The sequence below is a fragment of the Pholis gunnellus genome (assembly GCF_910591455.1).
Source record: "Pholis gunnellus genome assembly, chromosome: 5".
NCBI lineage: Eukaryota > Metazoa > Chordata > Actinopteri > Perciformes > Pholidae > Pholis > Pholis gunnellus.
In genome coordinates this window covers 21077062-21148158 of record NC_136531.1, presented here as the reverse complement: position 1 = coordinate 21148158, position 71097 = coordinate 21077062, and the positions used below count along the sequence as shown (strand labels likewise).

The 71097-nt window shown below is 42.0% G+C and overlaps 6 protein-coding genes across 6 annotated transcripts in view; 3 read left to right on the top strand and 3 right to left on the bottom strand.

Annotated features, from left to right (window-relative positions):
* The window catches only part of LOC306695817 (CCN family member 1-like), a 6035-nt gene extending 2616 nt beyond the window's left edge, over positions 1–3419 (top strand). The window contains exons 5-6 of the mRNA XM_079159190.1: positions 1073–1254; positions 2242–3419. Of these exons, the coding sequence (XP_079015316.1) occupies positions 1073–1254; positions 2242–2547 (488 nt within the window). The 3' untranslated portion in view covers positions 2548–3419. The remainder of the gene's footprint in view (positions 1–1072; positions 1255–2241) is intronic.
* A 136-nt stretch (positions 3420–3555) lies between these two features.
* Positions 3556–8385, bottom strand: LOC306695816 (ATP-dependent RNA helicase DDX39A). Its single transcript, XM_079159189.1, has 10 exons — positions 8304–8385; positions 7187–7394; positions 6855–6982; positions 6354–6630; positions 5848–5966; positions 4964–5095; positions 4666–4775; positions 4331–4475; positions 4084–4231; positions 3556–3937 (listed from the first exon to the last, which is right to left on the bottom strand). The coding sequence occupies exons 2-10, from the start codon at positions 7392–7394 to the stop codon at positions 3921–3923; spliced, it is 1284 nt and encodes a 427-aa protein (XP_079015315.1). The 5' UTR covers positions 8304–8385; the 3' UTR covers positions 3556–3920.
* A 15082-nt stretch (positions 8386–23467) lies between these two features.
* Positions 23468–43054, top strand: evi5l (ecotropic viral integration site 5 like; the record flags this gene model as incomplete). Its single annotated transcript, XM_079160397.1, has 19 exons — positions 23468–23709; positions 26930–27119; positions 27986–28210; positions 29348–29422; positions 29709–29834; positions 29994–30137; positions 30248–30337; positions 31280–31377; positions 31553–31613; positions 31780–31833; positions 32300–32332; positions 33304–33444; positions 37642–37758; positions 38368–38508; positions 38736–38912; positions 39170–39316; positions 39772–39867; positions 40012–40107; positions 42737–43054. The coding sequence occupies 19 exons, from the start codon at positions 23468–23470 to the stop codon at positions 43052–43054; spliced, it is 2571 nt and encodes an 856-aa protein (XP_079016523.1).
* A 5950-nt stretch (positions 43055–49004) lies between these two features.
* LOC306696721 (uncharacterized protein) lies at positions 49005–54840 on the top strand. The gene is made up of 6 exons (XM_079160399.1): positions 49005–49325; positions 51798–52047; positions 52274–52518; positions 52990–53106; positions 53223–53388; positions 54348–54840. Exons 2-6 carry the CDS (start codon positions 51846–51848, stop codon positions 54524–54526), a joined length of 909 nt encoding a protein of 302 aa, XP_079016525.1. The 5' UTR covers positions 49005–49325; positions 51798–51845; the 3' UTR covers positions 54527–54840.
* Positions 54841–56867: 2027 nt separating this feature from the next.
* LOC306696722 (lysozyme g-like) lies at positions 56868–59154 on the bottom strand. Its single transcript, XM_079160400.1, has 5 exons — positions 58976–59154; positions 58596–58673; positions 57996–58192; positions 57759–57909; positions 56868–57681 (listed from the first exon to the last, which is right to left on the bottom strand). Exons 1-5 carry the CDS (start codon positions 58977–58979, stop codon positions 57545–57547), a joined length of 567 nt encoding a protein of 188 aa, XP_079016526.1. The 5' UTR covers positions 58980–59154; the 3' UTR covers positions 56868–57544.
* A 4876-nt stretch (positions 59155–64030) lies between these two features.
* On the bottom strand, positions 64031–68268 carry LOC306696451 (N-acetylmuramoyl-L-alanine amidase-like; the record flags this gene model as incomplete). The annotated part of the gene is made up of 4 exons (XM_079160061.1): positions 64031–64334; positions 65058–65268; positions 66123–66983; positions 68196–68268. The coding sequence occupies 4 exons, from the start codon at positions 68266–68268 to the stop codon at positions 64031–64033; spliced, it is 1449 nt and encodes a 482-aa protein (XP_079016187.1).
* Between the last annotated feature and the right edge of the window lie 2829 nt (positions 68269–71097).

Below are 71097 nucleotides of genomic sequence, written 5' to 3'. Positions count from 1 at the left end.
AGTGTTTATCGTCACTGCGTCACTCACATTTTTGTCCCGTTAGTTTAAAGTTTCATTCAAAGTTTCAAATTGGGTGCTGAAATATCACAGAAATTGCAATTTAACAGAACAGTATTGATATTCTTAAAATAATGATGCTAACATTCAGTGGTTCCCAAACCTTTTGGCTCGTGTTAAAACAATCTTTTGTCCACCCCTTTGTCACAGACTGCATGTCTAACTGAAGAGTAATTCAATGATTCAACCGTTCACAAGAAGAGTCTGCGTCCATGCTAGCTCTCTGTGGTGCTTTGATGCTCAAGGCCAATAGAGCGCTGCAGGGAAGACGTGTTTTTGTAGGCCAACCCTGAAAGTTAGCGTCACACTGGTTCCCTCGACAAAACGAGGTGATTTTCTGAACCGTGCATGTAATGTCAGAAGTGAAAAAGATACCGTTAGGCTATAAACAAACTACACGACGGTTGCATGAGCACGAGGATACACAACAAGGCCGCGAAGGTGGACTAGTCAGCCTGAGGACGTTCTGTACTAGCAACTGCCTTTTTTTAAGACGCATAATGAGTGGGATATTTACGGACGTATTTCATACCGTAGAACAAAACGTTCTCTTAAACAGAGTGCTTATTTCAGGCATCTAACCAAAGCCCCATTCAAAACCTCACCGGAAGTGCAAAATTGCTGCACTCTATGACATAAACCAAAGGGTTGGACAACAATAATAACAATAACAATAATAATGTAAAATTAAAGGGATCACTAAGTGACCCGTAACCAAGCAGGATTCATCCTCTGGGCATCATGAATGTTAATACCAAAGTTCATATCACATCCATTCAATACTACACTACATCAGTGTAGTGGACCAACAGAGCAACATTGCCATCCATAGAGCCACGATGCTAAGGTGGCTAAAAAGAGCAAAATCTGAAAGAGTAAATAATGTTTTGTGTGGCAGAAAATGTGTTTTTTTGCTGCTTAACCCTCGGATCCCTCCGATTCATCTTGGTTCCACACCCCCCCCCAGGTTGAGAACCACTGGCCTAATTGATGATTTTTCTTCGTGTCTGCTCAGTGTGGAACCATCTGAAGGAGATGAGGTGTCCGGTCCAGACCACGGACTGGTCCCAGTGCTCCAGCAGCTGTGGGATGGGCGTTTCCTCTCGCATCACCAACAAGAACCCCCAGTGCAAGCTGGAGAGAGAGACGAGGATCTGCACCGTGCGGCTGTGCCGCGGCCTAACGGCCCCCGCCAAGGTGAGGCGGGCTGAACTTGACTTGAACCGAAGCGGAGACAGACGGAGAGCATAGGTCGAGCACTCACTCATTGCTGCCAAGATAACATCTTATCACGACAACTTATCTCTCGCACAGGGAAACCTAAACGCCTTGTGATAACACGCATCCATGAGGAATTATTTCTCCTCTTATCTATCCATGTCAGACTACGCAGGGGGAAAAAAAATAATACCCGCTCATTATCGCTCTGCTGCCTGGTTTCCCTCTTCTGAAGAGCAGAGGCTGAAAATGTCCAAACTGTGCCGCATGAAGAAGTTTGACCTTCTGGTGCTAAATAAATCTCCTCTTAGTGCTCAGGCCATGTTTATCCCGAGTTTAAGATAGGAGATTATTTTAGCGGTACTTTTGGGGAAGCTCTGCATCCAGTGGGAACCGGGCAGTGCTGATTTACTCAGCGGTGTTTTGGTGGCAAGCAGGCGCCTTTTTAAATATAGTCCCCCACCCCCGGCATTCCTGCCAAGCAACTGTCCATAGCCAGGCCCCGTCTGTGTACTCGGAGTCCAGGGACGTGGTGTGTCTATATTAATCCTCCATGTTGGACACGCACTAGGAGCTCTTTTCTCGGCTCTACTGAGCTCCGGTGCCAAGAGCGATCATAGGTGTCAGTATGTTTAGCGGAAAAGGCCACTCAAATGTTAAATAACAGGTTTAATCTTAAAATGAATCGCTTAAATCTAAAAATAATCCCTCTCGCAATCCCTGTTTTGGCATAACAAATTGAAGTCTGGCCCTACTTAATGTGAAACTAATGAGTTTGAGTGCAAAGCTGCTTAAATCTGCTATTATGTAAAAGGACAGGGCAGATAAAAGTCAAAGCTTATCAGATTTGTTCATGAAAATCTTCATATGACTTGTTTTGGTGACTTTTGCTACTGAAGCCAGTAAGGAACAACACTTATTATCATTCAGACTATGACACGCTTTGCTTTTATCATCCAACCACAGAAAGGGAAGAAGTGCTCCCCGACCCAGAAAGCCGCAGAGCCCGTCCGCCTGTCCTACGGAGACTGCGCGAGCGTCCGCCTCTACCGGCCCAACTACTGCGGGGTGTGTGCGGACGGACGGTGCTGCTCGCCACGCCGCACGCGCACCGCTCCCGTGACCTTCGTCTGCCCGGACGGCGAGCACTTCCAGCGGTCGGCCATGTTCATCCAGTCGTGTAAATGCAGCGACGACTGCGGCCACCTCAACGAAGTGGCCCTCCCCCCACAGCAGTGGATGTACGGAGACACGCACCAGTTCACAGACTAGTAGGCTACTTAGGACTTTTTTGTAATTTCAATGTGATGAGGTCAACTTTCTTGATGAATGAAGACACTTTAAGACCAGGGGCCATTTTTCTCATCTGGCTCCCGATGAGTGAAGAGCACAGGACGCCTCAGTTTTATTGTCAATCATAAAGGCGACCTCTTAATTGTGATATTATTGTGACCAGAGTGGATTGTACACTATCCCGCTCCTGTTCAAACAGACATGGGCCCTAAGTTAGAGCCATGAGGCGCCCCTGGACTTCCTCCACTATTGGACTGAATGCTGGTTCAGGTGTGTTGGATTCTTTTATTTTATTTGAGACTCTCAGATCAGCCTGAGGAGAAACACTACAAGAGCAACAAAGCACTTTGTTCAGCACTGAAACTTAAGAACGATTTCTATAACGGCAGTGCACAATCACTTCACCTGCAACAATAGCCTCACACACACACACACACGCACACACACACACTGTGATGGTGGATGACTCCATATCCCGCAATGCACCGTGACTACTCAGCGACAAGCAAAATCATATTTTGCAGCTTTATGTGGAAAGAAAATGTGGACTCTTATTAAAATGCTGACACGCTGCCATTGATATGAACACAGCAATGGACGACACTGTTCCGCTGTTACTCAAACTGTTATTGAGCAACACGATCATAAACTGACCGAAGCGTTCAGCGAGGACTGGACCAATGCCAATTGATTTGTTGTTTGTGCATTAAATGCAGCTCAGAGGAATGTCGTACACTAACCTGTACTAGAGAATTTATTTTGGATCACAGTATTTTCTGTAAATATATTTTCTTTATTTTGATCCAAGTTTGTATTGTCATAATTATACACTTCTGTGGATTAAGACGCTGCATCGTAGTTGTCCCATGTTTTTGTTTGTCCATCCATGTTTCGTGCATGTTTCAGTACTTTAGCTCAACTTATCAACAGTAAAACAGTGTTTGTCTTAAAACTATGACTCTGGCACCCTCTGCTTGTGAGAAAAGTGAACTACAACAGTTTATTTTAGAGAATACTGCATGTGTAATAATGTAATAATGTAACGTCTTAAATCACGTCAATGTTCAAAAAAAGATCAACACTATTTAATAAGGTATAAAAAGTTTAATTTTGCAACCAAAACAATATATCAATGTTTAAACAAGGAAAACAATACAAGAACCCTGCAAAGACATGATAAAAATAAAAGAAATTAAAAGGTTGTTTTTTTTAATCTTTATGAACGTGCCAACACATAAGGTAGGAGGGGGGGGGGGGGCTTTAAAATAAATGTTGAGGGGGTTTCTTTCCTCCACCAAAATACAGCAACACCAAGGGTCACGCACGATCTTCACTGGAAAGTTGCTTCAGACTCATCTGGACTGTTCAACTGCAAAGAGAAAAGGGAAGGTTTTCTGATGTTCGTTTTTTTTAAATATGTGATGCACCATCATACACAGTTTTAACCTCCAGCGGTGTGGTTAGTTACGGACTTGACAAGTGCAAGAACCGCTTGTGAGCAACACCAGAACTTACTGTAGGAGGAGATATCGATCTCCTCTGGTAGCTCTGCTACGTTGACCTCAAAGCGGTCTTGAACGTCGTTCAGGGTCTTGGCGTCGGCCTCATCGGACACGAAGGTGACGGCCAGGCCTTTGGTGCCAAACCTGCCAGCACGGGCCACCTGAGGAACAGAGAAAGAAGATCTGGCTCAAAACGGGCTCTGCTGTGTGCGATTTGTGATTGTAAAATACACAGAAGATGATAATATAGCTGGACTGACTCTGTGGAGGTATGTGTCAGAATCCTCTGGCATGTCGTAGTTGAAGACGATGTTGACACGCTCGATGTCCATGCCTCGGCCAAACAGGTTGGTCGCAACCAGGATACGCCGCTGGAAGTCTTTGAACTGCTGGTACCGGGATAACCTGGGGGGTGTGAGCAACAACAGGAATAAATAAGATAATATTCCAAAGTGAGACTAAGCACATAAACATGGTTGTAAATTTCTCACCGGTTACTCAATACTTGCCGAAAAACAAATTACAGTGATGTGATGTTTTCAAATTCAAGACTTTGAAATCAAGAAAGCCACTGTAGAATTAAAAAGGCACTTACCGCTCCTCCTGCGCCATGCCCCTGTGGATGGCGATGGCGGGGAAATTCTGCTCCACCAGCAGCTGGGACAGAGCCACACAGCGATGCACCGACTTAACAAAGATCACCACCTAAGAAGGAACCAAAAGAAAAGTCTTGCATATTTTTGCTGGTAATGGCAAAGACATCAATGAGATGACCGAATGGCTGAAATCAACATAAATATCTCCCTCTAGAGGACAAGAGACACGTAATTTCAAAATTATGAGTAGGACAGGGGGAAATTAAGCCCTATGACAACGATAACTGCCGGCTATACCTGGTTGAACTCGAGGACATCGAGCAGGTCGAAAAGCTTCCGGTTCTTCTCGCTGTCCTTCAGCTTGCAGTAATACTGCTGTAAGCCGTGGAGTGTCAGCTTGGTCTCGTCATCCACGAACACTTCCATGGGCTACACAGCAAGAGAGCGGAGGCAAACGTTAGTCACACACACAGGTCTAGGATGTTATGCAGTTTTCTGAACGTGCAACAAGTTCCAGCAAATGAACTGCGCATGGTGGCTCACTGAGCCTGTTCTCCTAGACTGCAGCAGAGCCAGGAGGACAGACTGTCCTGACCGAGCAAAATCTGCCAAGGAGGATCACTCTGCCCCTCAGATATGGCCACTTATGACACCGACAGCCACAAGTGGGCAAAGCAAAGAGGGGTGTGGCAACAAACACTGAACTACCCGAACCATCTCATTCGTTGATTTCACATAACGGGAATAACAGAAAACTGGTAAATAACTACAAACAATTGAATCTATTAATCATTTAACCGTTAGTGTCTGTTAAAACATCAGCGAATACGTATCTACGCCCATTTTAACCGTTAACTCTCCAGCGAGACTTCATCGTCATTTCAGACTGAGCAGCTTTGCTGGAGTTTACTGGCACCTCAGTCGTGGCAAAGAGGGAAAGGCAATTGTTGTTCTTTTACTTTCCAGGGATCGAACCGACAACCTACTGGTCACGTGCATAACTTCTCTAACTCCACAGTAATTGATGCATCAGTTTTCATCGACAAAGATTGCTTAATACAGGATTAAAATGGCATTGGAAAAGACAATCTCGGGCTTGCAGCACTGTTTATCGGTTTGCTGAAAAACTAAATAAACTGGAAATTTATTTGAAACATTAGTAAATCTCGAGGATAACTCACATCCTGCATGAACTTGCGACAGACAGGGCGGATGTCTTTGCTTAGCGTTGCACTGAACATCATAACCTGTTTCTCGTGGGGTGTCTCCCTGAAGATCTCCTGGACGTCGTGCCTCATGTCTGTCGGAAAGAGAAAGAAATAACACAAATTAATTGCATTTTGAGCCTTCTTTGTAAAACAAATAGGTTTTAACCATGGAAATACCAGAAATGTTCAAGTTTATTTTTAAATAAACCGAATTACTTCATTCCCTATTAGATCAGAGTGAACGGATATCCCCCACAACCCATTTTAACATCAAATGCACACAGACAGCTAGTGAGAAAGACTAAAAAGATGTGAGCATATGAGATATTAGATGACATTACAGTACTATACGCAAAATATTAATTTACAGAACAATACCCGAGTCAACTGGTAGCCGCCACTGTCTTACACACCGACCACAGGCCTCCACCAAAGCTACGCATTTCTTTAACACCCACCATAATACACCTCTTACTCACCCAGCTGCTCCAGCATCCTATCGCACTCGTCGAGCACAAAGTGTTTGATGGTCTTCACTTTGAGGGTCTTGTTGCGGATGAGGGCCAGGGTGCGTCCCGGAGTTCCTACGACAATGTGAGGGCAGTTCTTCTTCAGGACTTCCTCATCCTTCTTGATGGCCAGGCCGCCGAAGAACACAGACACCTTGACGGTGGGCATGTACTTGGAGAAGCGCTCGTACTCTTTGCTGATCTGGAAGGCCAACTCTCGTGTGTGGCACATTACGAGGACAGACACCTGGCATACGGGGAAATGAGGATATTAGTTGTATTAACTGTTTCGTCCTTATGTAGTGCATGTTGTGCTTTTGTATTGCCATCTAGACAACAACAAACATCTGATTGCAAACAAAATGTAATCGAGAGGCCGCATGGTATACAAAACACCTAGTACAAAACTATAAGAGAGGCATTATGACTTGAGCATATAAGGCAAGCAAAAACCAATGATGAGCATCTCACCTGACCATCCACAGGCTCTATCTGTTGCAAGGTGGCCAGTACAAACACTGCCGTCTTTCCCATACCAGACTTGGCCTGACACAGGATGTCCATGCCCAGGATAGCTTGTGGAATACACTCATGTTGGACTGAAAATGAAACAAATGGCAATTAAATAATTGATATATTTTCAAAAACATCTGGAGATTAATTGATAATTTCAGGACGATATCAAAAAGGGGGAGTTTATGACGAGGTGCGGGTCTCATTGTATTATACAGCTGTAGCTTTAAATAAGGATTATTTACATATAGGTTTTTTTTAACATTAAACGACCAAAAACTGCTGTTCACCTTCTGAGGGATGCTCAAAACCACAGTCGACAATGGCCCGCAGCAGCTCTGGTTTGAGGAGAAAGTCTCTGAAGCCCGAGCTGTGGATGGAAACGTAGGAGCCCTTCACTTCCTTCTTGTTTGCTGGGGTCCCACTCTCAGGGACTCCCTGGGGCTCCTCGTCCTCCTCGTAGTCCAAAAGTTCATTATCAACGTCGGTTTCGGCCATCTGTAGGAACAACGTGTAAATCAGTTAATCTGTGTCGCAGCTTTTCCAAAACAAAAGGACTGTGGTAAAGTCCTCCTTAATATGAAAGCTTATTTAAAAAAAAAAAAAAAAAAAAAACGGTTGGTCCGTAATAATTAAAATAATAATTATTATAAATGTATTAGTAATAAATATGATCATAAATATCTAGAAATGCTTCATTCATTTCATTTCACGTCCGCAATTGTGTGGTAGCCTGCTAAAAGTAAGTTATTCGCGGAATTTCCGGTGTTAAATAGATTTAACACAGAAAGATGTTAATACTAGCTCGATGCTAAAATGGACTGAAACCTAATATGCTATCTCGTAATTTAGTAAAGTTAGCAGGAGGGTCGTTTGGCTAACGTTAGCAGGGCACATCAAACTGAAAGAATCAATTATTTGGAAAAAAAATAAGTTAAAATGTAAACGTTGTGTCCCGTTAGCCATTACAATTACACCGACTGAAAACAATGGCCGACCGATACGATACTGCGCTCCTCGTCCTTCTTGTTCATTCAAACCAGTTAGCTAGCAAGCTAGCAGCTAACAATTGAACGTGAGTCACGAATTACTATCAATCACCATTAAAGCAACGTTGCGCTCTACCATGTCTTATTATCTAACATAGTATTATCAATAAGATGTTCACGCTATTGTATAGTGGACGAATGGTCAGAAAAACAAGTATAGATAGCTAAAGCTAATTGACAAACTCAAAACAAAGCTAACGTTAATGTGGCTAGCGTGTTAGCTACCAAAGCAAATCTCTAAATCCTAACTTTAGCCACTGCTACGAAGTATTCAAAACATTCCTCAGTCAATAACAACTAAATAAATACACATACTATCAAGTTTCACGTGAAAAGTACGAAAAAACTGCAACGTTACCTTGCTGTGATATGTCTTATGTCCTGACGATGTCAAAGTGCGTGATACTACTGAGCTAGCAAGTCTTCACAGCACGGTGAGCACACATGTATGGTGCGTTCATGTACACCTCGAAAAACCCCTGCGCTCTTGACCCGGTCCGAACCACTGCCTATAAAAAGGAACGTGAGATGTTTTGCCTGATAACAACTACAGGCTAACAACGAAATGAATTGCGCAACGAAATTATCAGGATGCTGTTGTTTTTATCTTATATAACATCTGATGCAGGTCAAAGCCCTGAGATATAACTGTGCCACTTAAACAAACATATACAAAATTATTCATATTGAATACACACATGTATCATCAAATGATGGCAGGGCTTTTGGGGTCTCCGCGGCGTAAACTGAACCATGGTGATAAATATCCATGTACCGGTTATTCGACTGTCCTAATAGTACGGGTCCATTACTTTATAATGCGATTACGATATTTGCCATACCACCTGAATGCATCTGTCACTACACAGCATCGCCTGTTCAGAAAGAACGTCGTGCACGTTTCCAAGGCTGTGATTCGTCAGAATCACGGAGGTATGGGTTAAGGGTCAGAGTTATGCCTTAATATTTCTGGAGATTATTTATGTCGTGTATGGTGACTGAATTATTCCTGCCCTTCCTATAATACAGTACAGCCAATCCTGGGAGCTGTGATCCTTTTGTCTTTTGATATGATATATTTCAGATGAAAGTATTGTGATAATTTAAGTTCTTAAATTGTCAATTTATAAGTATCTGAATGATATTCCCCATTTGCATTTGCAGCATTTGTTCCTCACAATGGTCCAAGAGCCTGGGGAGCCGCAGTATCCATTTAATCCACTTGATGGCAATGAAGCAAAGATATTTGGCCCGTTGACAGATGGCATTAAATGTATTTCATAATATGTTCACTTTTGTTATATGGGGCCTCAATACAAAGGCAGAGAACATCCCTCAAGGCTTGCCTATGGTAAAAAGCATCGGTCTAGAGATCTAATCTGAAGTGGATTAAAAGATGCTTTCTGGAAACTCAGCCTCGAATGCATCCGTACATCTTCCTTCAGTGTAAGACAGTGCCTTATTCAATATAAGGTAGTACAACGCCTACTACTCAAAAGACTTGCAAAAATGTAAACCAATATAAGCCCAGAATGTTCAAGATGCCTCCGTACCACAGCTAATGTAGGCCATATGTTTTGGTTGTGTCAATCCTGGAACAAGTTTTCGAAGCATTTTCATGAATATTGTGCAGGGAATCAAAATGCCCACCTCACACATTGCCATCTATGGGATTTCTTCACCAGAGATAACGTTTTTTGTATTTCAGACAAATAGCTTGTGCTACATTGATGGCTCAAAGACTAATTCTTCTTCCGTGAAAATCAGATAAACCTCCATCTTTTAAACAATGGTTCAGAGAGATGCTATCTATGCTGCCGCTAGAAAAATGAAGATATAGTAGGGCAGCTTCAACAATGTCTTGCTGAAGCTGTTCAGGGATTGTGGGTATTGGCAATGGTTAAAAATGTTCCTCAAGTAAAACTACAGTATTAAACATAAATTGTAAAACTATTAATGCTGCAGAGTAAAAGTCCTGCATTCAAAATGTTACTTTAAGTGAAGAGCTGAAGAGAAGCACTATCACAAATGTACTTAACTTCCCAGGAAACAATTTTAGGTTTGGAACATCCCCAGCAAAATGTTCCCTTCAGTTATGTATGAAAGTTTAGTTATCGTTAACGAATGTTCGTTTTTGTTTTTAAGAAAATAATGTTTCAATGTTTTTCTAAACTTGCAGAATGTTCCATGATCTGCTTAATTCCAACAATTTTCAGTTTGGGGAACGTTCCGCCAAGGTCACTTGAATTGCAAAGTTAACGTCTGTTCAAGATGGAATTCAATTATGATGCTGGATAGTTCAATTAATAGTGTATTATATTTGTATTGTTATATTATGAGTCAAATCTGAATCGCAAACGTAACCATCATTTATCTGTCAGGTAAATGTACTACAGCGTTTTCCTCTGCAGTAGAAGTACACAGTAAGTAGTAGCTAAACAGTTGAGTTGCATATTTCAAAGTGCTTTGGGGGCATTTTTAAAAGCTATTTTACAGTATAATGAGTTAGAATATCAGCATAAATAAACATTTTTCTTATCTAAACATCATATTAATCCATCGATGGAGCCCCCAACTAAAAGCTCCAGGCTCAGGTTGCCAATCTTGGCTAACAGTAAAGTCTGACATTTTTTCCCGTGAAGCTGACTAAAGGCCTTTTTCACCAGTGATTTTGATCATTGGTAGCAGCAACTTTTGTGCGTGACGCAACTACTGTATATCATGGCAGGTGTACTGCCCAGTGCTCAGGACCCATGGAAGCGCATTGTTGAGTTTGAAATTGTTTGTATGAGCAACACCGCAGGCCGAGCAGGCTGTTCTGAACATGCATCTTTTAAACAAGCACTGCACTAGTGAAATAAAGAGGGGGATCTGAAACTCGTGTCCAGGCTGAGCATTAAACCTTAAGGTGTCTTGGAACACTGATGCAATACGCTTCCCCTTTGCAACAAAGTACAAACAATATTAAGTCTGACAGAATTTTACAAGCATTCATCATTTTGTACAACACACATTTTCTTTCACACAGGTTTTGGGTCACCAGTCATTACACAGGCGTTTTACAAGCAACTCTTCAGAGAGGGTTTTATTACTGAAGACAGTTCACATTTCCTACTGTATACAGGGCCAAGCAGATGAACCTAAAACTTATTTTGTACATCACACCTACAAAAACACATATCTTTAATGTAAAGCTGATTGCTATATATTATTATATTGCTCTTAGTTACAAATTACTTACTTCCTAAAAAAGACATACAAATGATGATTATTTTTAATACATTTTTACTAAATCATATATGTTTGCTTAAGTGATATCTCTCTGTCAATCTACAATTTTTGCCCACTTTCTTTCTGACGTGCTTTCTGCCATGCCAAGAGGGAAACATAGTTCTATTTACTCCACTAAATTATTTGACAGCTATAGTTACTTTCTGAATTAGGATTTACATATAGATTTAACAACCCTTACAATGGACTAGTTAATATGCTACGTATAGCCTTCATTAATAAATCGGTATAATAATGAAATACATAATACACTTTTGACACTCTTAAAGAAGATTTCACTGATAATAGCACTGATAATATAGTTTTACTTTAGTAACATTTTCAATGTGTTTGTACATTGTATAGCTACTCCATTCCTCCACCACTGTGCTGTGATAGGCTAGCCTACCTGCTGCCGCTCTTAGGTCAGGGTCAATTTAAACAGAACAGGTAGACTACTTCTTATTGTGGCTGTTGTTGAAATCTAGCAAAATAAAAATGTTTTTTTCAAGACATTACACTGAAAATAGCAATTACATATACAGGCGCTTGTAGTTGGGACAAGACTACAGTTAGTTGCTATGGTAAAATCGCGTGCTGAGCCAGACATATATTTAAACTGTTATATATAACCGTTAATCTCACATAATTAATCGTTTATTTATACCATACACAGATAATCCATCACCGCTGTATGACACCTGCAGGTCCCGCCTTTCTGCCAAATAAAGATCTGCACTGATTGGCTGTTTTTGTTGTCCTTCCAAAGGGATCTCGCCATCCGAACAGGCCATTGGTTCGTGGCATGCCAATCATATCTCATTCTGCCACCTGATTGGTGCGCCCCCGCCTCGTGCTCAGCTGAAGGCACAGGACGCCACTCGGTGTGATTAACTCGTCATGACTGATGCTGCCGTTTATATGAAATCCCCTTCGAACCGCACGCTACATCACACGGCTGTCATGGTTATTTTAGCAAATCTCTCCAGAAATATTCTTCTCCTCTAATTCGGCTCACACGCGCGAGCCTCTCCGCGCGCCGAGGCTCGCGACCAGCTGTGCGACGCGGCGCTGCCTCCCGGTTGAGCGGCGGCAGGACGATGGCACTGCGTTGGACGGTCTCTCTGTGTTTGTCCTCGGTGGTCCATTAAAGGTTTTAATTAGCTGATAACACACGTTTGACATTTACGACGGACTGATGTGGGAGCGACTACTAACGCACCGCTGTGATTATGGAAACGCAGCCCAGGTAGGCATTCACTGTTGTATTTGTGTATTTTAGGTGTTTATTTATTTTAAATGTAATATCAATGTTATCGCGTGGAGCCTATTCACGTGCCAACTGGCGTATTAATGTGTATCAATTCAAAGTGAAACCCACACAGGCCCACACAGCAAAGCGGTGTCGGTGCTGGTTGTTGAAGCCCCATCAACAGCAGCTTCATCCGTCTGCTCCATTTATCTCAGGGAAAAATTCCACTGTACGGCATGCCATCGGAGACGCGGCCAATTCATTAGCCTGTAAACCGTACTTATTGTGTAGTTAGTGTCCAATGTGCACGTTACACAATCGTAATGTTGTTGGAATGCAAGGACACTTGGTGCCGCAAAGATTGATGTGTCATTTCGGCCACAGATGTGATGATCCAGCCGAGCCATGAGTCGACTGCAGAGCATGTAGGCCTGTCGTCCAGGCATCCTCGAGCAACAACAGGCCGGGATAATGAGCTGTCATGTCCAAATGAAACCCCAGTCACTGGGATTTAAAGGCTCTTTCAGAATGAAACCCTGGGACAAAGGGTTTCTTCTTCTTTTGTAACAACAGTGGATGGGTGACAGAGGGCTACCGTGTTGTCTCCACCTGTGTGTTTCAATCAACATGTCACTGTCTTCATGAAAAACACCATGCACAGACGCTGGGCCCCCACCTGCCTTTGCTAAAAGTGACATTTCGGTTGTTTTGACCCTCACTCCAGCTGCTGTTACTTCATCCATCGGACCAGAGAGTGGTCCAAAGGTAAATCCCTTTTTAAATGTCTGGCTTGCAAGACCGAAAAACCTGCAGGTCTCTAAAGTGCTGAGAGAAACCACTTCGTTTGTGACTGTTTAAATCTGGGCCTGACACACATCATTGTTACCTCCCAAGTGGAATAAATAAATAAAAAGTAGGCAACTGACATAGTTTTGAGGTGTGATAATAAAAGATTAAGGATACCGCTGACTAAACAAAATGGAAGAGCTCCCTCAGGCACTTATCTTTTCCTCTTCTTTTTTTTTTAGGAATGAGTAAACTATTCAAGGATTTAATTATCTTACTCTGTTGATTTGTAATTACAGCTTGACTGCCCCGTGACTAAAGCCACATACCGCTGAGTAATGGGTACATCATATCCGTGTGAGATACAGTGAGATTATTCTCAAGTTTTAAATCCACTCACCAAATGCTAAAAAGCACCTCACACATTTCATCGTCAAGGAAACAGGTATCTGATTCTCACATCCTGGTGACCTTGTTTTCATGTGCCGCAGCCTCGAAACTTCTTTAACTGATCCCACGATCACACACACACACACACACACACACACACACACACACACACACACACACACACACACACGCACACTCAAAAGATTGCATTCTATGTCTACGACAGGCGATCACACCACAGCTTATCCCAGCTAACCTTTTCCTGTGCACTCACTGCTGCTGCTGCCACGTTAGTGTGAGAGGAGCGGTGAGCTAATAGGCTCTGGATAGCGTCGTCAGGATCAACAGTTTCTGAGTCGTTTGTACATTTGTGTGTGTGTGTGTGTGTGTGTCTGTAGCCTCCAGCACCAACAGGAGGAGGGATATCATCTCCCTGTGTACAGCTTGTCCGCTTGCTGCTGTCCAGGTTTACCATCATCTGCCACCGTGTTTGGTTGTTGAACAGGGACGTACAGGAGCAGCGCGTGCGGGTCGTAGCAAGGATGGACTCACTGATTTCCCTCACGCTCAAAACAAGATTTGCCTTTTGAGAAGTTGTGCAAATAAGGGTGAGGCTATGTCTCTTTAGCGAGCTGACAATGAGATCTAACATTCACTCCCCTAGTGGATTAACCCAGCGAGAAAAAACATTTTAGATGAATAATCAAAAAGGAGCATTATGACTTTTTGATAAACTAGCATTTGTAGCAGCAGTTGTGTAGACAGTCATTATCACTGTTATTACATAGGCTCATAGTCTGTTTGTATGCATCTTTTTTGTTGAAAGATTCGGTCTCGTGTTGTAACTCAGCAGGCTTCGTTTTGCCCCTGATAAGACCTCAGATGTTCCCTCTGTTCCAGTGCCTCACATAAGAGATACGTTTCCTCAAAAGATAAATATAAACCTTATTAGTTTATGAGGTTAATGGTGTTTTCTCTAGTGGCTGTTTGACTGTGGTAAAGTCTGGAAACAATGTAGGTCACTTTGTTGAAGTTTAGGGGAGAAAATATATGGCTACAACTAACAATCATTTTCAGTATTTGGGCATACAATGTCCCAGAGCCCAAGGTGACGTTTTACAATGTCTCGTTTTGTGCAACCAACAGTCCAAAACCCAAAGATATTCAAGTTACTATCACAGGACGCAGACAAAACAAGCCAATATTCACATCTGAGAAGCTGGAACCTGAGAAGTTTTGCCATTTTTCCGTGCCTCTGCTCTGAAATACGTTGCGCCTGATTCGGACAGTTGTGCCATTTTTTTCCTATATTCACCGAATGTATTGCCTTTGCTAATTGACCCTTTGCTACCCTTTGCCCGCCCTGGAACGCAGACTGGCCAATCATAGCGTAGCATCGGCCAGCTCCAACCAGATTATCTTCATGTTCAGGCTGGCTTTGTTGACTTTAGCTCTTCATGGTTAAACATTGTGTAGTAATGATACTCATTTCCCGGAGAGGCGGGGAGGAGATGTGCATTTCTAAAACATTACATTTCTATGTAAAAACCTGTTAGCAGAGCACGTTAGCACATCATTAACTAGCGTTAGCACTTCTATGCTTCGCTAGCTACTGAAGGTGTTCTGAATGTTTACACATGCTGCTTTAGCTTTTCAATGATTGTAACAGTGAATAAAGAGGAACAGTGTTGTTCCTTAATTCCATTGTCTTCTGTCTCGATCACCAGGTGATGTTGTGGTTCACTTTTACTCTGTGATCTGTAGCTTTAGCTTCTATCTTTATCTTTCAAACCTGTTTGAGCTGCTGAATCAGTTTCCCGTCCGGCAATATTCTTCAGGCTCATTTTGTTGACTTCTCTCTGAAGTCGCCTTTTTCCAAAAATTAGATAATGTTTAGTCATTGAGTGCAGTTTAGTGACAGTGTGGGCTCCATGGTAACGTAGCTCTGACAGCATGACGGAGTGGCAGTTGGGGGCGGGACTTAACAAAGGGTCAATAAAATAACAGCACACCATCCACACAAAAGGTGGTAAGGTTTGACAAAATGTTGTCGCTCTAAAGCCTTCAGGATCATCTGTCCTGGATCTGCTTGTCTCACTGGTTGGCTTGCTGGTTGACTGTTCTGGTGCTGGCCCGGCCTGTGTGCACTGCACTTCATTTCCTTTGCTGACACATGGAAACATGGAGCAGCTTGATGACCTGGCTGCTGTGGTTCAAGCTCACTACGACTACAGCTCCTCCACAGCTCTGTTTTCTACCCCTTTGTTCATGTAGGCTGCAGTTTTGTAACTGGATCTGTGCAGCCCTGCAGATTTGTACAATGACTGAATCGTGATCTTATTTTCAGACTGCTGCATGTTGGATTTATAACCTTGTGCAAATTATGTTCAAATAATGAGGCAGACATGTGCATAGGGCCATTTGTAAAAATATCTAATCGGGATTATTATGACTGATATTACAATTGTGATATTAGAGGGAGTGATCATTTTTTTTTAATCATCCTCATTTTCTTTGAAAAACATTAAAATGATTATGATTAGCTCATTATAGCTTACTCTAATGTTTTCTTTGTCAATGAAAAGAATGTCTCTTTGGTGCAAACAATTCACAGACATCTGACGTTTTCCCAACTAGACACTGATTTTTAGTCAAAGCCTAAAGGGTTGGGGACCATTGGTTCACACTTTGTATTTTATATGATAATCAAATGTGTAATCTGAAAAGTAACTAAAGCTATCACTAAAGTGTAGTGTAGCGGAGTAAAAAGTTCAATCATTCCCTTTGAAATGTAGTGATAGCACAAGTATAAAGTTGCATAAACAAAGATCTGTACAAGTACCTCAAAACTGTACTTCAGTATAATACTTGAGTAAATGTAGTCGTCCTGCAGAGATGTCAAGGCCATACACATCATATTCTATAGAATTAAATGTTCTCTATATGATATACAGAGTAATAATATAGCAGCAAACAAATATTTGTTATGTAAAGATAATAAGAGGTAGCACCCACCCTCCGGTTCCCCCTCAGGTAAACACTCTCAGCCCTGTTGACTGCACTGTTGAAGCTGTTAGCACCGTTAGCTGCAAGCCGCCGGCTCAGTCGTCGCCACGTTGAGAGCTGTGTGGAGGCAATCCCTCTGCTCTGAATATCGAATTTAGCACCTTTTGTGTTGGGTACAGCTCATTACTAAAATCACTCCATAACAATAATTTTAATGTTGTTCAATGAAAATAAGAATAATCATGTAAAAATTGTAAATAAATAATCATATCGCATTTGCCATATCAGTCATAATAATCGCAATTTGATATTTTTTTCAGAATCGTTTAACCCCAATTACACCACTGTCATTAGGTAAGCTGAGTGGCTATGAATACACGGTGAGGACAAATATTTCATAAGAATTTGGCATTACTAACATGCGCATGGCTATAGTTACCAAAATATCTGTGATTCTGGAGGTAGTCGGGTACAAACATGCTGCTTCTCTGTACAAAAGGTCGGAGCATTTCATCAGCTAAGTCAAGATGTTGTTTAAAATGAACGCGAGGGAATGATTTACCGCAGGCTCAATCTGTGGGAGTATGATTAACAACACTGATGTGTTACTGAATGAGAGACTGGGGCATTTTGAAACCTCTGTTGTCAAACAGGGCTGTAGCTGATGCTCCGTTTGCACAATCGCCCTGTAACGTGATGTCGCCTGTCAGCCAATGGGCCGGCAACGAGCCTCTGCTTTGGAGTAAGCAATTTGGAAATTAACAGGGTTTTTTTGAGGTTCTGAAATTTGATTAGTTTCTCTCATTTCCCCAGGAGGCTTGAGGTTGTTAGGGAAAACAAGAAAACAAGCAAACCATTGAAATTAATCTCATTTTTGAGATGTAGTTTGTGAATTTCGCCGCCATTTCTAACGCAAGCGGCAGATGTTTGTAATCAGAACGGGTGATTACCCAGCAGCTCAGCTACTGATCAGTGATCGTGACGGCGCTGCTGGGAATGTATGAAATTAAAAGATAATATAATGCATGCAGCAGGAAGACTAATATCAGTCATTCAGCATCACGTTAAGCAGTGGCTATGTGCCTGTAGTAGCACCCAGTCTGTAGCTGTTTATCCTCCATGGCCACCTCATGTAATCCAGTTTAGAGATTAGTGCGTGATTAGTGGATGTTGCAGTCTGTCTTATCGTGCAATTTCTTGTTATAAAATAATGCACTGACCATTCAGTGGTGGAAAAGAGCAAAATAATCGCCTGTACTTGAAGGTAATTGATGGGTTGTGGGGGATGGCTATTTCTAGACAATTTCCTCTCACAGTGGCACTCAGGGGAGCCGAGTGATCTGGAGAGGGATACTAACTAAATTCTGAGCAGGAAAGCATTAGTCATACAAAGTGAACGTGGTCAGTAGCTTTAGGGGACCAAGTCTGGACAGCATTCGTCGTCAGTGTTGCTTCGATTTCCCTGAATGTGTCTCCTCCTCATTCAGGCTCAATGTCACACTTATGAACAAATCCAGGAAAACATTTGTTTGAGAGCACACATGTTAGAGTTACCCATTACATTAGTGGGTACACGGTGGCTGCTTGGAGAACAGGCCGTCGTTACTCTAATGATGCTGCTGGAAAGCTGATGGGTTAATGGGTAGACATTTCCAGTACACAGAGACATGAACATAAACCACATAAGCTATCAGCGCACAGTCAGATTAGGCAGCAGTGGTAGTGGACCAAGTACTCGGATCATTTTCTTTAAAGGAGACGTGTCCTGCTCATTTCCAGGTTCATACATTTAATGTTAAAAAAACTCTGTTTTTCTCACACTGTCTGTCTGAATAAACCTAAACTACACGGAAATTCCCGACGGCCCCTTTAACAGTATTTATTCAGCACTTAGACCTGCTTTATAATAAAAAACACATCAAAATCTCACTTTTAACAATATGGGACCTTGAGGTGAAAGTACCAATACCACAGTATAAAAATATCCCAATACATGTAAAAGTCATGCATTCTTATAACCAAACATCTTATTTTATAAACAAGTCACATTTGTATTTACAATCTTAATGTAAAGATTTAACCAACAACAATAGCTGTGAAGTAAATGTCGTAAAAATTACAATAATACTCTCTGAAACGCAGTTAGTTAGAAATATAAAGTACCGTAAAATAGAAATACTCAAGTAAAGTACAAGTACCTCAAAATTGTAGGCTACGCCCGATTACGACAGTCATTTTGTGTAGTTGTTCTTAGGTGCTTTTAGGCAGATCCTGTACGGTCATTTAAAAGCCTGCTTTGACCATACACAAATTGATCGGTTTCTACTCAACACGCCATTGCCCTTGTGCACTGTATGTGGAGGGTGTTTAACTTGTCAATATGTCTGCATCAGTGCAGCAAGGACCTAATTCCACGCATTGGTGTTAGCTAATCAAGAGCTTCTGTTTCCAGTTACGCCTTTCGCAAACACTGAGGGAGAGAGCTTTAGAAAAAGAACCACAAAAAACCCACATCGCCTCCTTTACAATGAGACACTTTGAGCAGCGTCGCGCCCAACAGCAGTCACAAGGACAGTGGGCCCAGTAGATGAATAGCGTGGAAATGAACAGTCCACGTGCCAGTAACCAAAACATGAGATCATGAGCTGGAACAACAGCGAGGTTAGCAGCCACGGATTAACAAAGAGGTCGCCCTTAATGTCAGGCCTGGAAGGCCCCGAGGGCAAAACACACACACACACACACACACACACACACATAGGCAGAGGGGGGGAGGAGAAGAGGAAGAGGAAGGGGTGACACATCAGCAAGGTTGAAACTAGCTGATTTTTTTTTTTTATTTCTTGAAATGCTGGTCGGGTTATTCCAGGGGATTTTTTTTTTGGCCTCTGGTAAAATAATTGACGGCTCAGCATGTCTGTGATGATAGCATGTAATATTACCGTTTGCTTATTTTTGCAAAAGGGAAAATATGGATGGAGCTGCTGTTGGGGGGTGTTGTGAAGAGATCATGGGGGGGAGGACTAGTTTTTTTTACCCTTCTTATTTGAATTGCCCAAGGCCGGCTCAACGTCACCAAGTCCAGATGGAGATTGTGAAAAGCGTATTCGCAAGTATTTTGTAAATGAGACAGATCGCGCTCGAGGGTTTTGAATGCAAAGCACGGATACAACGGTCAAAACATGGAGGGCCAGACACGGGTTCTTGGTAGGGGGGGGGGGGGGGTCACAAGAGGAAACAATGGCACTGTCTGTTCCTGTAGACAGTGCGAGCTCGGAGAGGATGCACCCAGGCATAGAATGTACACAATACAATAATTGTGCATGGTGATATCAGTCAAGGAGGGACTAAACATGAACACTCTAAATTGCAGGACTCATACACACCCATGCAGGGCAACCCAAACGCACACACACTTACTGAGGTGGAACTTAAGCAATATAAACCCGGCCACACCAAGCATGGAGACATGTCAGTGCCCATGCTAAACAGTAACCTTTCATGTAGCACACACACACACACACACATACACACACAAAAATATGCTTTAGAAACACCAATTTAAATGGATTGCAGTGAAAAACTCCACGACCCTCCTTTATGTCACAGTCCTCTGCAGTTTCTCCCAAGTGCACAACAACATTAGAGGGAGCCTGCTGTCATACAGAGAGCAACAGCCAAGCTCAGAAAATCTGGCTTGTTTTGCTTTGTCAGAGACCTTCACAATGTCCTTCCATTCACCTGTGTGTGTGTGTGTGTGTGTGTGCGCGCCTGTGTGCGCCTGCGTGAGCGAGAGAGAGGAAAAACTCCTACTTCAGTACCACTCTGCTGTAGTCCTGCATGACTCACACCTTTTTACAGTGAGGTCTGACCACAATGACACAGCTGCAAAGCACTCTGTGGTGCAAAAGCCTCTGTTCTTTTGTACTGTCGTGACTAACGGGCTGATCTTCAATCTAACAACGTCCTTTTTTTAACAGGTCCAGATTCTTGTCCCAACAGATCTCAACTTTCTCTTTTTTTTGCACCAAAAGTGTCGTGGATTTCAATCAATTTAAAATACCATTTGCAGCTTTCCTTTTTTTTGGTTGTTGCTATTTTGCAATACACTGTGGGAGTGCTCAAACGCTGCAAGGCCGTGGGCAAAATGTATTGTACTAAACTCAAAGCTATGGCCAAGTAGTACCACCGTCAACCAGCTCCGTAAACAAAGGGACCACCGGTTTGAAGGAGGCTAATATGTTCTTTGTTTTAAAGTTAAGCTGTGAGGTAAAGTCAGAATGGTTTGTTGACATTGGGCTACACATCATCTTTCATCTGGGCTGCATTGATGCAGTCGAGTGCTACGATTAGCGAGATTAATCACCATCCATTACAGTATCAGCAGTCTGACCGTTGATTGATACAATGTAGGGTTCACATTATCACCACAAAGGATGTCATTTCAGATTTGCCTCTTGACCGAGGCCTTTTACAAATGTGATTGGTCTCATTGACTTGTTAATGGGTCTTTTGATTGGGCCGGTGTCTGTGCATGAATGTGGCCCTTGTCTCTTCCCTGTTCAGACTGTTATTATGCTCCTCTCCTCTCCTGCAGGCTATTTGTCTGCTCTCCTTTCCTGCATCTGTATGTTTCTCTCGACCTTCATGGTTGATCACACGGCCAAAATCAATTCCCCGTTGCCTTGATTTTTTTCTAATTCAATATGGCATTTGTCGATCAATGAGCTGTGTTGTTGTTGTTGTTGCTGCATGTGCCAGCTATGACGACACTGCTGTTTGTGTATGTTGTGTATTTTTGTCATTATCTCCGCCAGGAGAATCATGCGATCGCTCACGTGCGTACATCCGCGAGTGAGTGTGCACCTCTGCGTCTGTCCACGGCTAATAGACAATTGTTGATTGTATTCATTCAATCACACACTACAGCAGTGGTTGTTGCAGACACACCTGGCGGAGATCTGCACTCTTCTTAGTGCACCTTACTGGTTTCTGGCTGGGATTTCTCTCCTCTGCACAAGTGCCTATATGAGTTATTATTAGCTGGTCAGCTGCACCGCATGTGTGTGCGTGTGTGTGTGTGTGTGTGTGTGTGGTCAAAAGTATTTGCTACTGGGCTCCCCTAGTAAAAGAGCTGCCATCCATAATGCAGCGGAAGGAGAGTTGGGGGAGCAGACTGTAACTCCTCATTTTGCTCCCTATTACAGAGCAGCAGCTTGGCCTTTTCGCTCAATTTCTCCACTGACCAAAGGCAACCCCTCCTCAGCTGCATCTCTGATTGCTAGCTGCAGCATTGACAGACAAAGAAGCAGAGGGTGTGGGTGTGGGTGGGTGTGTGTGTGTTGCTGGCATGTTCGGCACAACAGCAAAGCTCTGCGATGTTTGTTTACCTCTTGGATGTGTGAGATCTTAACACTGTCCTCTAATATTCAGCTGTCTATCTCATGGACGTATTTGTTAAGATGAACGCGATGGGGGAAAGCAAAGCGCGGGGTCTAGATGTGCTGTCTAACTGCAAGTGAAATGTTGCACTCAAGATACAAATGCCTTTCTCTTGTACGCACTTTATCACTGGAAGCAATCCGTTTTGATGCCCAAAGCTTGAGCCCGAACGGTACGGTTGCAAACACTTTCCACTGGATGAAAGATCTTGCTTCTTGGTGATTATATTAGAGGGGAAACTATTAAATGCTCCCCTAACGGCACTCTTACAAGTAAACTTTACAAACAGGTTCTTCCTGAAAGGCTGATGTTCTACCCAGAACCATTTGCTTTTGAAGAAGAAGCCTTTTTATGAAAGGGCTCTTGGTAGAACGCCTAGTGTGGATTCTTCTTTGCACCCTTAGGAGGTGGAAAGGTCCTATATGGTTCTAGTTAGCACCTTTTTTTTCTAAGAGTGTGGCTTCAGCTCTTTCTAGGCTCTGAGATACCTGCCTTATCTCTCTAATCTCCCTCAGTTATTGCTTGTTATGGCTCAGGAGGTGTGACCACGGCTCAGACCTTCTGAAAGTCAACATGAGTGCAACACTGCTGACACTCGCACTTCCTTTTACGATGATGAGAGAAATGCAACGCAGAAGTTATGAGTTGATTCACATCAACAACAACATTGTTTCCATCCATCTTAGTGTGAAGAAAACTAGCTCCCAGATAGCCGAGTGTGTGTGCAGTGATGGACCGTGATGTTCTCTGTCAGGATGATGTCATTATAGTGACTCAGGGCCACTCCTTCAAAGCAGTTACTTAAGCCAGGGTGCATTGTTGGCCAGTTTACTCGATTCAGTCCATCAAGCCAAACATGACATCTTAGTGCACAAATTTGGATTTTCCTTTGCACCATATGGATAACTAAGATGCGTCCTTCATTTGTTTGATTCATTTATGTTTGTTTACCTGTGAGGTTGGCGCCAATCCCCCAAACTCTATTGCTATAATCATCATAGTGTTTAAGTCATTGTTCAAGCAAAAACGTGCTTCTCAAATGTGTTTTATATAATAGAAAATTAAAGAATCTTTGGGTTTAGACAAAAAATGAAACATAAAATGTGTTGTTTGTTGCTCTTATTTTAAAAGGTACAACTTACGAAGGCCGGACATGTCATGCAGTGTAACCCAAGGTTTTGACACGCTTTAATTATCTGTGCCTTCTCTGCATCCATGTCAGGTTTGAAGACCTCTGATCATATTGGCTCCACGGCCAGCCAGGTGGCCAATCAGGCGATAGCCAGGCTCACTGAGGAGGGAGACCAACAGTGAGACTGGACGACCCTCTTACCTCACCCGCACCGCTTCACCCATCCCACTCCATCGTCACCACCATGTCTATACCCAGCGGCAGCCCAGAGAGAGAGGGCTCCAGTGGGGCTCCCCCTCAGCTAGAGTGCCCTTCTTCCCCTCCCGGCATGGACCCAGACCCCCCATCAACGGGCAGCCCAGTGCTCAGCCCAGACTCATCTTCCCATGATGCACTGCTGTCAGCGCCGGCAGCCTCCCCGGCAGACTCGGAGAACTTGAGTCCTGATGAACTGGAGCTGCTGGCCAAACTGGAGGAGCAGAACAGGTGAGATCAGTAGCTGTCCTCGTGTTAACGAGACAGTTATTATAGATGTATTGTAGCAGGTTCAACCAGTTGCTACTGTAAGAGTATGTTGTATGTTAAGTTTAGACTTCCAAACAATTGACCATTGTCCATTCAGCAAGCCTGTTAAGCTTTCTCTGCATGTTTGGAGGGTTGTGTCTTTTTCTTTCTAAAAAACACTAAGAACTGATTAATATGCTCTTTTTAGCAAAAGTAGTGTCTCGTGTTTTCTCATGTGCAACATTGCATGCCCACGGACCCTCCTAGCTGGTTACTTTTTCACACCGGTTGGCTACTACGTATCCGTGTGGACCTGATTGCTGCACACAGCCTACCTGTACTTGTTAGGCGATAGCTTTAGATAAAAACTAAAAACTGTTAGCGTTATAGCTTACAGTCTTAAATAACACTCATGTTAACACTAGTAATTGGTGACCAACCAACGTTTCTTACTGCCCCACTATTCAAAGCAGCCTACAACCAGGCCTGTGAGGATGCTAACTTTTTAGCTTCAGTCTTTTAGCACAAGATCAAGTTTGTAGCCATCAAGTACATATTTATGTCCCCTTTAAAGGGTTCTGGTTTAAATTCAGGGTCCTTCGATCAACATGAGATGGTGTCACATACCCATTTACAAACTTGACATTTAAATGAAAAACAATCAACTCTAATAAAACACATCTTATAGATGATTTTATGTGTTGCTGTTCACACTTTGCATCGATGACATTGGATCGTTGATCACTGAATCCAAAGATCGATCCAGATTGATGGATCGTTACACTTATAATTTTAAAACTAGTCCGTTAGAAACGTTAAAATAGTCAACAGGAAACAGTTGTTTTCAGTTCATGGCGCTAACGTTAGCTCAGTTAGCTTGCTAGTTACAGTTGTTACAGTGGGCAGGTAGGTAGGTGAATAAGCAAGTTTCCCTAAAGAACCAACAATGAACAAGAAGAGTCTATAAACTGTATATGGTTGACGTTTGGAGTGAACTCTTCCGATCAAACAAGAACACAAACTCAAGAATAGATGAAAGAAGAGACAAATAGGTCAACTTGCAAGTGTATTTACAGTTTGACTTCAGCTGCAGACGCTGAAGCTCATAACATAATGAGGTTTGAAGTTAGCGTCAAAACAGCGACTAACTAATGAGATGGTCTAATACAGGAGATAATTAGAACTTCATGATGGGGGATAAAGAAAATACGATCTCCAGGGGAAGTTTGTGAAATGACGACAGTAGTACAGGTAGATAGATTTTCTGTGTTAAAGCCAAATATTGTGCAGCACATAGCAACCACTGATATTACCGTCCTCAATTGATTACCTCAAAAATAAATAAAATAAAACAGTAATTAACAGAATGTTTCCTTAGAGACCTTTTTAATGAATATTTCCCTAATTTGAAAGAGCACATGAAAAATATCAGATACCGCTGTCTATTTGTGAGACTTAAAGTGATACACGACTCTAAGACTGACTTTTAAATGTGAGAAGATTGAAAACGTGTATTTGGCTCGATATAACTTAGCATGCAGATATCCCTGGTCCCAGTTATTTCTGGAGAAATAGGTCAATACTGTATTTTCCAACGTTTAGACACAGACCACTTTGGGCTTTGTCGTTAGTCAACGTGTGCATGCACCCAGTTTACTGCAAAATACATTTGTGTGAAATGACCACAAGCTGATGTCAAGTTGACCCAGGATCATAAGTCTGCTTGCCCCACACTCACAACACTACACTAGATAACAAAAAGTGGGTATGTCGGTTAGTGTTTTAGAAACCACTGAATAGGTGAGATTTTTTTTTTTAAATCTCTAAAGCAAGCCTGGACGCTGTCAGTTTTTAACTTTTCATATCTTTTTTGTTTTTGTAACTTTGTACATACAAACAGAAGAACAGGCCTCTAATCATTTATACACAGACAGGTCATGACCCCGAAACAGAGAAGAAATAAAGAAAAGCATTAATCAGTGTCTGTTTCCTGAGAACAATCCCATTTCATCCAGTGTTTGTCATACAGTGCATATCACTGCGATAGCCTTGCACTGATATCATACATGTAGCCTAGATGCTTCTACATGGCCTCATTTAAATGTAATGTAATCACCTGGTTTCAAAGTCATGTTTTGGAAAGGGACTTTTCTATTGAAGGGTGAGGTTTAATCCCTGAGTTAGATAAGGTTTAATCCCACACAATGAGCAACACCAGATTCTCCAGGGGAAATGTCTGTTCACATGTTTGTATCACTGCACAAAAATACATTTATTTTTGTTTAGACTCAAAAAGACAGTAAATCCCTTTTTAAAGAAAAAAGGTAGCTCTGTGGAAGAAGCCACATCCTGTACAATTGTTCCACCATCATGTGTTTTATCTCTGCTTCCTGCTCTCCCAGACTCCAAGTGATACAAGGTTAATTTAAAAAAAACAAACACTCTCATATCTGTACGTGACATATGAAGAGCCAGCTGCTGGTTAGCTTAGCTTAGCATAAAGGCTAGAAACAAACAAGCAGTGACTCACTGGCTAAGATAAAAGGCTGCAGCTTCATATTCATTGTGCAGACATGTGTGAGAGCAGTATTGACCTTCTCATCTTAATCTCAGTGCAAAAAAAGAGCTCATTTTCCCCTCCAAACTGTTCCTTTGACTTATTTTTATTTGTGAGAACGAAAAATGTTCTTCCGTATTAAAAAAAAATAAAAAAGACTATCCTCATATTTACTTTTTTTGTTTATGTCGTTTATGCTTGCTCAACATCCAACTCTAGAATGTCTATGCCCATAAAGTAAGCACGTTAATAAAAAAATGTTGAGATAGGTTGAAAGATATAAAAGATTGATAAAATGGGATGAGTTAAAGGCCAAATGATCCCCTCCAAAATAACTTTAGTCATTAGTCTGACCTTGTGCATAAAGGCTTTTTTGTTGCTTTTGTCAATTTATAATTCTAATAGCCAGCTGTGTGTGAAATATCCTCACGTGTCAGCCTGACTCTGTAGTTTAAGGTAACAAGCCCCGAGGCTTCTGGTGCCTCTGCAAGGTTGTGCACAAACTCTGCTGATTGTCCCAATGTCACATCTGCCTCAGCTTCCCTGTCACTCTCCAGTGTGTGTGTGTGTACCTGCTCGTATAAGACAAACACGCCGCCTGGAGTCATGTGCCTCCCCGTCTTCATAAGCTGTCTCCTCATGCAGGCTGCTGGAGGCTGATTCCAAGTCCATGCGGTCGATGAGCGGTTCGCGGCGCAACAGCGGCTCCTCGCTGGTGTCCAGCTCCTCGGCCTCCTCCAACCTGTCTCACCTGGAGGAGGACACCTGGATCCTGTGGGGCCGCATCGTCAACGAGTGGGAAGAGTGGAGACGCAAGAAGGACAAACTCCTGAAGGTGGGGACTGGATATTTGAAAAGATAAAGATAACTACGTGGTTTTCTGAAGATTGAGTCATTGAACATAATTAAAAAAGAGAACATAAATAAGACGGTTATCGGCCTCCTCGTTTTGTTTTCACATCTTGTTTACTGGAACATACAGAAGAAAAGCTCTGTAAAGCCCTGACTCATTGCACCTTTTATGCAGAGGCTTGTTGGGCATTTATATCCGTCCATTTTTATCCATAAGGTCACAGTGTGCGTCCTTTTTTAGGCATGTGTGTGTGTGTCAGAAGCTCAGTGTTGTCTGAGAGCCCCGTTTTTTTATTTTTATTTAATACAATACAATACTAAATCTGATTCCACCAATGGCTTTAAGTTGCACTTCACCAACACGCCTCTCTATTCACCCGTGTCTTTCTGCGTCCTCTGTGACGAAAAAGAGGAAAACCCCGGGGGAGGAGAAGATGGATGAGAGGAGGGACAGCAAAACGAGTTAGGGCGAAATGGAAGAGCAGACAAACCAGGCAAAATGCCTGCAAACTCTACATAGAGTTTGGCTTTAATGATGATGATGAAAAACATGAGTAGGTGAAGGATTGATGTTTCATAACGCAGCTAGTGGATGTAATTATGACAGGATGCTAAATTATCCTTGTAAATCCATCTATTTATAATCCCGTAATTGATTCTGCATTCTCTTCACTCTTCAAGAGATGCTTAAACTAAAATCCCTCGCCACATAACAGAGCAAGGTCTCTCTCTCTCTCTCTCTCTCTCTCTCTCTCTCTCTCTCTCTCTCTCTCTCTCTCTCTCTCTCTCTCTCTCTCTCTCTCTCTCTCTCTCTCTCTCTCTCTCTCTCTCTCTCTCTGCGCCCTCCAGGAGTTGATCAGGAAGGGCATCCCTCACCATTTCCGGGCCATCGTCTGGCAGCTGCTGGGCAACGCCACCGACATGCCGGTGAAGAACCAGTACTCCGAGCTGCTGAAGATGTCGTCCCCGTGCGAGAAGCTCATCCGCAGAGACATCGCCCGCACCTACCCCGAGCATGAGTTCTTCAAAGGCCAGGACAGCCTGGGGCAGGAGGTCCTCTTCAACGTCATGAAGGTGAGCACTGCGGCATCTCACATCACCTCAAGGTCTGGACTTCTGAGTCCTGATATTCAGCGAGGTGAGACTGGTGTCTGTCGGAATCAATGTATTTTGCTTGTATGTGTGTTTAGCCAGTTAAATGGTCGTTTCATTTGCCGTGCTGTGAGTGACTTGGTAGTTTCAGCTCAGATTATGATCTGCTCCTCTGGTTCTGGTCTTTGGAGATATCGGCCTCACTCCATGGGTCTGTAGATTATCTTGAGTATCCGGGTCATGATTTCTGGAAAAGGTTTTTCAAATGTGTTTTTTTGGCACTTTGAGCACCACAAGCAGAGTGCTACACAGTTCCATTATATTTGAGAGAAGGCCGACATCCAACACTATGCGACTCTGACCAGCCCCGAGTTGCTCCGTGGGCGCCTCACGTTGTTAAATGCTGAAATTGAATTTCAATACTGGTTATGAGGCCAGGGACCTTTGTCATTCTTAAATTTCCTGACAACTTGCGACAGTTTGCTTTCTAATAAAGGCAAAGATAATGCCCCAACAATGTCTTTGAGAAGATTCCAACGAGACTCACTCATGAATACATTTATTTTTCATAGCACTAAACTAAACTCTATTGCCTGTCTTCAATTACTTCTTCAATCGTTTGGAAGGCATGCCCATCACAAGTTTAGAGGTGATGCTTGTTTTGTCAGAACCAACAAGTCCAAAACCCTAAAGATGTTCAATCAGCATGACAAAAGTAACAGTAATCAAATCAGCGTGCCATTTTGAAACATGTCTTCCCGCAGTCGTTCCGAAAAAAGACGCATTGAACTGGAAAGATTCAAATAGCTGTGATCAGCATTTTGCACTTGCCAGTGTTTCCTTCCTAATGTCATTCTATTCATGAGACCAAATCTGTTGGGAAACATAAAATGTGGAGATTTGTTGTTCGCAGTCGTGGAAACAAGCTCGTTCCCCGTTTACACACCAGTCATGTTTCCTGGTGGCTCAGCGCGGCAGGAAAGGGACCTCCGGTGACTTCTTCGTAGCTGAATGCTCGGTCTGGATTACAGATGTCATCTGTGCTGCTTTCTATAAATACATCGCATAGCAAATGTAATGTGTGTGTGTGTGTGTGTGTGTGTGTGTGTGTGGTTTCAGGCATACTCTCTGGTGGATCGAGAGGTGGGCTACTGCCAAGGCAGCGCATTCATCGTTGGTCTGCTGCTCATGCAGGTAATGATCGAATATTGCGTCTTTAAAATGATCTATGATGAGGATATTTTGCCAGGGTCGGTATACTACGTCTGAATCACCGTAATCAGTCCCTCTAGATTTCTCTGATTGCTACAACCACAGACAGTTGATTACGTTGTGGGATTTGGAAACAGTTGCAAGGCAATAAAGTTGTCTCTAGAGGTGAAATATAAGAGTCAGTGTATAATAAACTGTTCGACATAAGCAATGTCTAATTTGTACCTGAAGTGAGGGAACTTTACTCACCCGTGTCCCCTCCTCCCAGATGCCCGAGGAGGAGGCGTTTTGTGTTTTTGTGCGTCTGATGCAGGAGTACCGTCTGAGGGAGCTGTTCAAACCCAGCATGGCCGAGCTGGGCCTCTGCATCTACCAGTTTGAGTATCTGCTACAGGTACAGAGGAAGCAGGAGAGTCTTATCCACAAACACGAGGCTTGCAGCGTAGCTTTCCTCCACAGAGGGGCAGCAAAGCATTCGTTTTTATCTTCAGCACATCACTTTCATTTTGTCTGTCACTCGGGGCATGAAATCATCCTTTTTTCTTCGCCTCAGGAGCAACTTCCAGAGCTGAACGTCCATTTTCGATCCCAGAGTTTCCACACATCTATGTATGCCTCGTCCTGGTTCCTCACCCTCTTCCTCACCTTCCTCCCCCTGCCTGTCGCCACGCGCATCTTCGACATCTTCATGTATGAGGTAGGAAACATTTTGAGTATTGGGATGTGTGTATATTCGTTTTTTGTAATCTGTACTCTGTATTCAGTCCACTGAGCTCACGTAACATCTAATATGCCACCTGTCTGTAGGGCCTAGAGATTATCTTCCGCGTGGGCCTGGCCATCCTGCAGTACAACCAGACTGACCTCATTCAGCTGGACATGGAGGGCATGTCGCAGGTAAGCAGCTGCAGCTGTTGCTGCAAAAATGAGTTTCATGTGTGGATTCAGCCACGAGTCCCGCTTTCCCTTTTGCACGCGAGCTTCCTGAACTACAGATCTGCTCTGATTAAAAAAATAAATAAATTAAAAAGAGGCTTCAAGCGGTTACACTCATTAAAAAACTGAAACTGAAACCAGGAAACGTTCGGTGGGTGATGGTGTAACATGCTTGTATATCAGGGTTTTATGTGAGATTAAACACTGGCCTAGTGTTTTTACACTTTGCGAAGCTTGTTGTTGCCCAAACCAAACTTTGTTTTTCATGATCTGCATGCACTCTGAAAAAAACCCACCAAATAGGTGAATTCCATCTTGATTTGTTTTTATATTATCTGATTTCTGATAACCGATGAAAATCTAAGAAACAAAGGTTTCACCTGTCAGAAGCTTGTTTCTCATTTCTTTTCTCTCTTGATTTTGGGGTAAAATTCATTATAAAATAGGGCTGCAACTAGCTATAGTTATTATTGTCATCATTTATAATGTCATTTATTCCCTTGATTAATTGTTTGATTAATTTGTTGATAAAATCATAAAAAATGGCCTTTATATTTATTTATATACAACAGTCCAAACCCGAAAAATTCACTTTATCGTCATATAGCACAAAGAAAATCAGCAAATCATTTGAGAGTTTTTGATTGAAAAATGAATTCATCCATAGACTCAATTTCTTCATCGTGCTAATGAATGAATACATGAACTTATTGTCTGTGAACCTCATTTTATCAGAACCATCGTAGCTCCAAAGATGCAGCAGCCGATTGCTCGACACAACGCAGGGCAGACGCTCTCCTTCATTTCCCTAAAATGTGCCTGCCTGCTTCTGCATGAAATATGAATGAGCGTCTCTGTCTCGCGCTCTCTAATCTCGTGTGTGGTTCCCTCCGGGTCTGCCAGCATTTTCAGAAGGTGATCCCCCACCAGTTTGACAGCTGCACAGACAAGCTGATCCTCAGGGCCTACCAGGTCAAGTACAACCCCAAGAGGATGAAGAAGTAAGAGCGCTTGTTACTCAACTAGCGACTAGTAAGACTGTGAACAGGCTTTACCGTTGCCCAGTAGGATTTGTACTGCAATTCAAATTATAATGGAGCGCCAATCTAAACCTTTAAATGTTGAGGTAGCATTGCATAATCCTGTGTTGTTTTTGTGTATTTTTTCTTTTACCAGACTTGAGAAAGAATATACCACAATCAAGAACAAAGAAATGGAGGAACAAATTGAGATCAAGGTGTGGCTACTCAGCTGTGTGTGTGTGTGTGTGTGTGTGTGTGTGTGTGTGTGCATGATGTGGATATTACTAATGCTTTTAGTAGGATTTAAAACATAAATAATATGATATACATATATATAATATATCTGTTCTGCACCTCTCTCCCACCTCGCTCTCTGCTCAGAGGTTACGCACAGAAAATAGGCTGCTGAAGCAGAGGATTGAGACTCTGGAGAAGGTAAGAGATGGGTTTTAATTCTAAAATGAATCAGGTTTGTGCATTGACACGAAACAGACAAATTGCTCAGCACAGGACTCTTGGCGTTTTGATCAGATCTAGTTAAACACTGTCACGAGATAACGCTGTGGGTTTAAATTGTTGTTAAAGTGTGTGTGTGTGTGTGTGTGTGTGTGTGTGTGGGGGGGGGGGGGGGGGGGGGGGGGGGTTTGTGGGTGTCTGGAGTTTTTTATCTTCTCCTCTCTGAAACACTTTTTTTCCTTTGTGATCTCACTGCCGACTCTTTTTTTCTTCACACGCTTCTCTGAATCTGTTTCGAACAATTCCTCTCTCCTGTGGTTCCGTTTCTTGCTCTTCCTCTCGGGCTTTGTTGTGGTTTATCCTCCCTGGTGTCTCGCTGTCTTTCACTCTCTCTTCATCTCTTTATTTTTTCACCCTCTTCTTCCTCCCCGTCGCTGCGTTGTAGGAGAGTGCTGCTCTGGCAGACAGGCTGATACAGGTAGAGTACTGCGGACCACTTTCCCACTGACCTCGCTGTCCTCTGACCTACTCGCGTCTTCCTCCTCCTCTTCCTCCTCCTCCTCATCCTCTTCCTCTTTCAGCTCTCCTGCACTGCTTCTCTCCCTCCTCTTAACATCTACCTGCCAAAAGTGCATGAAAGAATATTGTTGAATATCTGTTCAATCCACAAGACGGTCCTGTAATCCCTGAATGCATGTAATGTTTATCCATGATGGAGATCCTAATACGGTCTAATGAGGTTGTATCATCCCTGCATGTGGCATGTAAAGGGTTATAACTATTACTCCTATTATTGCTACTCATTTTCATTTAAAATACACCTTATCATTTATGTGAATGAAATACCCTACGTAGTTAGACATTTTGGGAAATGCACTTTTGCGCTTTTGCTTTCTTGCCGAGAGTTAGCTAGATAAGTAGTCTCTCGTGTCTGTACACTAAATATGAAGCTACCATCAGGGGGAGGTTAGCTTAGCATAAAGACTGGAAACAAGGAGAAACGTTTAGCTTGGCTCTGTCCAAACGACGCATTGTGGTTTTATGGTGTGTTTAAACAAAAGAGATGTCACATGTTGTTAGTGGGCTGTTGCGGTGCTGTTGGCAGATTTTTTTGTTACACTTGCACAAAGCCAGGCTAGCTGTTTCCCCCTGTTTCCAGTCTTTATGCTAAGCGATGCTAACCAGCTGCTAGCTGTAGCTTTGTATTTAATGGACAGCTATGAGAGTGGTCTCAATCTTCTCAGCCGGCTCTCTACAGGAAGGCAAATAAGCAAATTTCCCTAAATCTCAAACCTTTAGGGCTGTATCTGCTATGCACCATGCAGCACCTTAAGCGTGATAACGTTCCCTAGATGCTCAGAATGACCCTTTTCCCTACATTGATATACAGTCTGCGTTTCGGAGTTTAAACTCCACAACTGATCTCGACCCTCTGGCCTGCTGTTCCAGGGTCAGGTGACGAGGGCGCAGGAAGCAGAGGAGAACTACGTGATCAAGCGGGAGCTGGCGGTGGTGAGGCAGCAGTGCAACACAGCCAGCGAGAGCCTGGAGAAAGCGCAGGACACCATCAGAGAGCTGCAGCAACAGAAGGTAAACGCCAACCCACAGTCTGTGCACAAACACTGTGGGAGCAACAGAAAAGGATGGTTCCAACACAGAGACGATGACGGCAGGCAAAATGTCATTTTCCCTCACATATATCCAACAAGAGATTCATGTAGTTTCTCTCTAGGCGGAAACAGTTCATCAGCATTTCTTTATTTGGTGATGGTTCATGAGGTCAACTGGTAGTTAAATGATTCCAAAAGCAGCCCTGCTTTGTGTACATAGGTCCCCCATAGGTCTGCCTATGCAAGATTTTTTTTACAAGAAGTGGAGGTACTCACACTATGATGTCACCCATTGGTTTGTGGACTGCCGTTTTGAAGCCTAGAGTACGGGATTCTTTTGCATAGAGAAGTGACACCAGAGGTTGGAGCTGAATGCTAAATAAGATTTTTTTAGGCGACCAAAAATGTTACAATTAACCTTCATGATGTTAAAACACTCTGTGAAAGGGTTGAAGTTGTAAGATGAAAACATGGACAACTCTCAGACCGGAAAACGCTGTAGTAGCGGCCTGTCAATCACAAGGTAATCAAGCCCTAAAGCATACGCTGCTTTATCTTCTATTTTACTGTAAGTGGGACCAATTTACTGAATGCACATCATGCTGTATTGATTAAGACTTGAAACTAGAGATTTAGACCATAAACTCATGTCTACAATGTTCACTGAGGTAATAAATCAAGTGAGAAGTAGTGAGAAGTCATTTTTTTATAGACATCTTTACAACCTGAGGCGTCGCCCCCTGATGGACATTAGAAAGAATGCAAGTGTAAGGCACTGCAGCATTGGCCGTCTCCTTAGACTTGAATGAAGGTATTAAAACAAATTTCCGCTGCGGAAAAATGTCTAAATGTGTGCAACACCAGCCAGCACAAAATAAGACCTGGTTGAGTGTGTTCAGGTCTGACACACAGCAGTGGACCAACTGTTACAGATTGACTCATTTACAACATTAACTTTGGAAAATGGTTGATTGGATACATTTTCATTTGCAAAGAAATGATAGAAACACATTACTTTACACTACCATTTACTTGTTTGCTTCGTAGTAATTTGTAAAGAGTCTCAGCCAATCAGGGTGTGCCAGAGCCCGATCTTTAGGGCTAAAGAGAGAAAGATTAAACACACAGGGCATTCCGATCCTTCCTTGATGTAATGCAGACCTCATTCCAGCATAGCCAGCCACAAACGTTAGTCTTTTAGGCCCTTTGCTCTGTTAAGGGTGATTTTCACCAGTCTGAAACAAAACCGAACAACCCTGTTTACCAGCCAGCATTCTTTTTCGTCTTCCCTTCAATTTTTATAGGGCACTGCTATGTACGGTGGTGCATCATCACCACCTGTAGATCCACAGAAACAAACAAAACGGGGACATAAAAAAACTCAAATAAGATCATTGCTCGTACCACTACTAGAATTTAGTTTGAATTTTTCCTATAGTAAGTGATGGTGTTAGCTTAGCTACATTCTGCTTTCATTGCCTTTATATTTTACAAACTCTGTGCTTCCTCCACATTAGTCAAACAACCGCTCCGTCAGAGGCACTTTCAAACACACCCAAGTTTGACAGCACAGCGTAGTAGCCCAACACAAACGGGACATTTGGTTCTCAGACTCACAGTCATGTCTCCATATGAAGCTCGGAGGAAATGAGTGATTTAATCATGAACTAACATTTCAAAGCTCACCGCCCTGAGACCGACGCAGTCTGTTAGTGTAAGGACACGCTTTGTGCTGGATTTAAAGGTTGTGGTGCTTACTGTCACTTAAATTGTTCAATGTTTACATCCAAAATAAGTTCAGTCAGCACTTCGATTTCATACAACCAGTGCAACCTCAAACAATGTGAATGTTGCAGCAGTCTGAATACATAGTATGGGCTGCACTGTGTATGACCTGATGAAGACCTAGAAGGTTGAAATCATACTTTAATAAATACTTCATCACCAATTTATTATCTTATCGGTTGGAATGTAATGAAGTACATGTACTCAAGTACTGTACTTAAGTACCAGTTTGAGGTACTTAATACTTCTACTCCACTGCAGTTCAGAGGGAAATATTGCCCTATTTACTCCACTACCTTTTATTTAACAGCTGGAGTTTCGGATTGCTTCACAAGATTTTATATTCGGAACATAAATGCATTTATAAAATTGAATCCTTTGTTTAAGTTAAACTAACCAACGGTATGTAGTATCGTTAAAAGCTCCACTTCAACAGTCAAATTGTACTTGTATATGAATGCATTTCTATGCTTTGAGTACTTTACATTTCTACTGAATTGATACTTCAAGTAAGTTTTGCAAAAAATACTTTAACTTGTAGTGTATTATTTTTCCTTTGTAGTACAGTTACTTTTTAAAGAATTTGAAAATTCTCTCCATTACTTGGCTTTGAAACATTTTTATATTCCCAGGAGACAGAGTAATCATCTGTGTGTGTGTGTGCATGATGTGTGCAGCTACTGTCTATGATGATGCTGTTGGAGGACAAATTAAATGGGAACATGAGACCACATCTTTTCTCGTGTGTGAAGAGCACAAAGGGGCTTCCGTTCGGTTATTTTTCACGAGTGCTGATGACTGATACAATATGTTAGTGATACAAAAGAGTTTTAAAATGGCTGTCCTGTTTGTCCAACCAAGGCGACAACCTCTGCTTCTGAAAAGCGACGCAAATGAGGACGTGCCTTATTCTTGCATTCTTTGTAATGTCCATCAGGGGGCGACTCCTCTGGTAGCAAAAAGAAGTCTATGAGAAAATGACTCTACTTCTCACTTTGATTTATTCCCTCAGTAAACATTGTAAACATGAGTTTATGGTCTCAATATCTAGTTTCAAGTCTTCTTCAATACAGCATGATGTTCATTTAGTAAATTATGGTCCCATTTAGAGTCAAACAGACCATAAAGCAGGCCATGCTTTGTGGTTAAGTTAATTGAAACATGTCGGTTGCCTAAAACTTATTTAGTGTTCTTTTGTACTAAAAAAGGCTTCAAAGCACCAGTCCACAAACCAATGGCTGAAGTCATTATATACAGTCTACGGTCCAACCACCACTTTGCTGACCTAGACAAAAACAAAACCTGACCGGCAGTCTTTACAAATGATAAGCAGTTAAAACTCACATTCATATCAGCAAATTACATTCTCCTGTGTGACAAAAGTAAAAACATGAATGCTGCGCACATTCACACTGAAGGAAGAGCAAGCAAATCGCGAATCAAGAACATCTTAATTTATGGTAATTTATTTATCATGCAGGTTTTTTTTGATCTGATGATGTCATTGTGACGGGTGATTTCATTCCAGCTCAGATCGCTGGCATTCATCAGCCACCAGAGTTCACACACCTCCAGACACTCACAGTCCTCTTTGATAACCAAGACTGAAAGGCACGAAATGACAAATCAAGTCTTTTACGCACGCTATGTACTTGCCATATTTCAAGCTTTTGTATTTTGCCTGGTAGGAAAGTGTTTTTCCACTCAGCCCTCTCTGACTCTCTCGGCTGCTCTCACACCCCTAACTTTGCAGTTTAACTTTGATGTGGTGACATGAAAATGTACAGTAGCTCTGAGACAGTGGGGAAGCTTCATACCCACTTCATTTTAATTCATTCGCTATTCTGAAGTTTGGTTACTATTCAGACATTTACAAAGTGCTGATAACAAGTCAGTTGAGGCAGTTTAAAACAGTTTGAACAGTTTACCATTTTTGACAGAAATGAGGAACAAAGCAATAGCTCTTGTTTGTATCTCTGGCTGCAGCATCAAATGTATTGCGGCACGTTTCCGGCTGCCTTCCCCAAAAACTTTTTCTTCAATGTCATCCCTCAGAGGAAAATGGCAAAGGGCATGCCGGGATCCAGGAGTGCATGACTGTGTGTGAATACGCAATTAGCATCAGCGGAAGAGACAAAAGACAGAGACACAGCAGCAGCTCGTGGCAGAATTCACAAACATTGACTCACTGTGGTTCAAAGCTGAACTCCTACTGTCGTGACTACTCACTCCATCATCTGCAACCAGCCTGCATATGACAATCACACTAAACAAACAAGGCCAGTCGGCTCCTCCGTCCAACTAATGTTCCCAGTAGCGAGTAAATATCTGTATGCCAACACAATCGTGTCACATCACGTAGCTTTTGTAACACCAGCGATGTTTGTTTCAGTACACGGAGCAGTTTGTGAACAATCTGCAGACCGAGCTGGAGCAGTCCAGGCTGCGCGAGGCCGAAGTGCTGGGAGCGCTGAAGGAAATGCAAGACAAAGTCCTGGACCTGGAGAAGGTGACCTAACCGACACTCATCTTCGTGTGTGTGTGAGAGAGAACAGTGTGTGTGAAAGATGAGCGGTGACGAGCAGGCGTGTGCAGCTGCGAACGTGTCAAAGATCATCTTGCCGCGACCTCGACTTAAGGCGCTCAAGTGTTAAAGTTACTCCAAACAACGGCCTATGTGACATTTCAAGCTTTCGGTTTTACTTCACAAGGTGTTGAGACACAACAGCTCTGCTTCCTCCTGATAAAGATTTTACTGTAACGTAAAGCTGACAGATAGGCCTCTGGCATTGTTCGCTTCTACATTTACGATGCGAAATATGAAACCTACCGACTTTGGTAATCTCCCGACTTTACAACAGGTCGTCGTGACCAAATACCTGCACGACTAACGACATTTCGATCGGCCTCAAGTGTACTTTGTTTAGTGCTAATTAGCAAACATTAGCATGCTAACACACTGACCTAAGATGATCATACATGGTAATATTATACCTGCTTGACATCAGTAAGCATTTAGCGTTATTGTGGCTAAGTAGAGCCTCACAGAGCCGTTGGTATGGCTGTAGAGTAGACTAATTAATCCTTTTTAAACTGTAAACATTGTTTTCTAATCCAGAGAAGCACGTGTCTGCCCGATGAGAACAACATGGCGGCTCTGCAGGAGGAGATGAAGCAGATCAAGCTGAGGGAGCTGGAGACGCTGCGCTCGTTTAAAGAGATGCAGGACGTCGTCACTGAGCTCAACCAGCGCTGGCAGGTAACACACACACACAAAACTGCTGTCGTTTTGTCCATAAAGTGTGTGTGTGTGTGTGTGTGTGTGTGTGTGTGTGTGTGTGTGTGTGTGTGTGTGTGTGTGTGTGTGTGTGTGTGTGTGTGTGTGTGTGTGTGTGTGTGTGTGTGTGTGTGTGTGTGTGTGTGTGTGTGTGTGCGTGCAGTGTCAGGAGAGCTATACACCTGTGCTACTCTCTGTGTTTTCTGCAGCACCACATGTCCCGCGGCAGCAGCACGGGTAGCGGGGGCGGCCACTGGAAGGAGTCCCCGAAGAAGAACGCCATGAATGAGCTGCAGGACAAACTGATGACGGTCCGCCTGAGGGAAGCCCAGGCTCAGGCTGAGCTCCGAGAGGTCAAACTCAAAGCTCTGCAGCTGGAGAGCCAGGTCAGTCTGTCCCAGAGGGCACACAAACCCTGTAAGTCCTTTTCTTACATGCACAGATATGTGGATGCAAAGGTCAATGCAATTCCAAGATGGCACCATAGGCTCTGGTGGGCATTTTCCACAATTTTCTTACATCTCACAGACTAAATGATTCGTTACTGTAATTAATCAGGAACAAAATCCACAATTTGAATGATGAAAGCAAGACTTTGTTGGAGCCCTCCTCACCCTCCTCCATTTGACTTCCCTGACTCCAGAACCAGATCCACAGCAAGCTGATTGGTCGCAACGACCAGGAACGCTCTGCCCTGCAGGACAAACTCCAGATGCTGGCCAATCAGAACAAAGCTCTCCAGGCCCAGCTCAACGAGATGAAAAGGAAGCAGACCGAGTCCGACTGCAAGGTCTGGATGGAGAGGAGAGAGAGAGAGAGAGAGCGAGAGAGAAAAGGAGTTAGCAGGAGGGGAGAGATGTAACGGGGAGAATGGATGGGGAGAGCATCATTTTCCTGGTCCAGCTTAATGAATCGTAAAAGATATTTACATACAGTAATAAGACAAAACGGAGAAAAATCATACGAAGAGCATAAAAAGAGGGAGGGAATGATGGAGAGGGGCGGAAAGAAGAAGGGAGGACCAGATAGATTTTGTAGAACAGAAATAGAAAATGTTTCAGGAAAAATAGCAGAGAAATGAGTCTGACTTTAAATTCTGGGAGTCATATTCAAAAAAGGACCGAGATGTAAGAGATGTAGGACAGAGCAGGATGTTGGCGGACGGAGAGAGACTGTTAAATCCATCACTGAAATCCAACCTGTTGTCAACCACATGGCATCTTCTCTCTCCCCTCATACATGCAGAGCAAAGAGGAGGTGATGGCGGTGCGACTGAGGGAAGCAGACAGTATGGCTGCCATGGCTGAACTCAGGCAGAAGGTTGCTGATCTTGAGATACAGGTGTGTGTGTTTGTGTGGTTATGTGCCTGTGAGGATTGTACATACCTAAAATGTGTGCTCGCATGCGGATGATCGATTCAACGACATTGTAACAATAAAGAAACCGTGACTTTAACCATCGGTGTGTAAAATGTGTTTTTACAGAAGGAGGAAGGGCTGATCCAGGGCCAGCTGAACCACTCAGACTCCAGACAGTACATAAACGAGCTGCGGGACCAGATCGCTGAGCTCAAGAACGAGGTTAGACGCACACACCAAACGGCAACGTTTGCTGGATTTCATTTCATAATGAATAACGCCAAAACATTTTGTGTCACGTGTCGCTTTTGAAAGATAAATATTGCGTCAAAAGGAACAATTTGGTCTTTCTCGTCTGAAGCTGAAACTGAACGGGGGTTTGCTTGGAAACCGATTGATTGATCGATCCGCACCAGAGTACAATCAAAACGGACAAAATGTTGGCTCGTGAAAGCGGCCTTAACCTCACCTACTAAGTTCTGATTGGTCAGTTGTTTCTCCAACCAGCGGATGCAGCCGCTAAAAGTCACAACAAGAGATGTTTGAATGTTTCAGCTAGCAGAGATTCGTTTGTGCCAGAAAACATTTGCAGATTCTGAAATCCGACCCAGTGATGGATGATTTCAAATGTAGTTCAGAGTCTGCAAAAGTTTCTTGTTTGCTTCCAGAAACTATTGATATTTCATCTTCGATGTTCTTATGATTTATTAGGGCTACAGCAGTATAATGTTGACGATATGATCTTTGTTGACTGGTGAGTTCTGCTTCCAAGTGGCGTGCAGACATGAGACATACACAGTGGCTGTAGATACATGCAGCCTTGCCTGTCACCACAGAAGAATCTTGTCATCTACATGCAGCCGCACAACAGACACCACTTCCACCCAAACACCCGCTCAGTTGTGTCGATGTCGTTCTTGTAAAGAGGAGACCACTGCTGTATTCTCATCACTGTGTTCACGGTGAACATTAATTCCTTAAAAGATGAACAAGTGTGTGACATTCAGAAGGTTGGGGAGGGGGGGGTTCGCAACATGTCTGGCTTTTGCAGACTGTAGTTCACCCACTTTGTCGCTGTCGGGTTAAAACATTATGGCCACTGGAGTTTTTCTGATTTCCACAGTTTCATGGGTTGATTAAAATTCAATGACCTGTCTGGCTTATGAAGATCCCCCCACCTGCCAAACAAACACTCAGGGTTTGTTCATTCAGAGAGTTGCAGTGCGTGACTAGGAGGGAAGTGTTTAAACTTGTGAGGGGGTGTGATGAGACTGCCCTGCCCTTTACTGCTCCTCTTTTCTTCTACTCTCCCCACCTCCTTTCTTTTCTTTTTTTTTCTGCATAGCAGCGGTTTTCTAAATGAGACCGAAACTTGCATGAGTACAGCCGAGGAAGCAGTGAACCCTTTAGAGAAATCTCAGTAAAGTCCTCTAAAGAGATCATCTTACGGTTGAGTCATAATACAGATTCCACGTAATGCAGATGATTTCACACCTTATGAAATGACACTGATATGAATTAACCTGCTTATAGTGCAAAAACAAACTGGCTTGAAAAAGGACTTGTGTTCGTTCTTTTGCTGTAGCTTGACGAGCAGTCAAAACATTTCCATTGGTTAACCACCGGTTTCCCCTCCCCTCTGCCCGACAGCCAGACAGCCGAGTGTATGATAGGGGGGGAGAAGAAAAAACCTCTGAGATTTGTCATGAGTCACTGTGGTACATGTGCAAGGTTAACACGCAGACGGCGTGCAGTAGTCGATACAAGTGTGGCGGCAGCTCTTCTGTCAGGCAAGAACAGCCGCTGTAGTCTGACAGCTGGACAGCAGCAACCAGCAAACGCACCCTTTTTATTTATCATGTATCAGCTCTAAAGCTGTAAAGACCCCTCTGCTTTGTTTGCATAACCTCAAATAGAAAGAAGGAGTCAGGTCAGTGGGTTTCACTGAGTAGGTTTCTTTTTCACACCCAACAACCTGTTGTTGATAAAAAGTCCCAGCACCTGTCATGCAAAGGACTCATCTAACAGATTTAACACATTTTATAGACTACTGAACCATACATAGTCTTTTATTACCCAAGGATTCCCCTGATGTTCCCCTGATGATGATGTTTTAGCAAGTCAGCTGAGAGCTGACACACAGATCTTGGTGGAGGGAGTGTTCTTTAAAGGTGACAAACACAAAGACCATTTAATATCTGCACACTGCATGGATGTACGGCCATACTATCGGGTTTCCATGGAAACACGGCATCTGCCGTCATTATGTCATCATCGTTACATGTTTTGCTGGGAATAAAAAATATAATAATAATATAAATAAAGCAAGAAATATGTATTTTTAACCAGGCCTCACTCGTCCATTTTACTTTTGATTGTGACTCCAATTTAAATATATCTCGATGTATTTCTTACGATGACATTGATAATAAAAAGCCTGTCGCAACCTATTCCCCTGTGCCACAGAGCTCCATTGTTGTCCGAAAGCTTATGGAAACACATCAGTGACCCACACTGTTGCATCTGACAACGTGTTCATTACAGTGAACATGGGCGCTGTACTTTGAATGGATCGCACATGTATCGTCCTGCTGCTGGAAATACTCACTAAAGCACTAACTGTGTATTAATCCGCCGTCTAAAATAATCCCCCACAATTTACTCCTGTTTGAGTAACATTTGCTACTACTATTTCTTCCGAAGCAATGAATGGGTTAAGTGCCACAGACGGGTAACGAACACGTTGTTGTCGTTTTTTATTTATGGACAAGAAAAAGACACAATAATGCCTTTTTAAATACCACTGAAGTAAAGACAAAACCTAAAGTAAAGCCTTCCTCTTTGTATTCAGATCAGGCAGCTGCGAGGGCAGAAGGCGGCCCCCAGCTCCAGAGTCAGCAGCGGAGGAGGAAGTAACAACTACCAGGATATGTGTCTGGCCAGCCCTGCCTCCGCTGAGGGAGACTATCTGAGCTCGGACGAGGACCTCCTCCCCAGCCCGCTGCCTCCAAACGCCCTTTACCCCAGCCTGTCCGGCACGTGTCACCCGTCTGCCCGCCTCGACAGCGAGGGCAGCACGGACAGCGAGGCGGAGGAGCGGGCTCTGACACATCCGGACCCACAGCAGCTGTACGGCGGCATGGTGTGCGCCGAGGCGCTGGACAATTGAGACCTGGAGAAAGGGGGTGTGAGGGTTTCATTGGATTTGTTTGAGCTAAAGAGACGCTGGCGCTCTTCAGGACGGGTCTGCTACTGTAAAACTGGGGCTGTATCATCCAATCCAGTCCTCCTCCTCTTTTCCAGTGTTTACCTTTTAACTTGATGCACACATAGCGGCATTGATTGGACCCCTTCTGATCATCACCACTCATGTTGTCTCTCCACTCCTGTTACCGTCTCCTCCACCTTGTTCCCCCACGCTGTCCCGTCCTGTGTTCCCCCGACCGAGAGGGTAACGTAAAGCCTCGCTCCTTGTTCCCTCGTGTAACTGCGCCAGAAACCATCCGAACACAAAGATATGACACGCAAACCAAACAAAAAGGACTGACACTGGACCAGCAAGATTCTTGTTGCCTCTCGTTACTCTACATCTACCACGGGACACTGCTCCCGCAACCGTGACAAAGGAGTGAAACCTGGGTAGAAAGAAAATGACTCTCCCTAAAAACTGAGTGACAGACACTTGACACACTGTATGCTCCGTCTACCCTGATACGACTCTCCTTCCTTCAGAGTTAAATCTCTTTTCCCTTTTTAAGCTCTCGTTAGGAAGAAACGCACAAAAAAGACACAACGTATATCAGCCATCCATTTACCTCTCAGTAGACCATGTGTTTAAAAGAAAACAGGTGGTGAGGATGAGAAGAGAGAGAGGTGCAGTGTAGGGATATGTACCCATCAAACTGTAGGGATATCACAAGATGGCATTCATTATTGTACTTAACATACTTTAACATACTAAATATGTGTGACGCCAAGCGAGTTAATGCAACAGTTCATGTTAAACGTGTTCACCATAACCCAGAGAGGAAGGAAGGAAGAAACTCGACGTTGCCAAATCTTTTTTTTGTTTTTTTTAATTATTTATATGTTGTAATTTATTTTGATATTTTTTAATATATTTTATATATATCTATATGAAACTATAGGAGTGTAGAGATACCGACAGAGGCCAAACTTTCTACACCGTCCTTTGTGCCAACTAGTCGTCTGTTACAGGTTTACTGTGACACCCGAGTGTTTCAGAGACGGAAATGTGCTGCTATGATTTTGGATTATTTTTTTTCTTTCTGTTGTTGTTGTTTTTGTTTTTGTTGTAATCTTTGTGAGGTGAACATGCAACCTCCATGTTTGACCTGATTCCTCCCTGGAGATTCTCAACATTCAGCAACGATGGGAACAATGTTCTTCCAAACCGAGCGTGATCATTGTTTACGTGCGAGTTAGAGGAACAGTTTGACATTTCAGGACATTCATTTGCTTCCCTGCTGAGAATTACATGAGAAGATCGAGACCTTTCTCCTGTCTGTCTGTTAAATATGAAGCTGAAGCCAGGAGATAGTTAGCGTAGCGTAGCCACGCACAGTGACTTTCTGTGTCAAGTCACAAAAAATCCAGCACGTAAACTTACATAACTCTTGGAGTCACTGCATTGTAAAGTTTCATTAGCACAAGTACAACAAACGATAATAGTCTAATGTCAATTACAACTGCAAATACAATGCAATATCTACCTTAGGTTCGCTAAAATTAGCTTAGCATTATAAGCTATTGGGCATACGAGACCAAGTGAGGCTGAAGCAGCTTGTAAAAAAGTAATGCGCTGTGATTTGTATGTAATGTAATTAATTTTAATGTAGTTCACCGAATCGGGAACCAGGACAGGGGAAGTGGTATCAAGAGCGAGGAGGTCAGGGTCCATGTCCAACAAGACCAAACCCCCCCCCCCCCCCCCCACTGTTTGTGCCAGAGTCAGCGGTTATTTATTTGACATGTAACTTCTGTACTTTAGCAACGCCAACACCGTGTAGGTACTTTAACCCAAACCACGATCTTTCCCAAAACTAGTTGTTTCCTGTGAAGACCGAAGTTTAGATTGAAAAGACGGTATGCATGTAACGAGCTAAAAAACATTAGCTCGTTACATGCTGGACATTTCGTAGGAGAATGTGGGGAAAAATGAGGAATGACTTTTCGTAAGATATCATACGAACGGTTGGATGAGGATACGTTCATTAATTATTGCTCAAGATTTAACCTTTGGACGTAGCCAGGCTAGCTGTTTCCCCTTGTTTCCGGTCTTTGTGCTAAGCTAAGAAAACCGCCTCCTGGCAGTAGCTTCGTATTTAACAGACGGACACGAGAGTGGTGTCAGTCCTCTCAGTGTAGTTCCCAAAATGTCAAACGGTTCCTTTAATTGTCAGTCCCATACACGCCAAAAGAAACCCAGGTAACGGCGCTGATCTGGAATCCCCAGTTCATGTGCTCATATCACTTTTTGACAGCTAAAACTGCAGCATGTGGGCCAATGAAAGTGGAGGGAGCGGTTCATATCCTAAGGATGCCAACAGGAGAGTGTGTGGGTGGAAAATATTTTACATATCAGACAATAATATATTCTGTGTAGAGAAAAAGAGGGTGTAAAATGTATGACGAGATATGAAATATACAAAGTAACTGGAGCAGAAAGTATATGGATAAGATTTAAAGCTGTGTCACTGTCAGTCAAGTCTTGCTGAAGCTGGTGAGTGTGTATAGTTTTATCAAACAGGGTGTCACATGGAGAGCAGCAATCTGCTTTTTTGCACTACAGAGAAAGTGTCTGCTCATGACTTTCAGCCGTGAGAGATGGTGTGGATGAATGGATTCGAGGTGGGATCATTTCTTATTATAGTCCGCTCTTCACATTGACGTTATCGGAGCTCCAAGATTATCCGTCCCGACTTTGTAATGGGCTTCACTATTCTACGGACTGATGTTGTAGGACTTTGTCTAAATTCTCTAAAGGCCCAATTTCATTTCTAGCGTCGTTGTGCAACACAATCGAAGGAATGGTAATGGTGAGAAGTATTGCTGTCCTCTGAGAAATAAGGAAATTGGATCTTCCAGTGATGGCCATCGAAGAGCTAAAGAGGATGTTGGTGTGCCCACCATACTGTTGCAAATAACAGCCTTTTAGTGGTCATTGGTGGGTGTAGCAACTGAGATCTCCACACAGTCTTTGGATATCGTCTGACCAAATGAACGTTGGTTACAGTTGAGTTCCTTCTAATTCTGCCATTAAGACCATTCTGTCATATTTATCTATTTGATGCATTTACTTTGCCTTTCTACGCTGTAGTTTTCATTGTTAACAGAGATGTCCATCTTCCCCTTGAGGGATTCAAAGGATTGACAAGAAAAGAGTGATGTGATGCGCAAGGCATCGTCGGACAAAGTCGGACCATGAGTCTGAAAACATTGTTGACTGTGTTCTGGTGCTGGTGTGCTCTGTCAGAATGGCTTCAGCCGTCGCCAGATGCACCACGACTGAAATCTTAAGGATTGTTTGGATTTCAGTTCAACAATTAAAATGCATAAAGTAATTGTGAGAAGGACTGAGCATCCCAAAATGAACCCCAATCTGGATTCCTTCAACAACACATCTGTACACTGCTGTTCAGTGATGGTGCTCTGTTCTCACCACTGGCTAAATACAACGAAATCTACTGTGACGAAACATTTTGATATGCTTGTAAATTACTTTTGAATATGGTACTAGCTCTCATCGTTAACATTATTTTTTTATAATTGCCATCAGTACTTTGGTTCCTCCTGCTAACAGCATTACATGAGATGATAAAGATTAAACATCGTATAACGTGCCATAAAGGTAGGTAGGTTTACACGCTATGCTAAACGACTTCATGCGTGTTTAACGAGGGTTTCAGCGGCGAGTTAGCCACCGCAGCCCGTCATTAAACCAGCCATGTGATGTAAAGTGCATTATGTGTGGACTGAACACATCGCACTGTGTTGCTCCGGATGTATCATCTTCAAATCTTGAAACTGGAACGTGCACGCGTTTTCCCCCAGATATGAAAGCGGGAAATAAGACAATGCCGCGCAAAACAGTGTGTGTCACATGTGAGTTCTTCCTGGTTCGTCTGGTGTTTAATTTTTCAGATTCATGTTGCCGTTTGTGACGGCTGTTTGATGTCCGCAGCATCATACCCAGGAACCCTGCCCACCCTCTCTCTTTCTGTCTTGCAATTCAACTGATGTTATCAAATATATTAAATGACGGTAAAGATTATATAAGTTCCAGTATGATGGGGGGGGAAATACATTTCAGTGTTCTGTATCCTAATGAATGATACAAAATAAACTTTGACAATGCACCTTTGCAAAAGCCTGATTGTGGTGTTGTTGGTGGTTATTACTGGGTTGATTTCATTCACTCAAATCTTCAACATTAGCTTAGTGTAACTTGGGTTTTGTTAAGTCTTTTGCTAAATTGAGATTTAATCATCACTACATTAAAACAGGTTGCACCACGTTAGACCCAGTACCTGCCAGGTGTAGCTAATTGTTGCATAGCTCACGGAGCTAACTGACAAAGCTAACGTTAGCTGCTAATACATGTCTTGTTTGACCATGATGTAAAGTGACATTTCACAAAATGAACACGGTATACCTCAAATTACAAAACGCTATGCTAATAGCAGTTTAGGTTAGCGTAATGGGAGATTCTCCACTCATTCCAAACTGTCTCAGACACATATTTATTGTATTGACCTTATTCTTTGACCTGAACTGGGGCCGCACTCGCATGGCGTCACTTTGTGTTGTCAGATCAGTTTTAGAAGGCAGTGTGAAAACTTTGCTTTGCATCGTTGTCATCCTTTACTTGAATAGTCTTGTTTCGAACTGTTCCTAACTGAGTGAAATGGAAGTATTAAGTGGCAGCCATGATAAGAGGTTGAATTCTTGAAATGCTAAGGAAAAAAACGCCTCATTGCTTCCTTTATTATCTCCTTCAGCATAGCGTACACTGCCACCGTCCTTCACAAAAGAAAAGGAGATAATACCATCCCATAACATTTAATGCGACGCACCATTCGGCCATCAATAACAGCCGCCCTCGCTGTTAAATTGCACATTATGGATACATTGAAAACATCCTTCTTAGGAGGTGTGATTCCATTTCGGGCAACGAAAAGTGTCTCGGAAAAGGATGTCATTTTAGTTTTTACTATATTCGACCACAGCCCCAGCGCTCCAATGATGCAACACACGCTTGGCCGTTGTGATGCTTTCGTCACTTGTAGTGGGAACGCAGCAATAACGTTCCAGCCTTTTTTGTTCCCAGTGACTTCCATCTCTGATTTGCCGCTTGCGTCTGTATATTTAGACTAGTGTCCTTGGATACCTTTGCCTGTTCTTGGACTGAAATCCTCACTTGAACTATCTGCTGTCTTCAGCGTCTATTTGTCTGTTGGCACCCGTATGAAACATCTCTCAATGCCTTCCGACTCCCCTACTCAGCCCATTTGTTTCTACTGAAGACGTTGACTTTTGAGATAAAATGATAGTTGCTTTTTTTTATAAAAGGCTCAGTAATTCCCTTAAACAGCCGGCCACTGTAGTTAGCAGCAAACGTTACTCAAACAGCAGCAAATTCTCTGAGAACTATTTTCAGCAGCGGATTGATGCACATTTAGATACCCGTTGAGTATTTTCGGCAGCAGGACAGTGTATTTGGGCTTGACTTAAAATAAGCTGCTGTGCCCATGTTCATCACACTGAAGGAACTTGTCAGTGCAGTGATGTGACTCATGTGTTTTTTTGAAATAGTTTTTCACCTCAACACCTTTATTCACATTTCCTCTTGCTGTGTCTCTTTCTCATCACTGTTCAGTTAGTTTTCATGAGCCAACTTCTTTTGAACCCGACCTCGATGGTTATTTTGTAACACAAGTGTTTCAACGTAGTGTGTCGACATTTTTCTGAAGAATTTTCAGCAACGTCGTCCACCACCTTCTTCCTCTCTCACCGGCTTTTTCCGTCTTCTCTCGAATCAACGTGATGCCGTGGTTAGTTTAGTCTGTGCTCCACTGCGACACATCCAGCCACAATTTGCACCAAAAGATATGTATTTTTTAATTTGTTTTAAAAGTAGAACTGGACAGATTTAGTGCTGCTGTGAGTGCGCAGCATTCGGGTTTCTGTGTGAGGAAGCAGTGTGGTCGTCGGCTTCAAGGTGTCAGAGCTGAAACACTTCCTCGTCCTTCTTAACTCTCACCATCACACCAACCAGAGAACATGGACGGCTTATAATCAGAGAACACTGACCTCACATGTGAGGCACTGACTTCACTTTGTCTAATAAGACTTTAATCTCAGTTGAATTATTGGGAAGTTTGTGACATTAAGAAGAACTTGTGGGATGTAAAAATCTGGTGAGTATTTGCATATTTATTTCTGAAAACTATCTTCATATTTCAGGTCAAATGAAAGTTACAACAGTTTTGGTTTGTTAATGTTGATTTTTAAAATGTTTTTAAAATTAAAAAAAACGTTTGGACTCTGACCATTGTATATGTTTGTTCTTGATCTTAACTTAGACATTTACTGTCAGACAAACATTAGGCTAAAACAAACTGTTGAATTATTTCAAAAGATTTTTATGGATTCAGAAGATAATCCCCTTGTTGTGTAATTATCTCCATGATGGGGCCATGTGGATCTTTCAGTTGTTTCAGTTCAGCAAAAAGAAGCACATATACCTTTTTAACAAGGTAATTCAAAATGTAGTTCCAGGCAAGTTATCATGTTTTAATATCAGAGAACATAAACACAATTGTTCATGAGCTTTCTCTAACACTGTTCAAGCTCAAAGAGAGCTGTCAGGTGTATTTCAACTCACACATACACATTACAGAACGTTTCCATTTCTTCACATTTTATAGTTTTACAGGCTGAATTTGACTTTTATTTTTGCTACCTGTGTGCACAAAAAATACAACAAATCCCACGGCAACACAGTCTTTAAAAAATGTTCAAAGTGTCTTTAGATTGAGCGACAGTAAATACAAATTAATCGATGTCTTGATCTCTTTTGTGATCCTTGAGATAAAGCATCTTGAGTAGGTTCCAAATTCAGTTGATCGGACACACGGCTGTCTGTCGGTCGACCCTCAGAACATGCTCGAGTGAAAACCAAGCCAAAGAGGTCAATGTAGAAACAAACCACCAAAACGTCTGTCATTATTAAATGAAGGATGGTTATTGAATTTTTGAAAACAAGCAAATATTTACATGTATATATGCTGTGTATATATATATGTACAAACTACATTTTGTGAGGACTTGACTTGGGAACCATCGTCCCACTGCATCCAGAGCACTGCCCATGTGTCTGTGTATTTCAGGCCTGTGTATGTATATTACACATTATACATTATAATGTGCTAAATATGTAAAGACAAAGAAAACAAAGATCAGAGAAAAGTCCAAAATATTGATACAGATTTGCGTGGAAAAGCTTTGTTTTTTCGTTTTTCCTATACCCCATTATTTATCTCACGACCCCTCAGATTTACCTCATGACCCTTTGAAGGGGCCTGAACCCTAGATTGGGCACCACTGACCTAAACAAACTAAATGTATGTAAAGTTGTTTTTAAACTAGCTCCACTTTAAAGAGCTACAACAGTAAAATGCCTATACAGGATTGCATCAGTATTAACAATCTTACAATGTAATATATAATAATATATAATTCACAGGTTTGTTTTCTGCAGAACGAGTACTTTTACTGGTGAAACAATTTTGAATGCGGGACTTATTTATTTCTAATAATTTTAACATTGTATTATTGGTACTTTCACTTAAAGGAACAGCGTGTGTAGCATTTCAGAGGATCTATTGGCAGAAATATAATATAATATTAATAAGAATATGTCCTTTAGTGTATAATCTCCTGATCTCCTGTTTTTGTAACCTTAAAATAAGCCGTTTATATCTACATATTGAGCGGGTCCTCTTCACAGAGCCGGCTGGTGTTGTTTTTTTTTTCTCCCCCAAGAGTGTTCCGCATAGAGTTAAGTTATATATTTGCAATTCTGATATGACTGTTGGTGTCATCTTGTCACAGGCCAGGTTTGTAGTAAATTTAGGTCTAAATGTTTCAGTCAGATTTGGGTCGCTTCACTCGCAGTGTGAATGTAGCTTAACAGAAGCTCCACAGATGGGAGACACATCTCAGTAATGAGGCCTCGACTGTCAAGTGAGCCACTGCAGACTAAAGGGCATCTGTCAGGCCAACCGCAGTTTGCCAAGAAGAATTTTAAAGACGGAACAAAAAGAAAGAAGTCCTTTGGTCGCATGTGACAAATCCGCCTCAGGGGCTGGTAAACTGGCGAAGCATAGGGAACACTGATCAGACCAAAACACACAAGAGACGTCCATGAAGAAAACTTTGTCTAGAGCGCCCCTGTGTGAAAACATCTGCGCAAGATCTGCAGTTCAGCCTCCAGTCTGAGAGCTATGAAGATCTGCAAGGAGAACAAACTGCTTAAATCCAGATGTGCAAAGCTGCAGAGGCACAACAAACTATTGAAACAAGAAGGCTAACTTTAACGTCACTAAATAAAGGGCCTGATGCTTCAGTAAATTACATATTTTAGGGTATCTTTTTTAACTGTTTTTATTGTTTAATCTATTGTTTAATTCCTGGAGGAAATAAACTGTTGAATGTATAGTTCTGCTGCCATCAGTTAGATTTAGATCGGGAAAATGTAAATGTATTTATCTGGTCTGTGTGACAAAACAGGCGGTGCCAAACCGTATGAATAATAAATTAAACCTAACTTTACATTTGCATGTCATCGCCAACACTGACATTACTTTTCATTTCTTTTAAACCTCTAGATCACTTTTTTTTCTGGGTGTTGAGCAGTTCTTCCTACCAATTGAGTGATGCCTCGTTCTTTCTTGGTGAAGCGAGGGGGGCTGCACCACCTTGGGAAAAAGACAGGGCCACGGTATACTTCCCTGGAGTACTCCACAGGAAGACCAGATAATAACGCAGTGCCCATCACATTACTGGAGCAGGATCCTCCCGCTGCCAGCCAGTCTGATGGAAGGGAGCACATTCAGCCATTCAGCCTCAAATACTATGGTGGGTGACGAGCTATTTCTTGTTTTTGTTTTTTTATCACAAGCATGACTTCACAGAAACAGAAAATTCACAAAACACTTCCTAGATAACTTCAAAAAAGCTAACGTATTTATAGCAAGCAGAGAATTTTATTTATGTGTATTCAATTATTCAAAAGTGTATCAATCCAAAGTTTCAGAGTGTTGCATAAATAGCAGCCATTCAACCTGTTTGTCTTTGTACTCAGACTGTAGATCTGCTGAGCCTTGCAGTCCTGTCATCACAAATACTTTTAGCCATGTGGAGAAGGTCGAGTCTCGCCCTCGCACACCTGCGTTATGGTCCAGACCTCATGTGATCTCAGGATATCCAGACAAACTGTCTGTGGGACTGGAAGACTTGACACAGCACCCTTACATCCTGAGGAAGACCAGGAGCAGTGGCTGCTTGAAGATCGGTGCTCCGAGGCAGGAGTGTCCACTCTGTAGCAAAGTACGGCACTCCTCCATTACAGATTACTTCATCGACCAACAATACCTCTGAAGGATTAAGACACAGACCTACTTTAATGTGTGTTTGCTCTAAGAAAAAAATGCTTAAGTGAAAAGGGAAGCCAGAAGAAACAACTTGACTTGAGATAGGCTAAATGAACATCATTCCGGTGGATGTGGTGGCGTCGAGTCCTATAAACTCCCCATGAATGTGCACATGTGGTCTCAGGTGTGAGGAATGTATACTAGGCTGTCTGAACTGATGAGGACCCAGAGTTTTGATATGAGTTTACTATAGCCAGGGTAAGACCAGAAGTTAAAAAACTAAACTGGAAGCTGAACAAACGGGGGGGGGGGGGGCAGTATAAAGTCAAAAGTGCCATGAAATGTCAACTTTTAAACACATTTAACTAGTTTCCCACATGAATTTATTTATGTGAATTTAGTTTTATAACATGTCTTGTCTTTGCAGATATTTTCATGCCTGTCGAGTTTGAAGAATCACATCTGCAAGAACCATGGGGGCAGAGCACCGGCACACATCAAGTCCAGCAGGACAGATACTGAGCGGTCACCATGCAGGGGCAAGGTCGGCAACACGTTCCTGTTCCCGTATCTCTCTGCCTCACTCTGAAATAATCACTTTTAATGCCCACATGAGGCTAAACACTTCTGAATCCATAACCTCAGCGCCTGTTGTTCTAGGAGAGGACGTTTGGCTGCACCGTGTGTGGGAAAGTGTTCAAGCGCTCCTCCACCCTCTCCACTCATCTGCTCATACATTCGGACACGCGGCCCTACCCCTGCCAGTACTGTGGCAAAAGGTTCCACCAGAAGTCTGACATGAAGAAACACACTTTCATACACACCGGTGGGTTCATTGGCTGGTTTCAATATGCTGACATCATGTGACATTATCAAACTAAACCGCAGTTGCCCTTTCCCATACATCCCTTATGCTTATTGCGAACACTTATATTAACCCTGTGAACCACTAACGCTAATCGCTAATGCTTCCAGCACCTACACATATCCCTTCCTTGCATGCAAACTCAAATTCACTGCAGTATCTGCGGCCCAAGCACATGTTTATAGGGTTTATAATGTATTCAGTCACCATAACAGTCCTTTTGTAGTACTCTTACCTGTGCAAAACATATTTATGACGACACTGTTCATGTGCACAGACGGCACTTGCTGCCTAAATGAGCATAAACACTGGAGCCATGAAGGTATACATGATCTGTGTCCTGTTTCATTTGTCCGGTTGAATCTGCACGACAAACCAAAGTGTAGAGACGTTATGTTCTGGACTCTTTGTTGTCTTGTCACTTCACCCGGCCAAGAAGTAGTCCAGTACATAACTTGTCTTTTTTTTTATTGAACAATTGAGATGTAACGTATTATGCTGGTAGAGCAGGTTGGATTTGGCTGCCTTTGTACAGAGCCAGGCTAGCTGTTCCCCCCTGTTTCTAGTCTTTATGCTATGCTAAGCTAAGCTAACCGGCTGTTGGCTGTAACTTCATAATTAGCATACAAATAACAGAGTGGTGTCTATCTTCTCATCTAAGAAGAATGCGAATACAGGTTACTGTATTTCCCAAAATGTCAAACCAACAATATCTTTGGGTTTTTAAATGTTCATTGGACCAAACAAGCGATGGAATGAAATAAGGTCATGTATGCAATGATTAAAGTGCTACGTGCCTCTGTCAGATATTGTGCAAGGTGACCAACTGGAAAAACTTTCACCACGTCAGAGCAGTGTTTAATCTACACGGTTTGAGCGTCCTGTGCCTTCCAATGACTTGTGTTGTGTTTGTGTGCCAGGCGAGAAGCCCCATGTGTGTCAGATATGTGGGAAGGCATTCAGCCAGAGCTCCAACCTCATCACCCACAGCCGTAAACACAGGGACGACCGGCCCTACCGCTGTCCTCGCTGCCCCTACGGCTTCCAGCAAAAAGTGGACCTCCGGCAGCACCAGGAGCAGCACTGCACATACCGCTGACTCGGACACACACGGCCGAGGCACCATCTGCAGCCTTTCTTTGAATAACCGGCGGAAAAAACACATTAACATCGTGTCATGAGCAAAAATGGACAAATGTCATCATGTGATTCCTAACAAAAGAATGAATGTCACTACTGAAGATGATTGAGTTTATGCCCACATGATTTGTCGGTGTTCTCTGCCGATCGGCGACCTAGAGCGTTTCTGCAAAGTTCACACTGAGCGCAATAAATGGAGATATTGTTTGTGGTTTGGTTTCAGATCATGTTTATTTCGTTTCACGCAGCGCTCATTGCAGAGTGTTTCCTCATGATTTGCAGGAGATTTCTTTTTGGAGATTTCCGTTGTGGACAGCTTTAGTAATAGTTTTTAATTTGAATGTACCACTGCGCTCTGGCAACCACATCATTGGAGTAGTCTCCTCCTGTCGTGTTTTCATCCACTTCATCATAGGAATGGACGTTTCTATCCCCCTGATTGTAGGCCGCTATCCCTCCTGCGGAGACAAACACAAAGGTGAAGGTGTGACGAGAGCTGCTGCGTGTTTGAATCTACTAATACAGTAAAACAAACCTTTCAGCTGCCACTCCGCGCTCCAGCTGGGAAATTTGTCGCGGATGCGTTTGATAAAATCAACCAAGATCTCAGTGCCTTGGTTCTCACAGTGGTGTTCCTCACTGTCCCAACCACCCCGTGGAGTGTGTCCACCTCCCTTTGGATTGACATCAATCTAAGGAAATGCTAATTAAATAAACACTGTTGTAATGGGAGACTCTATTAAGAGTTTGTGAGGAAAGCAGAAGAATGTATTACAACCTGCATCAGTCCCCAGGCATTATACGCTCCTCTGCCTGCGTCATAGTCTCACAACTAGAGAAGCTTGAGGGACTTTGCTGCTACTTATGTCAAAGTGGATAACCAGAATTGTTTCTAACAAGCTCTTTAGTCGTTGTATGTCATGAATCAGATGGTTTATACAAATAGCACTGCAACATATATACAATTATATATATATTTAAAAAAAAACTCATCTAACTACAAAAGCACCATGCATGTACAAAAAGGTTAATAAACAGACATGTTCATTATGTTTGACTATTGCACAAATATAATGATAGAGACCAGAGTTTAAAAATATTGCAAGAATTCACAATAAAGTGATGAACATTTCCTTGTTTCCGTCTGTTTCTTCTTACGGGAAGGCCGAGTTATTCACAGTAGAAAATCAAGTTTTCTTCAGCAGAAGAGTAAAACAACACACAAGTTTCCATTTTCTCCTCGTATAGTCCACTTGAACCTGAATCTGAGAGTCTATTCTTGACTGATGAGCCCTCCTTCTTCAGCCCTGTGTACTTGAGAAAGAAAAGAAAGGAAGGAGTTAATGTAGTGCAGCGTCTTCATTGAGTAAATGTTCTAAATACAGAAGCTGCTTCAACAGCAGCGCAGTTAAGTACACAGGACTACAGTGAATATAAATGTTCTCTTTTCAGCAATTTATCACACAGGTTATCTACAGGGGGCTGTTCACACAGCCGCTCACAGGGTTAATCATACCGGGGAGATTTGGCCCCATCAGTTCACGTCTTTCGCCCTCTAGTGGCCATTTTTCGGTGAAACAACTTTCTTTTCTGCAGATGTATTTCTGTACAAAATATTCTAAACATTTAATAAATATTGTTGATTTTCAAGTGATCTTCTTTAATTACACTTTTCAATTAGGTTTAATGCATTAATTGCTGCAGTTTAACATCAGCCAAATACCATTCATATTACAACGCTACTGAAAGACAAATACAATTGAGTAAGAACCGGAAGTGACATCATAAGATGAATAAATGCACTGTAATAAAGTGTAGTTCTACCAGAATCACTTCGCAAATCCAGTTAATCGTGTTGGTTGTACTCCAACACTTATTTAGGAAGAATGTGCTTTTGCATGACTTTGGGAGTTATTGTGAAATATATTCAGCACTGTTATCACCTCATACATCGGGGGTTGATGCATCAACAGATGAATCTAATTGTGACAAGAATATGAACAAACCTTTTTTCCAAATGTAACCCATTGGAAAATAGTTACTATAATATTTAGGATTATCTCCATTCACTGATCATGATGTTAATTGGCTAGGTTTTTGGATAACCCTGAATCCTGGATTGGATTTTGGACTCCTCACTGGATTGGATTGGATTTTCTCCCTGACGAGGGGGATGGCGAGCCACCCATGTGAACAACTGGATTAAGGACCCTTGACATTCTTCACCTGCCCTGCTATCAGTGTGGTAGGACTGAGTGGAGAGGCCTCAGAGAACAATTGAACAGAACATTCTTTTTCCTTTGGGAGGAGAAACATCTAATTTTATTTAGGGTGCACCCAGTTTAAAAGACATTTCAAACAGAAAAAGGTTGAATGCCGGCAGAACTAAAGTTGTTCTACTGTATGTTATTACAATCATCTTGCTCTAAACCTAACACTGTGTTCTGTTTACCAAGTAAAAAGTTCCTTACTCTTTCATTTTCATGTCCTGAGGATGCAGTCAAGCTCACTGAACGGGTGTTTCCTTCCTGTGCAGGACTCAATTCAATGTCTCCCGATCAGAGATGTGCAGTAAAAAGGTGTAAACAGATATCCTCCTTTAACTCCAGTCTTTCTTTAATGCTTGCCAAAGCAAAGTTTTCGAAGATTACTACAGCTACATGAATGCAACAACAACAATTTCATGAAAGCCAAAGCCAATGAAAACACATTAAACAAGGTCATTAAGGTCATTAAACACTAAAGGACACCGTTATGATTATTATATTCCATTTCTACCCTTACATCCCCCCTAAATCCCTAAAAGCTACTTTGGTTCATGACCAGAAACCTGCTAAACTAATGACACTCACATCAGCCTCAGCTGTACTGTATTTAAGTAAGATGATGAAGTTTTGCATGATGTTTATTTCTCTCAAGTTTTAACACAGAGCACACATAACAGGGTGATTATTTGCAGGAGACACAGCTCCAGGTTTCAAAAGCCTCCATTTGTTTTGTACCACTGCGCTCTGGCAACCACATCATTGGAGTAGTCTCTTCCTGTTGTGTTTTCATCCACGCTACCATAGGAATGGACGTTTCCATCCCCCTGATTGTAGGCCGCTATCCCTCCTGCGGAGACAAACACAAATGAGAAGGTGTGACGAGAGCTACTGTGTGTTTGAATCTACTAATACAGTAAAACAAACCTTTCAGCTGCTCCTCCGCACCATGAAAACCGGGTTTGCTGCGGATGCGTCCGATAAAATAAACCAAGATCTCAGTGCCGTGGCAGAGGTGTTCCTCACTGTCCCAACCACCGCGTTGTTCGTGTCTGCCTCCAGTTGCACTGATATCAACCTACGGAAATGGAAATGAAATGAACACTGCTGTAATGGGGGACTCTATCAAGAGGATGTGAGTAAAACAGAAGAATTTTGTACAACCTGCATCAGTCCCCAGGCTTTGCCATAGTCTCCCCTGCCGTTGTTTAATGCATTCCCAGCCCTGGACTCTCTGGAGATGATGGCAGCAATGAGAGCTGGCTCGATTCCATATTTTGCTCCCACTCTTTTGATCATAGGCCTGTACCTATCCATTCTCACTGCATCCATCTCTGCCATTTTGTGTGATGCCGTCACACCTTAAGAGAGAAATCAAACAGAACAGAGATAAACGCTCTCTTAACAGAATTAACAATCCGCTCCCAGACAAACTAACTCCCCAAAAGGCTAGCAGGACAACAACAAAAACATCCCATCTCACTCTCTCTGCCAATCCCAGGTACGCTCTCTAGTGCCACTGACCCCCATAGCTAGCTAGAAATATTAACAGGTTTAACAGCTTCACAAGTAATGAGACCTTCACTGAACTCAGTAAATGCAATAACCATTACTCTTATCTTAAACAACTTCTTCCTATAAACACAACATAATATAACAAGTTTACATGTCACATCTCACTCAGTGCGTTGCAATATGTTAATTATATACATATACTACGTTACTTTTTTGACAATTTCCTCGTCTGTGTTTCTCAGTGTTTACCTGAGTACCCCAGCCTGTCCCCATTAGCTGTTTGCATCGAGGCACCAGTAGTTTGAACCGCCATGATGTTTCCGTAACCTGTTGATGATCAGTTCATCACATTAGTTTTCATCACCACACCTGCACGTCAACATTATCATACGGTATGAGGACTCAAAGGGACTTTCCAGTTACAGAACACATCTTTACAAAAAGAGAGCCACAGTAACGAGCCTGTGTATGGATATAAACAGCATGTATAGTAAGCAAGCTACAAAAGTACAGGAAAAAAGGAATAAAAAACATATCCAGTGCAGGCTTGTGTTCAAATATGACACGTTAGGTGATCCAAACAATAGAAAGCTGAAAGTTATCAACAGTAGAATAACACAAGCACCCACCCATGTTTCCTCTTCTATGGTCTCCTTGAAAAGTGAGAGCTGTGACACGGTGTCCTTCTGTTCACTCCTTTGTGGAAACGTGCAGTCCATGGCCGTATTTATACCCGGTCTGTCTACTTTTAGTTTCATTATGACTTCCTCATCTTCTCTGTTGTTCTCTTAGTCTCCTGCAGATGGAGGTTTGCCGCTGAATAAAGTGGAGAAAAGCTGGTGAAACCAGCTGGTTTATAAGAAACGGGCCTCTGTGACTGTAACGGGTTCATTGTTTGTTCTGTTCAGTCAGCAGCAACGAGAGAAGTTTGACCTCACAAACTGATAAGATTAGCTGATCATATCAGCGGTATTTCTGACAGAATAGCTAACACATTCATCACTTCTAGATATTTGATTTATTACTGTCAAAAAGGCGAATGCATTTATCACATTATCGCATTTATATTCTAGCATTGTTAGAAGGCCTGAACCGGAATTAAAACCAAATTTCTCTGTAACTGCTCATACAAACATTTCATTAATCGTTTATGGAGCAGCCCCAGATTTTACATCCCCGTAACATCACTGATTGGAGGGTTATCTCTCTGTACTTTAGCTTTCAGAACACGAGGTGCATGTTTTCAAATACTTAATAAACTCTCCTGGGTCATGGGATCACATGTGAATTAATTAAGAAGTCGTATTTCTTCTGTTTTGATGGAGCAATCCTTAATGCTCAGTCCTTGTGCTGAGGCCGGCTAGAATTCACCCGGACCTCTCTCTGGGGCGATTGGACCCACAAAGAGGAAATTTACATCAATGTCTGCATCTGACTGTGGGGGTGGTGGCCAATTAGTGTATTTTCCAAAATGATGATGTGTTCCTTTTGGTATAACATGATTCAGCTGTACGAACTTGTGACTGGCCAATGAGTTTTCTTTGAAGAATTTTTATATACACAGCATCTAACTTTAGGTTTCAATTTTACATCGACCTCTGATACGAACATTACAAAACTGACACTGATATTCTGCCTTATCTTTTTACAGCACAGGTGTAATCTCATCCTCCCCAACCCACCCGTACATTTCAAGTGTGTATGTGAAAGTACAGATAGGTGCCATTTCAGTGACCTCCGTTAACTTCCATTGTAAAACTGGAAAACGTATGCTGCAGAATGCTGATACAGCAGCATGCACATTCTTGTGATCTTGCTCTCTCTGGCACACATACATACTCTATTTACAAGCTGTACAAACATACTGTACATACTATAAACACTGCACATACTGTACTTACAGACACCTTTGCGGGAATCTTTTTTCTTTTTTCAGATTTTTAAGGTAATTCATGTAAATTTCCAGAATTTCCAGTATCTCAGTTTAGTGTTTAGCTTCTTTTGGTATTGCAATTAAGGTTCTTATTCTGCCACTTTTAAATTTTTCAGCAGTGCAGTCAATACATTTTAGATTTGTTTTTTTAATAGTATTACAGTATTAAGCAGTAAACAAAACAGAATACATCAAGGACACTTTTTGTTTGTTATTAACATCAGTTATAGCAGAATTTTCCAATCCCAATATTTTCTAATTCCTCCAAGTGTCTTGACATGAACTCTTCCCGAGTCTCATTGTTGGGTATGTTGTGTACGGTCCTTTTGACATCTGGATGACGTTCTTTGTGGAGAAAACTGTCCAATGACAGTAAACGGTAAGAATCCATTTCGCTGACATACAAAGGGAAATAATAGGTCAAATAATAATTTAACAACCAATGTTATAATTTAAAAGAACACCAATCCAATGAGAATTACAGACAACGTGGTAACTGACAAAAAGCTTTCAAAATGATGCCAAATTGATAGAAGTATTTACCTGAAATAACTACGATAACTTGTCTGAAATAGCTGACATTAACTGTGACAAATGCATTCTTTTTTCTAAAAGAAATACTGTAGATATAATTAGTTAACTGTGATGAATGTGTTAGCTATTCTGTCAGAAATACCGCTGATATTATCAGCTAAGCTTCAGTTTGTGAGGTCAAACTTCTCTCGTTGCTGCTGAGTAGTACCAGTAGTTTGAACCTCCATGATGTTTCCGAAACCTGTTGATGATCAGTTCATCACATTAGTTTTCATCACCACACCTGCACATCAACATTATCATACGGTATGAGGACTTGAAGGGACTTTCCAGTTACCTAACACATCTTTACAAAAAGAGAGCCACAGTAACGAGCCTGTGTATGGATATAAATAGCATGTATAGTAAGCAAGCTACAAAAGTACAGGAAAAAAGGAATAAATAACATATGTGCAGTCCAAGCTTGTGTTCATATATGACACGTTAGGTGATCTAAACAATAGAAAGCTGAAAGTTAGAGTAACACAAGCACCCACCCATGTTTCTTCTTCTATGGTGAGAACTGTGACACGTGTCCTTCTGTTCACTCCTTTGTGTAAACGTGCAGGATATGGTTTTATTTATGCCCGGTCTGCCTACTTTCAGTTTCGTTATGACTTCCTCGTCTTCTCTGTTATTCTATTTGTCAGCTGCAGAGAGGTTTGCCGCTGACTAAAGTGGAGAAAAGCTGGTGAAACCAGCTGGTTTTGTTACGTTTTAAAGGCGTAGTAAACAGGGTTTAAATACACTGGGGAGGTGCAGGTGATGAGACACAGCAGGGTTCAATCCAGGGCGGGGCCAACAATCACAAAAGTCGGGCAACATACAAGGGCAGGAAGTGAAGTGAACACAGGACACAAGAGGCAGGGAAAGTCAAAATAAAACAGAAGGAAGAATAATCACAACCCAAAACCGTGACAGGTTTATCAGAAACTGACTGTAAGGGGCTCGTTGTTTGTTCTGGCAAAGTAGCAGCTATCAGAGAGCATGTTGGATGATTTGTCCACATTCAAATCTCTTTCATTTGAGGAATGTTGAGATTTGCACACAAGTCTACATCTGTTTCATTTTTATTATCTTATAGAATTCAATGAGCTGCCTGATATTGTACAGGTCTTTATATGGTATATGTTCCTGCATAGCCTTTTTTACAATGCCACATGTGTAATTCTGGTGTTGAATATTCTAATTTGTTTCATTTTTGTTTTGCCTAAAAGTAATTTTCATCTAAATTCTAAACACAATAACAACCTAACCACCGAGAACCTGCAGATGGTGCTGATGTCCTGATAATAACCCACTGTAAAGGCTTTCCATGCATGTCTGAAATATGGGTTAAAAATCACGCTCTATACTGGCGTTTATGCTTGATGGCTTATTTTTTATTTTTCTTAATTTACTAATAATTACTTCTCTGTCTCAGCATCCTCGCTGTGAAGCTTTGGCTGTTTGTGTGTAGTATACTTTATTTCATTCCCATTCTTCGTCTGCTGCATCTTCCCATTGTACGATGGCCTCTACAAAGTAAACAGTCTGTTGAGTTCAGCAGCACGGGTCGGGTCATTTAGTGTCAGCGTGTGAGGAAAAGTGGGTCACGTAAAAGTGCAAAAAGTGTTGGAAAACGTTGGGGTCTGCTGACCTGAAAAAGTTCATCTGTTGGTCGATCGACAGAAAATGAATCGGCATCTTTTGATATTTAATTAATCAGCATTTCTTTCTATCAAAAATACCTCCTCAGTTCCGACTTCATATTTAGTTTTTGGATTGTTTGTCTGACAACACAAAACCTTTTTTAAAACACCGTAGGTTTTGAGAGGTTGTTCTGGGAAGCTTTCTGACAGACCAATTAGGCTGATTGATTAATTGAGGAAAGAATCTGCGCATTAATCAATAATGAAAATAATCAGTTGCAGCCCTTTGCTGCATCTTTCAGTGCCACTTCATTTCACTGTATGTTTTCTTCTTCTTCACTGCTGGTCTTTAAATCAGCTCACTGTAATACCTCACAGTTTACTCTACAGCTTAGTAATGGTGGTATTGTTCAGCACAGAAATACATCATTGTATGCTTAAATGAAAAGACTCCTTTAGTTTGGATATACTGAGTCAATGATCAGTCGAAAAATAGTTTTACATTATGACCAAGTTAACAATTGAGACATTTTACCTTATGAAGCTGCAGACACCTTTGAGGAAAAGTCACTTACTGGACAGTGAATGTAATGTGTAATATAAAGTCAGACATGAAGAATAGATCTGTGTGTGCTGGTTCCAGCTGTCTTATGCACCTTGCAATGACAGTGGAAGACTCAATGCAAATAAACATTGCGCGTATTACAAAACAATTATTACAGTTGGCCAGTCTCTTTATTCTTCTGTTTTTGAAGTGAAGTCAGTTTCCTGTAAAATTATGAGAGGAGAAATGAGATGATTGTAAAGTAGGACTGAGATTCTTAAAAGTCTTTCCCACTGACTTGGGAACGAAAACAAAACATTTATTGTTGTATTGATAAGTTGAAGGTTAGCAACTACTACAAGCTCAACAACTACCAGCATAACTACAAACAAAATAAAATAATCTTTATGCTTTATTTGCTCTATAAAACTCTATCATACTGCTTACCCTGATTCAAAAATTCAAAGTTTCATATTTGAACAATCTGCCAAAAAGGCGAATAGATAAAGATATTAAACAGTCAAGATGGTTCACTGCACAAGACATTCTGATTATCTTTGTATCTACAAACAAATTTCCCCCAGGGGATGAATAAAGTAGACATCTATCTATCTATCTATCTATGATGTATACTGGATCAAAGATACAGTATACATCGATATAGTTAGTCGTATGGTCCTTTCAGGGTACCCAAACCTCAATGAGCTCTAAAGAGTCTCAGTTGAACCCATGGTTGCCCCACATGTAAGGATAACCAGACAGATCCATTTGGTTGGCCATTTAAAGTAACATTTATTTTATTCTGTACTTGAGGTGGATATGAATGGCATCTACATGTAAATACAAAATCAAACTAGTCCAGAGTCATCCAAGAGCCCTTTCATACAATGAAACTCGTCGAAAGAAAATTAAGAAAAATAAAAAGCCACAGCGGTGGCAGTTATCATACCCTGACGAGCCAGTAATGATGTTTGAGAACATCAAACTGGCAGTGGGGGTCCGGTTATTCCCTGAAGTGTTCCCAGCCTCTTATTTCTGAGAAGAGGGCGTCTCCGGGGCAGGAGGTGTAGTTCACCGCCTGTCTGTGGCCGTGGATGGTGAAGTTGGCAGCCAGCCATCCTCCATCTACTGCACATTGGACTAGACGATGGCGCAGCAGGTCCATGGTCTGGCGAGACGGCAGGGTGGCAGTGTAGTTACCGATGATTGACACGCCGTACCCGATGGAATTGTGCCCTCTGGTGTGTGTGCCGCGGTGTTTCCAACCTCTGCCTTCATAGACGTAGCCATCAGAGCCGACCACAAAGCTGCGGGCCACAAAGATGCAAACGTTGGTTGATGTTAAGACACAATGCCAGATATTTTGTGATATGTGCATAACAGACAGGAAAACAGCAGCATTCCTGGAAAAATACATGCAGCTCACATTAAATGGAAGTAATAAATGGAAGTATTTTCACTACTTAAAGGAATAGTTCCACATTTTGATTTTCATTCCCAGTTAATCAACACTACGCTCATATCTGTGCATAAATTATGGAGCTGGAGACCAGGGGTGATTAGACTAGCCTAGCATAAAGACTGGAAGCAGAGGGAAACAGTTAGCCTGGTTGTAAAAAATGTAAAATCTACGATACCAGCACTTCTAAAGCTCCCCGATTACCAAATTATATCTCATTTGTTTAATCGGTACAATAGCAGCTCTTTGTGGTTTCAGAGGGAGTAACATATTGTACAGAAACAATATCTTTAAGAACAACAGATCATCCATCTACCCAGCACCTAAGTCCCTGTAAAACCACAATCTGTCTTTGTTTGTGTACAGATTAAACAAACAAGATACAACGTGTACTGACCGATGGGCTGTTAGGCTGATTTTTCATCTTTGGATTGAGCCAGGCCTGCTGTTTTCCACAGTTTATAGTCGTTATGCTAAGCTAGGCTAATCACTGCCGGTCTCAATCTTCTAATCTAACTCTCAGCAAAAAAACAAACAAAAAGCGTACTTCCAAGATGTCAGGGTCGGTTACCTGTATCCTATGTCGGCCCAACCACGATCTTCCTGGTGGAAACGCTGCATGGCTCTCATGTCGCGAGAGCAGTTTGGGAAGGATAAACAGGGCGAGGATGGCTGATAGGTGTGGTGAACATAGAGAAATTGGAGGGGCAGTGTCAGTGGGATAGGTGTACCCTGGTGGGCTTTTGCCCCCCACTGACAGCGGGGGATGATTTGTGGGCAGTCTGGCGAGAGGAGGAGAGAGGATGAGGGTTAGGATACTAAAACCACGACAGATTTAGCCGTCATACCCACAAGCTTATATTTAACACTCAAAACTAGGGTTCCAAGACTAGAGTCGACTCTAGAGCCTGACCGATATTAACTTATCTCAGATATATTAGTGTGTATATATATATATATATATATATATATATATATATATATAAAATTCTCTTACCGAATTTTCATTAGAGTGGTTTTAAAAAGCAACTCAACGCCCTCTTTTTTTTGTTTAACTTCTCATCTTGCTACAGTGATGGAGAAGTGTACTCCTGGGTGTGTCAGTACATCCTGACATCACTTTGTAAGCCTGGTGTGATGTTACTCTTTATCCTCCTTATGAAACATATTTGTTTGTGGAAGAGTTTTATGTTAAATAAAGAGCCTAAAAAAGGAATATTGGCTGATTTTTTTCACTATGACAATATAATCCTTAGCAATGAGGAAGACTAGAGGGTCCTTTAACCATCAGTGCTTTGGTGCAAGAGCTGCAACAATTAGTCAATTAGTTGATTAATTTATCGCCAGAAAACAGATCAGCTACAAATATTCTATATTCTAATCTCAGTCCTCTTGAAGTTGAATATATTTCTGTTTTCATATTCTGACAGTAAACCAAATTTCTTTGGGCTTTAGACTGTTTGGTCGTACGAAACAAGACATTTTAAAAAGAGACCATGGGATTTTGAGTTTTTCACGTTTTAAAGACCATTCGATGAACCAAAACATCCAATCGGATAATGGATAATGAAAATAATGGTTAGTTGCAGCCCTACTTTGTACCCGAGTGCACTTTTTTGATCATTTCATAGCTCACCCCAGTACTTGTGCACAAATGCCTGTAGTCCATCCTTCATCGCCTTCCCCACATCCGTGTCCAGAGCAAACCATTCTGTCTTCTCCAACTTCCAGACTAATGTTAGTGTCTCCATCACCTGGCTGTGAAGATCGAGTGGCTCCAGAATGGATCGAGAGATCTCCCTTCGCCTCGGGCTGACGTGGCTGGTCACAGCATCGAGACCCTGCCCCTCACGCAGAATAAAACTATAGTATCCTTTCAAAACTTCACTGAGGGCCTGCGGCTCCTCAGATGCAGGCAGGTTGCAGAGGTCCATGCCCAGTATAGCGCCGTCCATGCCCCCATTAATAACAGCATCAGTGGCCAGTGTGGCAGGCCGATACAGCTTGAACAACTTAGGGCGGTCCGTGTTGTCCCAGCACCCGTTAGGCCCCAGGCGAAAAGATGGCGGGAAGTCCTTGAGGCTGAGGAAGGACAAGCCCAGCGTCCTGCCTAAAGTGAGAGGGAAGATCCCAACAGCTGGCGTCCCCTCTATTTTGGCTTTCAATCCAGATTCGATTCCTAGCAGTAAGGGTGCAAGGGCTACCGTGGTGCCATCTGGAGCGAGAACCACCCCTCGTTCCTCTCCGTAATCTGTCACAATGTGGTGGATGGCCTTGTCAAAGAAGCTAAAGGATGAGGCATTGAGAATGGCTGTCTCCAAGACCTCAGCATCACTGAGATTATACGAGGCTCCCAAAAAATGGATGGTCATTACGTCATCGTGGCCTGCGGTCCCCCGCAGGGCCCGGACTAGAGCCAGGGGGGACAGACCAGGGTTGGAGTCTTCCAGCTGCTCCACGGCTCGGATGAAGCTGTCCATGTTACGCAGGTGGGCACCTGACAACAATGCAAATGAGTAAACGAAAGAAGCGGAGTAAGAAGATTGCAGTGAATGAACTCTGAATTCCTGAATGACATTACAATTTAGCAAAAACGTTACCCTCATACAGAGAAGGGCGAAAAAGATCAAATTGGGAAAGACAGGTCACAGTTAATGATACTGATGGGACCATATTCAGATCACAGCTAAGTTAAGGAAATTTTTTATTTGGACCGTCCCTTTCATTTTTGGACATCCTCCTCCCAATATCTCAACATAAAACAATATTAAGTTGGTCAATTTGTTTCAGAAATAATAACTAAAAGACTCAAAGCATATAAATGTCAGGTAATACATCCAAGTTTAAACATCTATGCCCTTACATCAAAACAGAAAATATAATAATATAAATTACATCAGACAAAGCTGTGGCCTGATATGTGACATCAGATGCTTGACTGTCATTCATAATTAAATTTAAGCTAATTTAAGTGTTTTCTGATCTGACGCCACTATCGACCGAATGATACTGTAACCATCATGTTACTTTTTTCACATCCTCCCCCTCAGTGGGTAATGTTTGTTTAAGGTTTAAACTAACTTTGTTAGTTTTAGGGAAAGATCCTGATGCAGTTGGAAATAAGTTTGAGTTCGGAAAACATTTTGGTTTGGCATAAAACGACCCTTGTCACAGTCTCAGAAGGACATAACCATAGAAGTAGAAAGGACATTCTCATTCAAATCAAAGTAGCAGGATGGTCAGAGAGGCGGACATTTTTAACCTGTACCGTCGCCATTGCAACAGTTGTGGCGGACTAACTGTTGTATAAACTAATCCGATTTATGGCAAGTCACGGACTCACACGGAGAAGTTTTGCAGTTGCGACTAAAACGAGCAGTGGAGTAGAAATATATTTGTTATATGATTTGGTATTTATACGGGGTGGATATAGACATTTGTTAATATCTGTGTGTGTGTTGAGTGAATCTGTAAAATGGTTGGTTCATTTATATTTGGAAAATTCAAAAGGGTAAGCATTTAAAAAAAAAAAAAAAAAAGGTGCTTTCTTGAATAACAGATTTCAGGGAATTAGTGAACCACAACATGACAGGTCGTTTAGAAAGTAAATACTCCTTGTCAGCATACCAAAAAGAAACTATGTAGCCTAATGAAGATTATAAGTCAAGATAACACAAATGTTGACATATTTAGAATTAACTGAACTTACCTGTCGGCCTGCTGTAGACGGTGGAGAAGTAGCATAAAGCCAGAACAAAAAACGACAGTCCAAACAAAGTCATGTTGCATCTCCTGCTTGTTGCTGAATTAGGGTTTCTCCAGACTATATGAACAAAAGACAACCTCGACAGGCAAGTAAACTGAAAAGCACAGTTGTGCTCCCAACAACTTCTGAGAGGAGTTGTGTAATTGTATTTGTGTAGGTGTACACATGACTGCAGGGTTGTGTCCTAATAGGAAAAAGTACCCTTTGTACATCATGATGGCTCCAATTATTGATTCCGCCTACAGTAAGTCGAAGTGTGTCATCAGCAAAACAAAGTCTTGACCCCACAGTTAGGTTTGTTACACAAGTTACAAATAAGAGCTTTTTCTTATTATATTGGGTTGTGTCACTCGTCACTGTCACGCGGCCTTGGATGGCTTCTATTGTAAACAGTGCATCATTCTATAAACAGACTGTGACAGATAAAGCAGATTTGATGGTTAATGTTTAGCATCGCATGCGATGTGAGCGTCTGTTGTGCACTCACCAGGGTCAGGAAACATTTTAATCACGTAAGACATGAACTATCATGTCACATGAACTTTTAATTCATGCAAACTATGGAAAACAATATAAGACTGCCTTGTTGTACTTTATACATAAAGGGCTGAAGAATTATGAAGGTTAGTATCGTTCAAGATGTTAAGTCATTAAACAATTTAAAATCAAAACATTAAATATGAGTTTGTGTCAATACGAACCCACAAAGATATATCTGATCTCTGCCAGTAAAGAAATATAGATGTAACCGGTAGTATATGGACCCAAATGCAACACACAAGATTCCAGGGAAGTTTGGCTCTTTATTTCAAACTTCCAGGCACAGCAGGCAGAGTAAAACAGTGTCAGGATCAGAAGGCTGGTGGGTTTACCGGGAGTCAGGCAAGGCGAGCAGAACAGGGACAGGCATGGTCGGCAACAGGAGATCAGTCCGGGAAAGAGTGCTAGAGAGTCTGGCATGGAAAAACCGAAGAACAATCTGGCAATATGTGTCTGGGAGGCAGGAGTCTAAATAGTGGCTTAATTAATGATCAGCGGCAGGTGAGTGAACAGGTGAAGGGAGTTTAGCCTGATAAGGAGGGAGTGAGTGAAAGTAGAGTGAGGAGGGTGTGAAGCTGAACTGTGACAATAGATATTGAATATAGTAATGAAAACTGAGATGAATGAATATGAATAAAAATATAAATGTTCTGGGTACGTCAATATTATGATTGACTGACAAAGAATGTCAAAATTATGAGATAAGAAAAAAAAGACAAGAAAAAAAATGACCTACTTATTATCTCATAATGTCACATAATTTTAACCTAGTGGGATAAAATTGTACTTACAATCTCGTCAAAGTATTTAAATAAAAAGCTACAACTTGTGTGGAGCATGGATGTTCCTGTAATACATCAATGCATCATCAGTGGTGTCACGTGACATTGTGACGTCACACTCGGAACAGGAAGTAATCAAAACAACAACAAAAGCAGACGGAGTAGGCTGATGATGTCAGCACAGTACAGTGACTGTAGTTGGGGTGTCTTTTTGTGAAAACATGAAAGGAAGACATACGTTTAATTAAAGGCTAATCTTCCCAAATGTTATTTTGGTGTTCACTGTGCAGTTTGGTTTAGTAAGAGTAGTAACAGCAGTAATAACACAGTGTAGAAATGCTCTGCCACTAGTAAAAGTCCAAAGCATCAAATTAAAATAGCCTACCAAAAGTCAAGGTAGTCTACAAATTATGCAGAATCATTTCAGAATAATATATATTATATAATTAGTAATGCATTCATGTTTACTCTACTCTACTGTAATGTTACACCTGGTAAAGGTGTATTTAATTTTAAAAACGGTATGCTATGTAGTGCTGGGTAAATGAAGATAAACTCATATCTATTTATTAGTTGATTTTATATTTTGCGTTAATAATCGGAACCTGCAAAGTAACTAGCAACTAAAGCTCTCACATAAATGTAATGAGTAAAGAGTACAATATGCGCCTCCAAAATGAGTAGAATTACAAAGAAGCATAAAATGGAAATAAGCAAGTTAAAGTACATTAACTCAAAGTTGTACCTAAGTACCAAAGTTGTCGCCTCACCCATCTAATCAATTAATGACACTAATCATTTCAGCTCTAAAGACGAACATATTGCATATCGTGTTGAATGTGTCCGTGTGTGAATGTCTATTTATTTATCTGGAACAGTTGATTCATCTTAAAAGGGAGGCTCTTGTTTTTTTTCCACTGATGGCAACAATTTCTGAACCACAGCTGATGGAAAATTGACCACATCCCCATGTTACCATATTAGTCAGATAAAACCTGTGACTGCATCTGTATTGACAGGCTGTAGCCCTCTCAGTCTGTCTGTACATGTTTGTATTGTGGAATCACCACAACACGGATGCATCACAGAGGCCGGGCAGCTTTACTTGTGCCACATGTTAAGCCTAGCTGTAATTAGAGCATTATGTGTTTTTATGCAAATATTTATACTTGTGTTTTGCTCTGATAAAATGGAAATAAATACATGAAAGTGTTTTCTGTTTTTTGTCGATCTCTGGGAGTAACGTTGTTTTCATTTTATGTTTTCAGAAATCAGGTGTTTTACAATTCTTGATGCTGCAACTGGAAAGTTAAGTGTTGGGAAAGAAAGGGAGGGATGGTGAGTCATTTGTCGAGAAGAAAAAGAGAAGAAGAACAGAGACTTCTCACTGATGGCAAGGTATTCGACTAATATCGAAGTTAGAGTCAGCCTATGTTTGCATTTACCCGCAAACAGTCAGTAGATAACGAAAAGTGAGAATATCTTTTTATGCATCTAAGTATGTTGAGCTATAGCCTTTTAAA

Excerpts from the sequence above, each read along its gene's own strand:
- LOC306695816 (XM_079159189.1), bottom strand. The coding sequence starts at position 7,394 with ATGGCCGAAACCGACGTTGATAATGAACTTTTGGACTACGAGGAGGAC. Across the intron at positions 4,776-4,963 it reads ATGTCCTCGAGTTCAACCAG|GTGGTGATCTTTGTTAAGTC; the intron begins GTATAGCCGGCA and ends GTTCCTTCTTAG. Across the intron at positions 4,232-4,330 it reads CTGACACATACCTCCACAGA|GTGGCCCGTGCTGGCAGGTT; the intron begins GTCAGTCCAGCT and ends TCTGTTCCTCAG.
- LOC306696721 (XM_079160399.1), top strand. The coding sequence starts at position 51,846 with ATGCCTCGTTCTTTCTTGGTGAAGCGAGGGGGGCTGCACCACCTTGGG. Across the intron at positions 52,519-52,989 it reads AGTGTCCACTCTGTAGCAAA|ATATTTTCATGCCTGTCGAG; the intron begins GTACGGCACTCC and ends TTGTCTTTGCAG. Across the intron at positions 53,107-53,222 it reads GGTCACCATGCAGGGGCAAG|GAGAGGACGTTTGGCTGCAC; the intron begins GTCGGCAACACG and ends CTGTTGTTCTAG.
- LOC306696722 (XM_079160400.1), bottom strand. Across the intron at positions 58,193-58,595 it reads GGACAGGCTGGGGTACTCAG|GTGTGACGGCATCACACAAA; the intron begins GTAAACACTGAG and ends TTCTCTCTTAAG. Across the intron at positions 57,682-57,758 it reads TGCGGAGGAGCAGCTGAAAG|GAGGGATAGCGGCCTACAAT; the intron begins GTTTGTTTTACT and ends TTGTCTCCGCAG.